Consider the following 72089-nt stretch of genomic DNA (forward strand, 5'->3'; position numbering starts at 1 on the left):
CACACAGGTTACCCAGAGGCAGGGGCCATAAATCGGGACATTACCCCTATTGTGGTGTACGGGCAGGTTTGTAGCCACCCATTTATGTGTTTGCAGCCAGGGATAGTGTGTGCACATGGCTGTGTGTCAGATCTTGCACATTCCATGCTGCCCATGCTCCCACCCCCCATTATTATATCATCTTCCATACATTATGCATACATTCTCTGATACTTTCCCTAAGGTTATCACCCCATTGCAGCTGTGTTTTGGTGTTGGTCCACAGTTCATGTAGTGGGGCATGGTGGACATGTTACTGTGATTTGTCCACATGGCCTTGCATCTGGCTTATGTAAAGTGTGTTATGTTGTTATTTGGGTGTCCATAACATAACATGCATTGGCAGTACATGTGAGACACAGGCATTTGGCAGAGGCCTGTAGGACATTTGGTGGTGATGTAGGCCAGCTGTGGCAGGCCATTGCATTCTGTCAGTCCTACAGTTCCAGACCGCCATACAGTATATTCCCATGGGGTGACAGGGTAGGTGTGCTAGGTGTTCATGCCAATACTTTCTATCAGTATTGATCAGGTGGTGTGGATGCTGGCAGGGTGCTACCTACAGCTAGGGATACACCTGCATGGGACACCTGCACTGCATGCTGCATTCTTTCACTATTGTCATATACAGGTTGGGGTCATATTGTACCCATTCCCAACAACAGGGATACGACCAAAGAGGTACCTGTAGGTGGTGTTTGGGTGAGCTGGGTACATGTGTGCCATGGACACTACTCGCATCTGATGCACAGATATGCATGGGGCATTCCAGTTATGCTGGCATGTGCAAGTACATCAGCTGTTTCCCAATACATCAGTCCTATCACCTTTGTGATCTGCCAGTGTTCAAGCAGACAACACTGGTATTCCCTATTAGAGGCCCAGATAATGTGATGCATTCCTGTATGTACAATTCCAAGGCTGTGTCCATTCTACAGTTACACATTATATACTGTATGTCTGGGGTACTTCCCCCTGTGTACTGCTTGTATGTCTAGCCCAACAACCATGCCATGTCAATCTTTCAGATGGTGACACATATTAACACCATACATTTACAATGGCTTACTGCTAGCATGTGTTATACTGGTAGGAATTGTCTTTGGCACTGCAGTTGTGAGGGCTTGGTCCTGTCATTAGCAGTAGTGGGCAATGGCCACCAGGTCATACCTCAACATGGATACATGCTGACCACTCTCTCACAATATGAAACACACACCAACCTAACACACACATACCTGCATATTGTACAAATGCTACTATCTATCCTGCTACCTTGGCCACCTCTCGGCATCTGTGCTCCACTGGTATTATACCTACACATACATGTTACTACATTTCTACATAGGATTTTGGGGGGGCACACCTGACTGTTACAATGTGTGTACATCGGATTGGGGGGACACACCAGACCATTACTACATTTCTAAATAGGATTGGTGTGGCACACCTGACTGTTGCTACATTTCTAAGTAGTGCTGGGGGGGGGCACACCTGAGTGTTTCTACATTTTTACATTGGATTGGGGGAGAGGGGCACACCTGACTGTTACTACATTTCTACGCAGGATTGGGGGAGGGGCACACCTGATTGTTTCTACATTTCTACTCAGAATTGGAGGGTGCACACCTGACTGTTTCTACATTTCTACACAGGATTGGGGGGCACACCTGACTGTTACTGCATTTCTACACTGGTTTGGGAGAGGGGGCACACCTGACTATTTCTACATTTATACATAGGATTGGGGGGCACACCTGACTGTTAATACATGTCTACATAGGATTGGGGGGCACACCTGACTGTTTCTATATTTTTACACAGTATTGGGATGCACACCTGACTATTTCTACATTTCTACACAGGATTGGGGGGGGCACACCTGACTGTTTCTACATTTCTACATAAGATTGGGGGGACACACCTGACTGTTACTACATGTCTACATAGGATTGGGGGGCACACCTGGCTGTTTCTGTATTTTTACACAGTATTGGGGGATGCACACCTGACTATTTCTACATTTCTACACAGGATTGGGGGGCACACCTGACTGTTTCTACATTTCTACATAAGATTGGGGGGCACACCTGACTGTTACTACATGTCTACATTGGATTGGGGGGCACACCTGACTGTTACTGCATTTCTACACTGGTTTGGGAGAGGGGGCACACCTGACTGTTTCTACACTTCTACACAGGATTAGGGGGGCACACTTGACTATTTCTACATTTCTACACAGGATTGGGGGGCACACCTGGCTATTTCTACATTTCTACATAAGATTGGGGACCCACCTGACACTTGTACACATTTTCTATGACTGTACTGGTATGTCAGGTACTCCATTTCATTCTGTATTCTAACCTATCATGCTGACTATAGGCATATCAGTGTATTACAGGTCATAGGTTTGATTTACCTACATATTAGTTTCTGACTTCCTACCCTTGAGAACTAACATCCCACTGCCTGACCTATGTAGTCTGTCTGTGTAGGCCAGGGGGGAGGGAGTTTACCCATAGGTATCAATCAGAGGCCTTGGCACAGCTTTTGTTTGTGTTTGTCTGCACCTGTCCTGCTGGCTGAGACTGTTGTTGGGTATGCGAACCTCCCTGACTGGCATGTGTGTGTCATATGGACACACATGTGGCCCAGCACATTTCCTGCAGTGGGTTTTGTCACCATGTGTAGTAATGGCTACTATGGTAACATCAGTATTTGTTACAGATCTCATGCTGCCACTATAGGTGTCTACTATCTGCTGGCATCCCATTCAGCCACCCAATTCCCTTGCATGCTCACATCCATACCATAGATACAAGTAACAAGACATACTACTCCAATCGGCAATTGGTAAGGAGAGTGACATACCTTATGGGTGTGCCATTTTTGAGGAAGGTGCTGGGAGCTGCCTATGTCAGATGCACATATTACATGCCCTATACATGGTTGAGCACAGGTAGTATCATGTTTGGCATCCCTTTTACTGTATATGCAAGTCAGAGAGATATGTCATTCCCTGGGTCCTTACTGTGTCAATGTATGTGCTATGCATTGCCTCTTTGTCAAGGCCAGGGCATACTGGTCATGCCTCCACCTGCCTACTGGGGCAGGTTCAGGTTGTTCCTCCTCCGAGTCACTCTGTGCCTGTGCAGGCCTTGGCATTGGTGGGGGGCTGTGTGTCCCTGCTGCAGCTGTTTCCACAGGATCATATTGTGCAGCATGGCACATACGATAGCAATTTGGGTACATGTTGCTGGTGAGTACTGCAAGGCTCCACCGGATGTGTCCAGACACCGGAACCATGACTTGAGCATCCCAAACACATGCTCTATTATGATTCTGGTCTGTGTGTGTGCCTCATTATGGAGTTCTTGTTTGGGAGTTTGCGCATTTCTGATGGGTGTCATCAGCCACGGCTCCAGTGCGTAACCAGCATCCCCCGCTAGGTGACCGTAAGGGATGTCCCCAGTGGAAAATCTCTGGTACAGCTGCATCAGATGCCAGATGTGGGAATTGTGATAGCTTCCAGGGCAGCCAGCACACACATTCATTATAATGCTCTGGGCTTTGCACGCAACCTGGCAGTTGATGGAGAGAAAGCCCTTGAGGTTGAGGTAGACCCTACCCCACTCACCAGGTGGTTCTTTGATGCATATGTGCATGCAGTCTATAGCACCCATCACTTCAGGGTATTCTGCTATTTGGTGGAAGAGATGCATATTGCTGGCCAACACCTCACGGGTGTTAAGGAAATATATGTGTTCAGCGGCATGTGCTGACATGGCATCCAGAAACTGGTGGAATACCCTGAATGCTGATGCCTGTGAGATCCCCATGATATCCCCAGTTGGGCTTTGAGAGGTACCTGTGGCTAGTTTTCCTAGGCCTACACATACCTTGGTATCCACTGGGATGGGTTCCCCTCTGTTAGTTCTCTGTGTCAGGTGTGGCCAGCACAGCTCAATGATTTGCTGTAGTAGGTCCCTGTCCACCCTATAATGCTCCACTGTCTCCAGGTCATGTAGCCCCTGGTAGATTACCCTGGGTCTGTACACCCTTCTCCATCTTCTCACTGTGGATTGGTTGACAGCATTCTAATCCTCACTACCCTCAGCCTCTTCCACATGTTGATGTCTGATAGCTTCTGCAGCCCCTATCATTTTGTTGTTTTTGTTTATTAAAAGTCCCTCACATGTATACACTGGTGGTGGTGTAGAGTATGTGGGAAAAACTAAAGGGAAAGGTGTTTGCATAGCTTATAGTAGTGTTCTGGTCTGGGCTGGTCTGCTGCCTCAGTAATTGGCTGATTCTGATACATTTCACCTGCCAGCTATGCTAGTTCTCCTAGATTACCTTCCTACTGCTGTGTTCCCTTCCCATTGCCTTCCTGTTTAAGCCCGGGGGAGCGCCGCACAAACACAGTGCTCAACTGTACACAGAGCTGCTATTTCCTGGTTTACTTTTTTTTCCCTTTAAAACCCAGTGCGCAGTGTGCACAACCGCTTAGGTAATGTAAAGAGTGCTAGGTAGCCTCAGGCACACACCCTTGCTTAACTCTGCTAAGCTTAGGGCAAACCTGAGCCACAGGGCTCCAATCCACTTACAGTATGCCTGGTGCACCTCCCTATGATGTCAACTAACTCCTAGTCTTGCACCAGGCTATTCCTGCTCTTACACTGTTGGGTGCTGACTAGCATGCAGGGGAAATCTGGAATTCACTATCATTCCCCTCATTTTCATAGGATTGCCGGCTGATACATAGTTACATGTCCCACACTGAGCCACCCCCCTTAGCAACCACTATTCAATGGCCATGTTGTCTTCTGCCTGCCATTGAGTATAATGGCAAAATAGTGATTTTGGTTAGAATGCTTATTCTAGGTATTTTTTTCCTATTTTTTGCCCAACCCATTTGCATGCCGCTGCCCTACGCTTAAACAGCCGAGATCAGCTAAAAAATAAATAAATAAATAAAAGTTGATTTTTTTTTTATTTTTGCAACTCTTTTCCATGCCAATGGCCTTATATTTGGTCATTGGTATGCTTTCTACATAATATCCACCCTTTATTCGGAGCTCTCATGACTCTGTTTTGTAGTTTCCACGAAGTACATTTCTGCAGATTACACTAGTCCTGCACGGCTGGTTTCCAGCTTCCTGGATCACAAATTCACCTCATTTGCATGGACTTCTCCTGCAAATGGGGTAATTTGCATACAGCGACTGAGTCCGTGCAGGACTAGTGCAGGAGCGCTCATGCAGGTCCCTGCAGCTTATTCCTGGATCACATGGCAGACATATTGCCTGCTGGAGCTCCTGCACTATTCCTGCACACCGTGCAGGGCTTGCTGAATCCAGGGGTATGTGCTACCATTGCGGAAAGAGGGTCTTAGTTATTAGGCATGGTAGTGTTTTTTTGTTTGTTTGTTTTTTTTTTTTAACAAAAATGCATCCACCAACTTCTAATGTTCTCTGTGCTTTGATTTGGGTCATGAAAAAAAAAGAAACAAATATCACAGTAAAAGTAAAATCCTGTAATGAATAATGGTTTCTCATTCAGAGCTGATTGATATAAACAACAATGCTTAATTGTTGAAAAAATACTGGGTCACTTTGCTTATGAAAACAACTGCAGCTTTTTGCTTTAAACAAATGCTTATGGCATCCTCTTTGCAGATTAATAGCACATTACCAGAAAGAAAAGCAATCCAACTGGATTATCTGTACGTCATTCAAAGCTCACAGAATAGAAAGCCTTTAACATGGCATTCAGCAGAACCACTCTTATCTCTTTTAAGACAGATGATTACTGCATGGCTCTGACACTCCCTATTTTGTTTTCATTCTAAACCAGAAGAGAACATCAGATCACAAGGTGTTAAGCCTTGTTTCTTTTCCCCATTCCCTGAAGAGCAATTTGTTCTTCTTTTAGATAGATTAATAAATCTATGAGTAGTGAATCTGTTTCTGGCTAATGCAGAAAATAACTCATCCCTCCAGTATTTTCTAGAAAATGAGAAAGTTCTGAAAGACTACAATGGAACAATAATCCCATTTCAGATTGTCTTTTCATCTACTAACCTTGGATAAAGTACTATCAGATCATACTTTTTCTTTCCATTGATTATTCAGGACCCCCATACCTTTATTGTTAATTATACACTAATTCCTTCAAAAAGACATTACTTTTAAAACAGATGGCTGTGTTGAATGAGAAACTCTTCTTTTCAGGCTCAAGTTAGTTTTAGCTGCAGCTTCATATTTCTCAACTTCATTATATATCTATATTTTTTGGGCAATGATTAACTTAACTCAGCATCTCTCCCCTATATTGTAAGAATATTTTTATCATGCATCTTACGTGTTCATCTTCTCTTGATTTCTATGGCTTTTGCAAACTTTTTCAACTTTGATATATTTGGAGGAGAAGAGAGGATTGTATTTTAGTAGGGAAACTGATGAGTGAGATCCATAGGGTAGACCCTCAACCTGTTTTTATCAAATCATCTTTTCCTGTCCCTAAGTTTAAATAAACACACACACACAAATGCACACACATATTTTCACATCAATGTATCCTTGCACCCACACACGTGCACAGTCACGCACATGTGTGCGCCATGATTACACACACAGATGTGTGTGAGCACATAAATATATTACGTGCTTATACATTGGTACTGCTTACCTTTCCAGTAGTCCTTAGCAGTTACAGCTTTGTGAGAAGGATGAATGCATTTCCTTTTCTCAGGGTGAGCTGTCTCATCTTTGGTTGCACTCAAAATCTGTCATAAGCAGCACTGGATGGAAATGTGGGGCACTCTGTACTTTCATTTCACTTCACATTATCAACACTGGCTACTTCGGTCTTAATCACACACAGGAAGGAGCTGTTCAATTTATAGTCTGCAATTATTTTGAATTTTAAACAAAAATATTTTTGACATAAAAGTGCAATGATGTTCAATGACCAACAATCAGCCCACAGGCCAAATTCTTGTCACTGAGTGTTTTATAATTTTCTTTTCTGTCACCCAGAAATCAGATGTTCACAAATAATGCTGTGTCTGCTCCACCAACAGTTATAGCAATGCATTATATAGGCAGTGACACTGGAAACAGTCAATATACAGAATGGCTTTCCATTTTTAGGCTTTTAAAGAGCTCATTTAGACTGGAATGGGTGATTCTAAATTAGTTATCTTTCTGCACCTGTATATTTTGTATAACAGTATGTGCATGTACAAGTGTACTTTTTTGGCCATTTTAAATCATCAGTTTGGAATCAGGCATTTTCTGTTTAAGAATGAACAAATATGTATGTGTTTTATGCTTATTTTTATGATTTTACCTTCTATATCAGAATTTGTAAATATTATAGACAATTACATCAAGTATACTTCAATAATTGTAAGGAACAACATCATAACATGTTTAATCAAACTTTTAATCTCTGCATCAATTACTTCTCTGCAATCCCTCTTCCCTGTAATCAAACACACATCATAATATGCTTAAATAATCATTAAAAAAAAGCATTTACTCTTCTTGCAGATGTATTATTTAAATATTTCATTATCATACCCCCTGATATCTTTACATAATGAAACAATTAACAAAACTAAATTCATGTGTTCCTGACTTGTAATGTTTCATTAGAATATGTTTCTTATTAATTTCATTAATTTAGCTCCGGAATAATTTAAGATAATTTATAGTATACCACAAATAAATGCTGGTACTTATGTTTACCTGATTCTTTTTAATTGTGCTTTTTCAATGAATAGAATTGATAAATATGTCCTATTAATTCTTTTGTCAGTTCCAGTTTTTAATATTTTTAATATTTATTGCTTAAGGACTTTGTTGATAGGCTTTGTAGGAGAGTGAGTATATTTTCACATATAGTTGCTATCCCTCCTAATTCTATCATACATTTTCATTCAGCATTCATAATGCTTGGGTGTTAAATAAATGGGCAAAATATGTAGCAGGTGCCCGATAGTAAGAACAAAAAAGTGAAAAAAAGCTTAAATTAATTACTTATGCGTATGCTTTTTGATTATAGTACATTATAAATATCTATGAATTTAAATGTTGATAGGACAGTGTGAACTAGAGTAGTAGACAGAGTTTTTTTAACAGCAGAAATTAATGAGTTGCCTAAATCATTCAACACTTCATATGTAAAGCCTAAGTTCACTGGATGTTCTCTTTGTTAAATCTTGTGCTGTTTAACTTTGATCAAAGCAGCCCTAATGGTGCTTCTGACAAGAAAAGAGATTCATACAGTCTGTGATTCAATACACTACAATACCCATGTTACTTAGAGCACAGTTGGAGCAGAGGTTGAGCTTGTGAATGTTACTTAGAGCACAGTTGGCACAAAGGTTGAGCTATAACATGTTGTGGCACGAGGTTTGATTCCCTCAGCCCTACTTTGCCCACTTAACCAAACATTTTTTCTGGGTCACCTCAAAAAATGGACTGTGTGTCCAGTGGACCTACCTGGTTAACAAATAGGATTATTATTATTATTAATATAAGGTATGGTTTTCCTCTAGGCATTGTATCATTTCTCCTAATTACAACAGCATACTATGCAATCACTTATCTATAATGTAGCTAGTTATGGAGACCTCATACTAACATCTTTGCTAACAGGAATATAGAAGTGGGCATGTATGATGGCAGGTGTCCTTGCTTGCTTTAAACAAACAAAAATATTGCTTGAAATGAGATAGCGATTTATTTCAAATGTGCATGTGCATTGTGACTGAGCTGTCTGAGAGCAGAATAACCAAAGTAGCTGCAGAGTTAGTCTGTCCAGAAAAGAGTTGAAAAGCATGGTGAGGTGAGTTTCCATTACCTAAACTGGCCATAACCACTAGGAGCACTGAAGGGACTGACACTTCTCAAAATACTAGAACGTGAATGAACAGCATGAAAAAATGGTGAATAAAGGCTACATATTCACTTTTGAATGAAAATAATACCATGTGGGAAGCAGAAAGCTTGGATGAGGTGGTATGGACATGTGGTACTGCTAAGGAGATGGACACGTGGTACTGCCAAGGAGTATCACCCCTTCAATTGAGTGGAATATAACTATAATCAGCCTGTCTGTGGAGGAAAGGTATACAAATATGTCAGTCCCATTTGGATAGTTGTTTTTAACTGTCCTGAACACATGATAAAGTTCTCATGGATTCAAAGTAAATAATTGCTTGCTCATACATAAAGAAATTCCAGCAAACCTACTGCTAAGTAACAATAATTGCCAGACAAGGTATAAGTTCAACTCCAGACTCATTCACTGCATTGCAATGTTATATCGCCATCAACTCATACTTAAAAATAGGTTTCAGCCTTAATGCTATATGTTCCTCTGGTTACAAACAAAACCTTTATCAGCAACAAAGCAAGACAAGAGAGAGAGAGAGAGAGCGAGAAAGAACAACAAGCAATAACACTGTAGAATCCTCTGAGCTGTGGTCTTTTTATTTTAATATAATTTAATTGACACTTAAATAACAAGGTAAGCTGATCAAAAAACAAACTATTTTAGTTATAACTTATGCCATTCTAAAGCAGACAAAAGTGCTAAAGTAGGTATAATATAAAATAACATTAAACTGACATTTTTTTCAACATGTATAGCACTTGAACTGAGTAAATGAAAATTGTAAAATCTAATTTATTTTAGAATAATCCACCGATGTTTGCACAAGCTGCAGCTTAAAATAACATTATAGGTCTGTATTTTAAAGTCAATTTTTCTGAGAAGGGAGGCTTGAGTTCCCATAAAAGTAAGAAATAGATGGTACTTGTGACTGTGATGGGCATTGCAATAGGAAGGTGGTGGTTGAAATGAAAGGCGTGAGAGAAATACATTTAAGACCTACATACTGTAAAGAGAAGGTTATCACATTGGTGGCTTGGCGGTGTAAGGGATGATAGTACAGGATGCACCAGCAGCAAAGTTGCATGGTCAACACTATGGATTTGTCTGTGTGAGGTATAACAAGGGAAGAAAGCTGAATACATCATAGGGAGAAACCTCTTGTTGGAACAAGTAGCTCTGGATAAAAGGAAAATTATTAAAAAACAGACAAAGTGCCTGATCATTTACTACTGAAGTAGATAACATCACATCACCAATGGAAAGAGAGTGGTCATTTTTACTGACATGTATCCTAGGTGTCTGTTTGTAACCTTTCTCATCATCTGATCATCTTATTATATAATTATCCTTTCTGACACTAGCTTGCTACAAAATGGTAGACTGCAGTCCATCAGCTGAAGTTTTTAGTTTGTTAGATAAAAAAAAAGAGATTTGTTTTTTGTACAACTGGAAGCCACACCTCCCTTAATATGTGTCAACAGTGTTTCCGTAGGGGGGGGCCAGTAGGCTCGATCAGACTTTATTACAGAGTTTCCTTTAGCATCTGCAAAGCATTTTGGTTGTGCACTTAAAAGTGATGCAGCATTCAGATGCTGCATTCTACATGAGGTATTAAGATCCTTTTGCCATCAGATTTGCTGGTTTATTGGCAACAGTATTTGAAGTTTTTTCAGTAAACCTTCAGCTGTACTGAAATTTTTAATTTCACTTACTTCACATGAATGCTCACTGATAGAGTCATGTCCTGCTACACACATGGGCATCTAACATTCATTGTTTCAGCAAGTGACCTCCAAGGCAGTTATTACCTATGGAAGTGGCACTTTCTGTGTAAGGTATTATACCAAAACGCACTATTTTGTTCTTTTTGGAATTAATAAAAGTTATCTGCCTGAACCTAATCTGTGAAGAGAACTGGACTTTCCATCAATACAGTACAGATGTGATAAATTAATGGTGGTAACCTGTACACCACAGTATTTCTAGTATAGAGCCTTGCATGAAGAATTGTATGGCCTGAGTCAACTGACTGACATTGGCTATACCAATAAGGGTCCTAAAACAATGCAGAGTAACCCCCCCAGGTTAGGTTGACAAATGATGAGAGCTGGGAATGTGTGCAAATTGTTTTACTACTCCCGGGAGTCCACTTAAAAACAATTAATCAATTGAACTACAAAGATCCCCAAAACACCTTATTCAATTATTATGAATAATGGATACTGAAGCAGTCAGCAAACAATGTAGACACATATCTATTTTATTCTGAAATGAATCTGTCAGGCATCAAAAGATAATCACTGTGTGTTGCCCTGTCTGAAGCTATGTTGTCGTTCTGCCAACAGCCCACATTTTTCAAGATATTCATAGATCTGGCAAGTAGCAAACTTCTCTAGGACCCAAACAGGATATGAGAGAATAGAAATTAACAAAAAAGCTATTAATGTGTTTAAGTGAAGTAGTCTGCTTTATTGATGAACCAGGAACTTTGATGTAGGCAACCATATTATTCATCACATAACATGCAGCTTGAGGTGACAGTAATCATGTTCAGATCAAATGCATAAAGATCATTGTATGCAATCTCTAAAATCATATTGGAAATAAAAACAGACTTTTTACTATAGTTCCTCACTTTCCTTAAAGGAAGATATTAGACAGAGGCTCCAGGGCCTGGGTGCATTAAAGTGTTCATAGATAAATAAACTTCATCATTTAAAAATCTTAAAATCATAAGTCTGATAGCTACCATGGGCTTGGGGTCTTGAGTCACAACATTGGTACTAACAAATTAAGCAAGGCACACAAATCCGACTCACTAAACAGCTTCCTAAGTACAGTCTGACTGCACCACAATGCAGGAAATATGGGGTTCCTATCAGCATTTCGAATGTTGAAAATGCCAAATTTGATTTCATCAAACTGAAATGTTCGAAATCTGAGAAGAGCGAACTGAAGGAACATCGATTTCTTTCCCAGGGAAAGAAATCTTTGGGCCGTCATCGAGTTTGCTATTTCCTCCACTGTGGAGCTGTCTCGGAGTTGGTATATTTAAGTAGGGGGGTGCGGGGGGGCACATCCCCCCACGTTGGGGGGTGTGGGGGACAAAGCCCTCCACTTCTGTTAGTGTTTAAAGTATTACATTTTTTTTTTGCACAGAACACCGATTTCTTTCCCTGGGAAAGAAATCGATGTTCCGTCAGTTCACTCTTTTCAGATTTCGAACATTTCAGTTTGATGAAATTGCATTCGGCGTTTTCAGCATTTGATATGCTGATATAGACCCGGAGATATGTACTGTGTCATGGGTATAGGCCTCCATCATCACAGTCCAGGAATAGGCTTTACACTGAACACTGCAACAAGCAGAGTAATTGGCCTAACTCTTCAGACCCATTTCTCACCACTCTCTCCAAGTTTCAGTGCCTTCCCGTGCTCACTGATCCATAGTAACTGTACTGTAATAAACTCCTGCATTAAAAACCACACACAAACACATACACACACACAATCACTAATTTATGGAGAAGGCTAATAATATTCTCCATTACTACAGCCTGCTTTCCCGGCCTTAGGTAGGAAATAGTCACCTCCCCCCAACCAGAGTACCAAGATGGGACCATCCAGGTTACTGTTTCATTGTTGCTAATAAGCAAAATATTTCTAAACTCAAGTAAGACTGCGTAGAAAAGTGCCCTGGCACATTACAGGTGGACATCGCCATCTTGTCATCATCTATAAGTAAGTAACTGCTTATCAATTAATTAAAAAGTAAACAAATAACCAGCTTCAAGCTTTTCAAAAATGAGTAAAGAAAAATAATACTTCAAAAGAATGACTTAAGCAAGACAGTTACACACAGAAATACACACTCATACACAGTTATCATTTAAAGATGCAGAGAAATATAATGTACAGATAAACATAACATGTTCCTTTTGATCAGAGTACAAGGGAAAAAAAATCTATAACTAGCCCTTTTTCAAACTAGTCCTAAGAGAATTCTTCAGCCCTAACTACAGTAGTTAAGTTTACAATGCATTTAATTCAAATATATAATGAAATATACACTCACAAGTCACAGGATGCAGGTAAGAAAAATATTAAATCATAAAGTCAGTGGAGCACAGAAGTGAAGTGATACGAACACATGTTTTACAATTACTTGAGCTTTTTGTCTAACAGGAGTCCTTCATCAAGAGTTGTTAAGTTACTGATGTTATATACAGTAACTTAACACCTTCTTGCATCTGGAAGAGATGTACAACATGTATTTCATATTGGCAAAGACACTTGAAAAATATCAGTATACAGAAAGAAGTGTGCAGCCTGAGGTCTTAGTATGTCAGATATTTAGTTTATATTTTCTCATACAAACCCCGGGTGCAGCTGAGTGGAGTGTACATTCACTTATTGAGTTTGATGTTCCTGGTCATGGTTAAGTATCTTTAACAGAATTGTTTAATTGCTCTTTTATGGTCCTTTAGTTTACTGGTCTAAGAATAATTACACATCTGCAAACTCAGGGCAGAATAATTATACTTTTACATCCTGTAAATAATTGCTGCAATTCCCAACATTAGGAAGTTACAACTTCGATTGGAAACTTTCTTTATATTTCATACAACAAAACGTCCTGAGTTCGCACATCTTTTCAAGTCATCAGAAGAGACAAGTTGCAAGTATACATTGAATATAAGTAAGTCACAAGTTCTCAAGTATTTTAATTTACCTACATTAGGTTTTACAAGTCAGATATTCATCTTTTACATTCTCAAAAAAACAGTGGCATATTTATTCTTGAATTCTACATCTTCTTTATCCATGTAGATCCCAAGAAAGCTTTTTTCAGGCTGTCTCAAAAATGATGGTTGAGATGGTATATTCTTTTGAATCAATATGTTGTTCCTTGTCTTAGAAGGCTGTACAAGTTTATATTTTCTCATACAAACCCCAGGTGCAGCTGAGTGGAGTGCATATTCACTTATTGAGTTTGCTGTTCCTGGTCTTGGTTAAGTATCTTTAACAGAATAAGTAAGTCACAATGCTAAAACTGAAATAATACCACACAATCTAGAACCTGGATAAGTAACTTTGGCCATTCCTACCTCACATTTGTCGAACTTAATATTTAAAGCTAATCTTTTTAGTGCACCTATACCTTTCCAAAGTTGAAAATGTCTTGCCAGGACTGGCTGAAGTTTGCATTATCATGTAGTTAAGCAAGATTAGAGTCTCTAGCTGCTCCTAGAAGGCAATCTGCTATCTCCATGTAAGGTATTTGAGCATTCTTTATCCTAAATGACATTTTGGTGAGGTCATACAAGCCACACAGCATCAAGAATGTTGATCTTTTCCTTACTCCAGGTGTTGAAACTACCTGCCACTAGTCATCTGTCAGGTCAATAATAGTTATTTATCCCTCATAAATACTGTAATGGCTCATCTGTCCTGAGCAAGAGGTGAGCATTTGACTCAGAGTGACTATTCAGTTTCCTGTAGTCTCATAGTCTTCATAGAACACTGTGCTACCAATTTTTCTTTAGCACCAGCACCACTGATGAGACCATGGGACTATTGGACTCATGGATAACCCCCAAACTCAACTTCTGCTGAAGTTCTATCCTCAAGGTTTGCTTAACAACTCAAGCAGCTTATAAAGGGCCTGACTGATGGCCTGCTCAGACCCTGTGTACACACGACGCTCCACCATGTGCACACATCCTGCTTAGCAGTAAACATGTCTCCAAACTCCTGTAGCCTTTCCAGATTCTTGGTCAGTGAGAGCTATTGTGACAAGTCTGTATCATTCAATGAGGTATCTGATGTAGCCTCTCTAAGAAGATCTAACACAATAGCCTGTCTGATTCTTCCGGAAGCACACTGAAGACACTAAGCACCAATATCTCTCTGCAAGGGTAGGACTTCAGATATCTATTTATCTGTTTATCCTTTGATCATGTTAACATGGTAGAGTGTGAGTCTTCTGTAATGATGAGAAAAATGTGCACACTGTACCTTCTCAGGATTTTCAACTAACTGTCTCACAGTGAGGAACAAACAGATTTTGTATTCCATAGCTTTCAGTTATGGATAAGCTGCTTTGCAGCAAGGGAATTCCTGTTAGTTACAGTTAATGCACTTTTCTATATAAATTATATTTCTGTGTTTCTAGACACATAAGGTATTGAAAACAAATATATTTCTTCACTTCTGCAAATGTAATTTTCCATTTTATTTTATTTTATTTTATTTACATATATTTACACTTTGGTGACCATTTTAGTCCCACTAAGCAAATGGCCACTTTTCATGGGAGGCTCAGGTGGTATTCACTAAGTAGGGGAAAAATAGCCAGGGCACCAGGAAACTTCCCTTGCTCTTTTTGCTACTGGAAGTCATGCAAAGGGCCCAAGGCATTGAAAGGGGATGGCTGCAGCATCTGCTAATTCACTTGATGCAGGGGAAGGTGTTGAAAATGTTATTGATGCTGCTGCATTGAAAAGATTCATTGAGATTAGTGACTCTGCAGTGGAATGGACTGTATCATGGAGGCAAATAATGGACATGTGTAACCAACAAAAAGAGAAAAATATTACACCGTGTACGTTATCAGAGGTTAAAACTTACATAGCTATCAACTTCTTAGCACAAAAAAATCCGGACAAAGGCAAAATAATGGGGGAGGAACAAAGCCCCCAAAATAGGGACACGTTTTAAATATGTCTCTTATAAACTTAGAAAGTTGCTAGAATAAAAGGTCTTGTGTTACCATGCATTTTTCTGAAGGATATTAATTCTGAAACCCAAATGACTGCCATTATTTAGCGAATCCAACCCTCTCTAATTTGACAAAAATCCAGAAAATCACAAATTTTATGAGGAACAGACCAAAAATATGAGGCAAAAATCTGGACATTCTGTGAAAATCTGTACATTTGAGAGGTATGTACATAGCACTGGAAAATTTGGTAAGGTAGCTGGACAAAATGTTGAGCAAAATGCTGAATGTGGTCAAAAGAATGATGTTTCTGCAAAAAAAATTTATGTTCAGGAACTAAGATCATCTCAGACTACTGTAGCAGTGATAAAATGTACTTCTACATTACCATTTATAAGACATTCATCTGAAAATGAATAATTTATAGATACTTTGTCTTGGACAATTTATTGTTACCACTGGCATTTACTTTGAATGATGACTTCATTTCTTACTGGAAAAGAAACTTATTTTGATATTACATTCAAGACAATGCATATTGCTGAACATTTTTGCAATTGAGGGACAGTAATTTTTTTTTTCCTTCCTTGTGACACATGGACTAAATATTTCAGTTAAAATGATTGATACATTTTATTTCTGATGACATTACTGCTGAATTTGTTAAATACTATTTTTTAAATGGTTTTGATGACAGAAACATTTGGCTATGGGCTTAGGAAGTCTGGGTTGTTTTAAAATGAAAGAATGTTCTATTCAACGTGTTCCAAGGGCTGTTGTGATTAATGGGTTTCAAGCTTATGTTATGTGTAAGAGGAAACTTGAAACAAAAGTGAAGGGTTGATGTATTGGTTTGTTCAAATATTAATGGTATTATTAATAAGAATCATTGTCTTACTGTTTTACAATGTTGTTATCCCATAGCTACTTTTAATAGCCCTATTACATATTACATATTTAACTAAACAGCAAAGACAAAGCCGTTTGGAATAGTCTAGTTGTATGGAGTTTTAGACCTGAGCTTTGTAATGTAATAACTGTGTTTTATAAACATTTGTTGCATCTTTTAGATGTTATAGTTAAAGTTATAAGCAGGCTGCACAAACTGGATATAAGAAGTGTAATGGCAGTATGTAGAGTGATTTCTATTTATGTGCCTACAAGTCTGAAAGGCAAAGAAGAATTGCTTGAAGGATTGAAAGTATGTTATAATGTTAATATGTCTATTATTTTAATGGATGACTTAAACTGTCATTAAAGAAAGCCTGCATAAAAAATTAATAGAGGTCTGAAAATATTTCAGGGGGTATTTCATTGTGGGGATCTTTTACTGGGCCATAGTATGGGGCCCTACAAGAGAATTTGGCAACAGAAAGATTATGTCTATTCCAAATGCTTACAAATAAGTCATTGTAAAACCATTGAATTAAGCATTATAGATCATAATGTGTTGTGGTTCTACCTGACATAATCGAAACCACACAACACCGACAACCACATCACCGACACACCCACATCAAACATAAAAAACCAATAAACAAACTACAAACAAATAAATAAACACAACACACAACAACAAAACCAATGCACCACTGCACAACACAACATAACAATAAAAACAAAAAACATCCACCCCCCACACACCACACACACACACAACACACACAAAACAAAATACAAGCCCACACTACAACCTTTTACCCTAACCCTAAGGTCCCACTACTATCGTGACACTTACCTACCCCTCCCTAACCCTAACTGTCTTCTGCATTGTGGTAGAACCTGTGTTGTTTGTATCCTCTGCAAATAATTTACAGCATATTATTGAAAGAAAAGGAATTAAGAAGATAGCTAGATGGGTTTTGGAACTGCAATTCAAATCTTAATATTCCTGGATATTGCATATTTGTGCAATACCTTTTTGCAAACTGGATGCAGTTGTGTGTTTTTTTTATAGAGATACAGAATTATTTATGAGACTTGGAAATAAGGCAAACAAGAAAGGATAATTATAAAATGATATGTAAAGACTTTGAATCATTGTTAAGCAGTAAATCTAGTATACAGTTTTAGAAGATTGTAGATTAAACACTAAGGGATTGGCTATGATTTGTCTGGCATTCATAGTCCAGTTTTTCACACATGCCCAGTGGTTATCTGCGATTAGCACAGCTAGAAGTATATGTAAATAAGCTCAGTGTAGGTCATTAGGGATGAATAAGCATAAGCAAAGCTCTTTTTATAATCAAACCCATTTAGGGCAAAAATGTTAAGTAAGTAAAATTCAGCATTAGGAACATTCAAATTAATGCATAAAAGCCTTGTTTGTTTTTGAGTATTGTGCGCAAGCATGGCTAAGCAAAGTCACATCTGAAAGATATAAGGCAAGGGGCAGACTGCACAGTGGACATTTTAAGAAATAAAGTGATTTATAGTGTTTTATATGGAGTATCATTTTATGGACATCCTGATGGTTTCATTAAAGAATAGAAAAGGGAGATATGAAAGACTGAAAAAGGGGCGACAAACATAAAGGGAACACACAAGGAAAACAGCAAGAAGGTTTGTGCTGGAGGAGATAGAATAGGATGGGTACTACATTTTGTTGGGGGATAGTCCCTACATTTAATTTTTTTATATGAGAAGGTAGTGTGGGTGGGAAATAGGTAAGAGGATAATGGACAGTGGATAAGGAAGAAGGGATGAGAAAAACATGGTGCAGGAGCCTTAAACACTTCCACAGTCAGATGGTAGTGAAGAGGGAGACCCCGATGTTGAGTACTAAGGGCCTGTGTTGGTATGGTAGTTAGTACCAACTGAGAGAGTGTATCTTCAACACACTAAAGAGAGGCTTGACAAGCTGAATCCTTATGTCCATGACCTGTTCCAGTACATCCTCTACCAAGTTCCAAAGCTCTCTTAAGGTGAGGCTTGCAGGCTGCTACGTGTCCGGGTGCCTGCAGGACCAGTACCACCACCCTGACCTTGGGAGAATTTCTCTGCTTGGGCAGAGGGTGGCTCATCCCTAACCTGAGGGGTACATGTCTCAGATGCTCCTAAGGGATTTTAATCTAAAAAAATAAATAAATGGGAGAGAAGGAAAAAAATAAAGGAGAAAGAAACACATCATTAAAATAATAAAAACAGAGAAAAAAAGGGGTAAGAAGAGACAAAAGAGAATATGCATAATACATCTACACATTACTTTACATGCCGTTTCATTTCTTATAACAATTTTACATTATTTAATTATAATCAAGTCTTTATTGAATAAAACTAGTGTACAGGAAGTGGTTATGCATGATTGGCTGTGGCGACCCCTAACCGGGAAAAGCCGAGCAAAAGTAGACAAATCAGATAACAAAATGCTACATTCGCCAAGATTTGTGGCTTTAAAAACATAAAATTAAAATAACAACAGGATAAGCACCTTTGGGCTTCACCAAGCCCTTTGTCAGAGCTACCATTTAAATCTCTTACCAATCAGGTGTCCTCAAATGGGCAAACCCTAAAAACAGACAATCATATTTTACTTCATAGTTCACATCCTTTAAAGAACAAACTTCATCCAAGAAGTATATGTGTATAAAATGCTACTATCATTTCACATTGTCCCTTTCTCAATATATCATCATATTAACATATTCTACTGATATTAAATATATGTGCGGCATCATCAAAAATAACTGGAAAATTTTAACTCATGGTGAGAATCTGAAAGATATAGCTGGAGATAAACCGTACTTTGGTTTTAAGAGAAATAAGAATCTTAAAGAACATCTATGTCAAAGCAAGAAGCGTGAACTTCATTTAAGATGAAAACACAGGGTACTTTTCCTTGTAAAGTGTTTTCCTGTGTCAATATATAGGTTCATAGGTTCATAGGTAGGTACTAGGCCATTGGCCCTAGGGCCTATTTAAGCCTAGCTAAACGGTACCCTGGCTTTTGCCACCCAAGAAAATTAATTTTCCTGTACCCCTGTCAAGCAGAGACAAAGAAGTGGTCCCTGGGGTGAATTTCCTATCTCCCATCCAATCATCAAGATTTTTCTTGAAGAGTGCTAACGAGGAGGTTTGATTGATATAGATAGGTAGTTTGTTCCAGAGTATGGGAAGTCTCTGAGACAGGAATTTATCCCTCCAGCATGTTCTGTTTATTGTGGTGACAAGGATTAGGTCCCTAGAGCATGTAGCTTGGAGAGATTGGGATTTCTTTACGTGGAGCATGTCCAACAGCTCTGGGTTTGACATAGCTTTGTATGTTAGGCAAAGTTCGCCTCTGAGTAAGCAATATGCGGCAGAGTAAAGCTGGAGTTTTTTGAGACGGTCTGCGTAGGGAATCTGTTTGAGGCCGGTAATCCTCTTTGTAAGGTATTTCTGTGGCCTTTCCAGTTGTTGTAGATGTCTTGTGAGGTACATACCAAAAGGGACGTTGTACTCTATAATTGGTCTAATGAGTGATGAGTAGAGGGGAACATTGACCTATTTTTTCCTGGATGAGAAACCTTTTGTGATGAGGTGTGCCATGTAGAAGGATTTCTTGACTACTGTGGTGATGTGATTATCAAAGGAGAGACTACTGTCCACCTGTGTCCCAAGGTATCTTATCACACTTTCGGTGTTAAGTAGACTACCGCCTATGTGGTAGTTCATGGGTACAGAGTTTTTACCAAAAGGGATGGCAATGCACTTTTTGGCATTGAGCTTGAGGCCATGGCTTTGACACCAGGCACCCATAATGAATTTATTCATCCATTCTGGGCTTCGTTATCATTGCCATGAATATGCAGACTGTGGCATTAAATGTCATTTATATCTCTATTTGCACCCAATGTACTTGTTTTTATTTGGGGAAAATGGATAGCTAGTTCAGAGAGCATATTCTGAATCATGTTAGAAATATTAAATTAAAAGATCTTAAGAATTCACTTTATAAGCACATCGTGGATTTTCCTCAACATCATTGTCATTTTATGGTGTTACAAGTTTTATATGTTAATATACGAGGAGGTGACATTATGATGAAAACTGAATGGTGTGAAATGAATTTGATAGCAGCTCTTCAAGCTTATATATCTCCTGGATTAAATGGAAATTTATGGCTCAAACCAGGCCTTTAATGACATAGACTATGAAGAAAAATATGACTGGCTGTTATTAGGGCTATTTGATTGGCCTCTCTTTTGAAGAGTTAGAAGAAACCTGAAATCCGCACATAAGGAGCATAGATTACCAAGATGAATATGATTGGTTGCTATTAGGGTGTGTTTATTTAAGCACACCTGATTGAACATTTTCTAAAGAAATAAGTTGGAAGTAATTAGAGTAGTAGAAATGCAAAACACTTCGCCACTTGTGCTTGATTATTTACATTAATTTTGATAAACGGACATGTACATAAAAGAATATCTGATTGGCCTGCCCCCTATATAAACAAGTTGGAAGACATTTGATTAGTAGAACTCCAAAAGCTCTTGACTATTCATATTATTCATATTATTTACATCGCTATTTATGTCGGTTGTATCCATCTTGATTTTGGAAAATGAACAGGCAGCCAAGAGAATGTTATGTCAGCAATGATGGATTAAAAGATATTAAGCTTCCACTTTGTGGACAATTCACAACATTATATTTAGTTCATGATTTCATGCATTGATTTACATGGAAGTGATGATATATTATGATTATATATGATATATGATGATTATTCTTTAAAGAACATAAGCTATAAAGGAAAATATGATGGTGAGTGTGCCCATTTGAGGACACCTGATTGGTGTGTTAAATAATTTGGAAGAGATTTAAATGGTAGATCTGAAGAAGGGCTTGGTGAAGCCGGAAAGTGCTTATCCTGTTGTTATTTTAAGTCTTGGTGAATGCTGCATTTTGTTATCTAATTAATATATATATACATATATAAACACACACACACACACACACACACACACACACACACATATATATATATATATATATATATATATATATATAAACAAATATATATAGATATATAAACATATATATATATATATATATATATACACACACACACACACACACACACACACACACACACACACACACACACACGCACACACACACACACACACACACACACACACACACACACACACACACACGTACATGGGACTTCACTCATACTTACCAGAGGATTCAACTAGCCTACCTACTCTTCTTTCCTGCTGAGTGTTATTGTACCTTATTTCTTCCTCAGCTGTAAATAGAAGACATAACAGAATTATTGTTTGCCTGTATTTTAAATTTTATATATATATATATATATATATAGCATGTGTGTGTGTGGGGGGGTATGCATGTATACATTGCAATCAATGCATTCACTCCATTACTTGAGTATTTTATGTATTTATGTATTTATTTAGTTATTTTTATTTGCATATGTAAACCTTTATCATTTCTTATAGAGTGCTAATATTCTCTGTAATGTAAAAGGAAAATAAATGTATGCAAAGTGGGTAGAATGTTGCTTTCAAATTATTATGGTATACATGTAACACTGCATTCAGACATAACTTGTTTGCAAACAGAGAAATGTAGCAATTCATGGAAGTTTGCATTTTCTTTGCTGTAGAAATGTGTCTGATTTGCTAGGTACGTCAGAAGTAAATCAAGTACTCATTTCTCAGTAAAGTTTGTCCTTGTCATTCACTTAGCACAGCAACTCCACCCCTCCCACAACCAGCACTCTGATTTGGGTGTGTGTCTGAATGAGACCTCAGCCATGTTGTTTGTGCAATTAAAATACTTTTGAACAAACAACTGTGTTAAGCAGCTGTTACAGTAATATTCTGTAGCCTAATCAAAACTGTCTTCATTTATTCTAAATAGTTAAGTAATTTTATACAATTGTTATAAAATAAATTAGAATGTGTAATTGCAAACTTTTTTTATACTTGAAAAAACTACTTCTTGTAATGCAGCTCATGTCTTATGCATTGGATTTGCAGAGCTACACATTCATATTATTATTTTAGCAAACATATGTCACATTTCCATTTATAAATAAAAATTATGTATCATATAGGGTCTATATTAGTAAGTCGAACGCTTAGCTTATCGAATCCCTAAACGTCAACCCATTCTTATCGAACCGCGAAAACATTGAACGTCCAAAAGAGCGAAACCGGAAACGTCGAATCATCATGGTTGGCCTTCTGCAGTATAGCTCCTTAGGGTTAGGGTGCGGGTTAAGGTAAGTGCATAGATAGTAATGCATGTTAGATTTAGTGTAGGGTTTTGTTAAGTGTATGTGTGTGGATTATTTAGTTTGTTTGGGTTTAGCTTTTTAAGGTAAGTGTGCGATAGTTACGGACCTTAGGGTTAGAGTGCTGTTTAAGTGCATACTTGGTGGTATATGTAAGATTTAGTGTAGGGTTAGATGTAGGGTGTAGTTTAGGGTTAGAAGTAGGGGTTTGGTTAGTGTATGTATGTATGTGGTTTATTTAGTTTGTGTAGGTAGTATGTAGCAGGCGGTGGGGTGGGACAAGTATGATAGTTCGATGTTTTGAATTTCGTGGTTTAGGGCTTTCGATGTTTATGTGGTTCGATGAGGACGGGTCGACATTTAAGGATTCAATAAGGCAAACGTTCGTGTTTTTAATATAGACCCATCATATAACCCATATCTTTTTTCAAAAGATGCATTTATGTGTATGCACATTTATAATTTCCTCTACGTTTTCATAACAGCATTACAGATAATATTTGCAGTTGCGCATACCTTTTTTAAGAAATACCTCCACTTATGCAAAGTTGTTGCAACTTTTTTTATATTTAATATGACCCAATGAAATAATGAATATTAAGAAACAATGTTTTGTACTTACTGCAAAACTCTGGCCTTTTCTGCTACTAGGTCTTTCCACTTGGCCAGCTAGTCAGCCGTACACTTTTGTAAATTATCATAATGGTGACTGTGCTGCTGCCCAGAGCATGTGATACCTGTCAAGGAGTATAGCAAGTCACCCAGCTCCTGCCAAATATGTATTCCATTCCATGTGGTGCCACATGAGTACACCTTGATCTTTTCTTGATATGAATCACTGTGAATTTAGAGCATGGTAAGGGACTCTGTCAGATCAGCTTGAAGCGTGGCATCGTACTTTCACAGGTGATACCACTATGATAAGTGCCAGAACCAGCATGAAGAAAATATGTCCAGGGCTGTATCTCTTGAGTTCAGAACCACTTCTATTGAGTGTGACTTCACCTTAACCAAATATGGTTAACTATCAGGGGCATTACACCAGGTACTGATATTACTAGCAAGTTTGGCTATCCAAAACTGCTTTTTCACATAACCAGCCACCTTTCACTTACATGATAGATTAAAATATACTGAATAATTCTTAGGTATATGATTTACAATTATTACTTCTTTTGGTCATTGAATGAGGTACATTTTTTGGAGTATTACACATGAATTTCAATTATACATGCCTCATATAGTCGAGGGGGATAAATATTGCAATCTGTGTTATTTACAAGTATTTGGAACATATGAGTTGTTCAGGGTGCTAAGGTGTGATGTATGATGTTATACAGGCAGGGATTACACTTGGTAGTGGTGCAAACTGTCATTCGGATTACTTCATTGTGTTGTTTTTTTTTAGCTGTATTCTAATTTAGGTTTGTCTAAATCAAGTCACACATTACTGTGGAAAGCTTGGGACTTGTGCAGAGTGCTGCTGAGTACAAAGCTGTCCACAAGATGTTCATGTCAGTCTGGGTGTGCATTCATGATTGTTCAAGACTGATGTATGCCCATACATTGCTGCACACATTTGCATATTACTATGATTCATAGAGATAAGTGAAAACAGGCCTAATTTACATAAAATATAAATAAATGACCCTACATTTAGGAGAAAAAGTTGAATGTTGCTATATTAATTCAAAATACTCAACTAGGCGACAAATGTGTTATGATACTGCAGACATTTTAAAGTAAGAAAATATTTAAAAAAATATTGTAATTTAAAAAGAAACACATAAAATAAGTGGAACTAGTGACTTAAAGCTAACATATATTGCTTTTACATATATGATGTGCACATTATGAAGGGAAGGAATGATTGATCTCTCCTCCTTATGAATAGACTTGTCTAAAGCTGATGCTGTTTGTCACGGCAAACGTCTACTTCAAAATGTCAATAATTAAATAAATATACTTTTGAAGTGGGATTTGAGGAGAAAAGCAGTGACAATAATAACTGATCACTGACAATAATCATTACTTTGGTAACATTCAGTAACAATGCATACATAGAGTACATGGCAGTCATTTAATTCTAAAGTTACGTGATGGTGAGAATATCAACATGCATGTGTGTTTACTGGGAGTTTCTGAGTGACAGTGATGAATAAAAAAGTGGTAGCATTATGAACACATGACAATGGCAGAGGGTAAGGGAAGGATACATTTTATCATAAAACTGATTGGTTTAATGACCTGAATGCATTGCAAGCAATATATTTAAATTTTACTTGGCTAGATTTAGATGGACCAGTGTTTTGTAGTTTAAGAGCTGATTATATCAAAATGTTTTTACTACGTGACTATGACTCCCTTTTCTAACATGCAGTAATAATGGAAAATAAGGAATCAAAGCAGAAAAAGGATAACTTCAGCCATGAGGAAAATCACATTTTCATGGGAGCCCTTAGGACATATGGGGGACTTCTACTTGGTAAAGAGGTGGCCCAGACAAGCCGAGAGGACCAAGGCCTGGAATCATGTACTCCTCAGCATTAATGCAGTGGGTGGCAGAAATTGATTATTAGCACAGTGCAAGAAAAGGGCAGATAATATGGTAGGGTGTGCTATCAGTAATCCCAGCCAGGAGACAATTTCCAGTACCCCTACTGGGAGGGGGGATCCAACAACTATTTAATTAATACCAAATAAAGAACACCTTCTGTTCATGAGTGGGGATGACTATGACACAGAAAATGGTGGCACAGGAATAAATTGAGGTGGTTTGGACACTGGTGGTATTAACAATGTCTGCAGCAGCACTCATCAGCTCATGAAGGTTGTATAAAACCAGTAACATAGCAATATAAAGAATTGAATGCTGACAAGGAATGATCACATTAAGCAAGTGACAACTAATTATTAATAGGTAAACATTGTAGGTTGCTTAGAATCACAATAAAGACAGCGTACATGGTAAATGTCCCACTCATCTTTTTATAAGCATACAGTAGTGCAGGCTATTTCATTATTAGTAACATTTTCTATAAATTTGTACATGGCCAGCATCAGAAACAAACAGTTCCACTATACAAATAAATCTGGATGATATCAGCAGAATGGGTGTTGCTGATTCTGATGCTGATGATATCATAGTTACATTTATGTACCAAGTGGAAAACAGTCTCCAAATTTAGTGGCAGGATCACAGATCCCACAACATTTTGGTAACTCCACAGGAAGTGACAGTGCATTACAAAGCCATCTACATGCTGACATTACACTCACCCTTGTACAGGAGGAATAACCATACACCTCAATATCAATATGTCCAAACCTCAAAGATCACCTTCAGGATGATGGCTGACATTCAGAGGTAACATTTTCCACAGAGACACCTGTACAAAGGGAAACTAGGTAAAGTAATTTGTTACAGCTATCCCAGAAAACATGTAAAACACTGGCTTCTGAAAGGAAATGTCCCATGACATTGTAAAGTCTTAGACCACTGCCACAGGAACCAGCTGGGAATGTTCAGAGTCCTCTAGGGTATGTGTGAGGATTTCCGGCATTACTTGGAAATAACACACAAAGTAGGGAGAATACCATGATCACACTGATGCATGGTATGATGGCACACCAAGCATATGTGACCGCCTCCACTAGTATAATATTTAGGACATAGTAGAGTCAAACTGGAGTCAGTCTTGCAAGGGGAAAAGGACTGGGTCCTGTATGGACATGTGGGGGGAAGTCACATGATAATATCATCACTTTTCAAGAAAGTCATATTAGTAGTCAAGGTGAATAAGCACAACAGGTTTCAAGCAGGTGATATCGGCATTCATATACACCTAGCAGAACCTTCCATTCAATGTCATGATCAGGGTCATGCTGCTGTCATAGATCAATGACTGCAGGATCACCTGCATCAAATAAGTCACAACACTGGACCAATTCACCTTGCGGTTATCATGGTAGCTCCTCCTCAAAATGACTTATGCAATCACCTTACCTATTTTAAGAGATGTGCATGACTCATTTGATCTTGAACTACTGTGAATCATATCTGACAATTTTGTAACTTAAAAAAAAACGAAAAAGGAACGGACTCCTTGCACCAGCAATCAACCAGATAATAAAATCTGAACGCAAATTTATTTTTTTAACAAGCGTTTTCGCCACCAAAACAATGTGGCTTCTTCAGAGAAAAGTATAAAATAGACAATAATGTCAAAGCACGCTCAGTATAAATGGCAGATTAAGAGGAAATGAAATCACATTAATTAAAGAACAGTTTTTACAGTGAATTACAAGATTTATTCCAACAACAGGGTGTCCTGCTGATGGAATTAATTGTTAAACATTATAGCCAATATGTTTGTGTATTATTAAATGAAATTGATGTTTTGGATAAGGAAATGAGGGCAGACTTGAACTTTACAAGGTACAAATTTGATTATGATCGTACCTTGACAAGTATTGACTCATTATTGGTGAAGTTAAAACTAAATAAGAGTAAGAAACTTGTGAGGGATAGACAGGCCTATCATGATAACACTGCATATCCCAGACTCCAATATTCTGACTCCACGAAATCTAACACTAGTACTAATCAAGTTCAATCGGGTCCAATAGTGAATACAATTAGATGACACTTTTGTAGATGAGGCCAATTTTGTGGAGGAGGAAGTGGGACCAAGACGTAGTGATAGAATTAAAGGGTTTAAAAAGAACAACCCAGGTAACAAAAACAACTTAGGTAATAGAAACACTTCAACCAACAAAAACAGTTACAATAATAATTTTTTAGGCAAACAGAAGTACCGCCGACAATCAAACAAGAGGGTGATTTAGAATTGTTAACTGACAGTCTTACTAATGCTAGGGATGCTTCTTTTGAATATAATGACTCAGATGTTACCAATGATTCAGATGTTACTAGCGTTGACATTCCAGTAAACGCTACTAGATCTTATCAAGAACATGTTGTCCCTAGAATCATTTTTAATCAAAAGCATGACTTCAAAATCTATAATTTCACAGAGTTACATTTGCGAGATGAACTAGTAGAACTGCTCGCCCTTGGTTACACATTTGTCCCTAGTAGAATTGGTGACATACCAAAAGAGATTCTTGAGTTAAAGTGTTTTGTTCGTAAGCTTAATTTGAAGTTACTTTTCAACAATAGTATGGATACAATCCAGGACTCCTTGAAGTTGCCTAGTGTTTTTAATCCACCTCTCCACCCGTCTCTTCAGTTATTTGAGAGGGTTTGTGAGGTGGACTTCAGACATGCTTCTGAGGAGTGCCGTAATAATGTCGGAGCTTTACGATATAATATCACAAAAGAACAGGCACTACTCCTTGATGACCTTTGCTGTCATCCTGTCAGGTTAATTAAACCTGATAAGGGTGGTGGTTTGGTCATCCTTGACAACTCCATGTATACAGAGAAAATGTCTTCTGTTTTAGAGACTTCGGCTTACACTGAAGCCTCTATTAATGAAATAAATCAATCTCACAACATGATGAGAGGTCTCTTTCATGACTTATTCCTGGGTGGAAAAATAGACCTTGACACTTACAACTATATAGATATAACTTTGCCTAAACTTCCTGTTATGTTTGGCATCCCTAAGGTCCACAAGGATGTTAACAATCCACCTATGAGGGCCTTAGTTGACGGAAGATGTTCGATGACGTATCCAAGTGCCAAATTAGTTGATAAGATTCTTTCAAAGTACTTAAAACATCTTCCTAGAGTTTGTAAGGATTCTTGGTCTTTCTTGGAAAGTATTAATTGTTTGCCGTTCGATGGTGAGAATAATTTTCTCACCATCGACGTGGTTGACTTATATACTTCCATTCCACACCAGGAAGCCTTGGAATGGTTAGCTCTTTTACTTGGAGATTTTGGAGCTTCCAAAACGGAAGTTGACCTTGTTACCGAGATCTTGGATGTTGTTTTGTCATGTAACTACTTCTTGTTTGATAAGAAATTCTTTTTGCAGAAAAAAGGTGTAGCCATGGGCTCACCTTGCGGAGCATCGGTGGCTAACTTCTTTATGGGGTACTGGGAAAGGAAATTTCTCTTTTCCTTTCCGGACATGATGGCCCCTGTTATATTTTACACGAGATACCTCGATGATATTTTTATCTTGTTTCGGGGTAGTTACACTGAAGCTAGTAACTTCGTTGACTCATTAAATAGTACAACGGAATTTCTAAGATTCACATTCAAGTTTTCGGTAACAGATATCGACTACCTGGACGTGAGACTTCGGAAGGAGATTGGCATGAACGCCTATGCCTCAAATGTGTTCAGAAAGCCCACATATTGCAATTCTTTCCTGCACTTCTCAAGCCAGCATCCCCTTAAACAAAAGAGAGCTATTGTGAAGGGTCAGCTGGTCAGAGCAGGGAGAATGTGCAGTACGTTGGCCGATTTTCAGAGTGAATGCAAACAGCTCGGCAATATGTTTCTTAATAGAGGCTACCCGAGACATTTGATAGAAGAGCTTACTTCCGAGGTCCTCAAAAAGAGGTTGAGTGGGTTCTTTAAACCTATTCTACACCAAATTCAATCTAGATTGGACCCCTTGGTGTCTGTTACGCCAGCATCACCTAGTAGTATAAGTGACTTACAACTTGTTAACACCAGTTCTAGTAATGGACGTGACTTTTCTCTGAGTTACGTCATTACTTACAGTTTTAGTTCTAGAGCTATTATGGCTATAATACGGAAGAACTGGCAATTCATTTTGAGTAGCCCTGCCTTAATAGAAAAATTAGGTCTATCACCTAATTTTACCTTCAAAAGGAACAACAATCTTAAAGAACTTTTGCAAAGGGACTTTCATAGTAAAGAGTTCAATAAACGGATTGGTATGTCCACATGTGGATTTTGCAATTGGTGCCATAAAGTTAGGACGGGTCAGACTTATAGAATAAGGGATAGGAAGTTCACTATAAAATTTCCACTTAATTGTGAGAGTAAATCTATAGTGTACGTGGCCTTCTGTGAGTGCTGCCCCTCCTTTTACATAGGTAAGACCGATCGTAGACTGCGTGACCGCGTCTACGAACATATGTATGCTATAAAGAAAAAAGTTGACACCAATGCTTTAGCTAAGCATGTGGACAACTTTCCACGCCATTGTTTTTCATTTATGGCCATTGACCAAGTAACAACTAACATTCGTGGGGGCCCTATTCCATTGCTTTTGGAAACCCGCGAGTTGGAGTGGCAGTTGAGAACTGATGCCTTTTGTTATCCAGGCCTCAACGAAAATTGTAACATCTCTGCAGTTTTGAGACTTAGAAGTTATTTAAGGTAGTGTTATTAATTGTACAGACTGCGTTTTATTTGCTTGTTAGTACATAGTTGGGGTTAACAACAATTACTTGAAATTAACTTCTTGAAACTTATTTATTGAAATTTATTTTGGATATATTAATAATTGGTTTTTCAATACCACTTATTTAACAATGTTATTTTATGGTTTTGTTAGTGCTGACTGCATATATGATAAATTTCTGTATTTTTCTATACAATATGATTTATATATGGCATTTCTGCCTTGTTTTTAGTTGATTTTCACTTCACTACACCTTTGGTTAAAGAATGGACTACTTGTTAACAAATGACATGGAATTAGTTTTTTTCCTTGTCAAAACAGTATAACAGTTTTTTATTTTTTATTTTTATGGTTACATAAACCATTTAACTGTTATAACTTCGGTTTATACAGTTTTTAAGTTTTAGATTTATGTATTTTAACTCACTGTAAAATGCATAGAAAAATGTTCTTTAATTAATGTGATGTCATTTCCTCTTAATCTGCCATTTATACTGAGCGTGCTTTGATATTATTGTCTATTTTATACTTTTCTCTGAAGAAGCCACATTGTTTTGGTGGCGAAAACGCTTGTTAAAACAATAAATTTGCGTTCAGATTTTATTATCTGGTTGATTGCTGGTGCAAGGAGTCCGTTCCTTTTTCGTTTTTTTTACAGTGGTTTTTGCTTTTTCTGGTTTTTACAATTTTGTAACTTTACACTTTCACCTTCAAATACACTGCAGAATGGGAATAAGATAACAAAAAAAGAAATAGTTTTTGTGTGTGGGAGAGGTGGAACCAGCTTTGTAAATGTATGCATTTCACCTCTGTAAATCTACTACATAAACCATCAAGGAAAGGTGGAAAAAATTACCAGTGTTACAGGTGGCAGTTACCTACAACATAAAGATATTAATACACAAACTTTTTTTTTCAAGAGACATATAATAAGAGAATTACAGATTAAAATGAGTATCCTGCCATGTAAATTTATACTATTGCCACTCCATTCTCACCACTGCATAAATTATGATATTTTTATGTCTGTGAAGTCACGCGTTATTGTATATGACAACATAAGAGTAATCTGATATGCAGTACTGAAGCAAACATGATTTGAGGAGAAATAGCATACATATAATAAGAAAAACAGTATAATATGTTTTCATTCAACTGCCATGCACTAACGTGAAATACTGAAATGCTGAGGACATACAGTACTTCTATACTTAAGTAAAGGACTACAGCAGAATTTATTTATCAAACCCAAGAAAAATGTGTTTATAATTTTTATGGTGTCTTATGACATTACTGAAGAAGAATCAGTGAACATTCAGGCAAGACTTTAACTAACAATAGTATGAGTAACATTTCTAAAAGAAAAAATATTTTAAGATGAGAAAGAATGCCAGATGAACAGTGGAAGCAGATCATGCACCACACAGCACAGCCAACAGATATCACTGCATGCATCAATTATACTGTATGATTTTTTTAGAAGAAAGGAAACACTAACCTGAATATCTTGGTCCATAGTTCTGGACTTGATGCCACATCTTCACCTGTGCAGCCAAATGCTGTGCATGGGCCTTCTGAACAGGGTCACTTACTACTGCTGTCGGCTGGTCATCACAAGTCACAGTTTGACTGGAAGTGGGAGCTGCAATGACCAACATGGATCACTTCACCATCAGACCAGTGCATGGCCATGTTATGTAGAATGCAAGAGGCAGTAAACATCCTGCATGCAGTAGCTGAAGGGCACCTTTAGACTCATCCAGGCATCTGAAATGGCTCTTCAGGAGGCCAAGGACCCTCTCAATGACAGAATGCATTATACAACTCATCTGCAGCTCTATTTGGATTTCTCACTGGTGTTATGGGCCATGACTCCAGTGGATATTCAGCATCACCTGACAAAACAAGAGAGAGAGAGAGACAAATGGGTAGGGGAGGCAAAGCAAAAAAAAAATGTTTCATATTCAGCAATATATTTTACCATGAATAACTACTTAAATACAATATAAAAATATTTTCTGATTACCAGCAAGATTACCTCTGGACATCTTGTCATGGAGGAAGAGGCAGTAAACTGAGCTAGTGTGCAAAATATATGAATTATATGCACTGCCAGGGTCTTGGGCAGACACATTGGTGATGGACCTCCATGCAACCCATACTACCAGGCAATTGGTTTAATGGTAACTCTTCCTGTTGTAGTAATGCTCACCTTGTGGACCAGAAGGGGCCCTAATTGAAGCACAGGTGAAATATATCACACTGAGTACGTCAAGGAAACACGCCACCCTATAAATGGCATGCATACTACTGCCATGGTCTTGAGGTGACATCAGGAAAAAGATGTATTGATCCACTTGTAAAAAGAATACATTCAGGAATCCTAGATGCAGAAGCCAGTGAAATCTCCAAAGTGCCCCCAGTCTGTGTCTGGAAGGTCCCCGTGGCAAGTATAGGTAAGGCTATACATAGCATTTATTTAGCTTTTATACACTTATATAATATTTTACAAAAGCTTAAAAATAAAAACTCAGATATTATCAGTAGGATACTATGGACAAAATATAAAAATATTTGAGAAAAGCTTAAAGAAAATGTCAATTGACTATGGTTATGAAATAACAAGTAAGATGTTATTTTTTTGGAATTACAGTTTGGGCCTTGCAATTATTTGCAGAAAATTGTGGTATTTGAAAATAATAGTTTCATGTTATTATGACAGATCATGTGGATATTTGCATGCAGGTATTAAACTTGTGAATAAAGAAAGAAAGGAAAGGTCTGGAGATGTATTAGAAATTCATGATTCTTGTGGAGACTGATGTTGGGAAAGCTTCAAGTTAAGTGTCAAATGAAATCTAAAATGAAACAAAAAAGACCACATAATATTTGTAGAGAGGAAGAAGCAATAGGACGTACATTATTGTGTTGCAAAAAAGTTCAACAATATTGGGGGTTGAGTCTTGCTTATTTTCATTTGGAGTTTTTAACATTTTTAACCATGAACATGATTTTGTATGGCTATTATACATCGACATCTTACAATGATATTGATGTTTATGATAATGTTATACTTAATGCAGCACGGATGGTTTGGTTGTGGCAGTGTGATTAATTGTTGTATAATAAATTGTGGGATTGTTCTTTAATAATAGGAAAGTAAAAAAAATTTTATGGCAGAAAGGATTGGGGAATTTTTTGATACAGATATATATATATAAATATATATATATATATATATATAAATATATATATAAATATATATATATATATATATATATATATATATATATATATATATACATATACATATATATATGGATCCCATTTACTTTGCCAAAATTACATACGTCCAAAACTGACTTTGCTGAGACCACTTCTCCCCATATGCCTTAGTCCAAAACGGCATTTTGCTGAATGTCATTAACAGGAAATGTTTGCTGCCTTGCTTTCTAGTGCACCATAGCAGTTCTGTAGGTAGGTGTACAATTATTTAAGTTGTGGAAAACAAAAAGTGTATATTAGTCGTGTATTTTAAATGGCGATCGCACTGCAGTAGGTATGAACAAATATACCCTTGTAGTCACTGTGCGATCTCGGAGTTAGTATATATAATTTGCAGGGGATATGGGGGGTGCAGGGGGGCAAAAATTGGAGAAAAATTAGTGAATGTGTTTTACTTTGTGTTTTAATATTTAGTTCACTGTTTTCTGTTTCGGCAAAGTGCCGTTTTGGATTAATGTATTTTTGGAGAAATAGTCTTGGCAAAATCAGTTTCGGACATATGTAATTTCAGCAAAGTAATGGGATATATATATATATATATATATATATATATATATATATATATATATATATATATATATATATATATATATATATATATATATATATATATATATATATATATATATATATTTCTGGTAGTGCAAGTTTAAATTTGATGTTTACAATATAGGTGTTAATACTTTTTCAGTTATGTTTTTATGCAGTATCATGATAATAAAGTACACCTACTATTTTTGATGATTGCAGTGGGATCTTTTACATCCATCTAATTTATCACCAATTCAGGCAGATGAGGCCTTTGTCTAATGTCTCATCCAGTTCATGACCCTAACATCATACCTGATATGATACTTAGCAATCAATGCAGATGCTTTGGATAACCTTTCTCCTCCATGACAATTTAATCAGATCTAGTCCCCTAGAAGGAATGAGTGAAATAGTTACAAAAAAGATTCAAATGGTTATAGACCATATACAAAACTATTTGTGCAGATATCATTAACAAATTATACAATAACAACATTCAAAGTTTAGTTTGCTTTGTCTAATATACAACATGCATGTGGGAGGGGGTGAGGTGTAGTCTCATTAATAACTCATTAGTGTTAAAGTAGCTAAGGTTTCTTGTGTAAACACTTCCTGGCTGGTCATTTTGGTACACTTCAATTTTGCCTGTTTCTGCCTGTTTTGAATAGTACTATTTTTTTTCCTCTGAACCAGTTCCTTCTTGAAATATTTTTAGGTTTGCATTGGTTGATTTAATTATTTTATTTAGCACTTTACTTTGTGTCCTAGGCCACACTATAAATTTGTGAATTTGAATGTCTCAGCTTCCAGTTCTTAGCCACTGAAGATAAAAATAATCAAAAAAAACATTCAAAGATGGCTGCCGTTCTGTGAACACTGCTGAACTGCAGCTCTCCATTTAACCTGAGGAAATCAAAACCCTGAGTGGATACTACAAAGTTTTTAACATCAAAACTTTGATTAACTTACTCTAACTACACTAATTTATCCTGGATTGAGAAGAAAAACCGGAAAAAAGGAATATATTTTATTGGATTACAACAGATTAGCTAGCTCTGCAGAGAGGAATACACAAAGGAACCGTGTGCTTTTTATATTGCAACTTTTTATGTTCCAATAAGATGTCAAAAGAAGACAAAAGCATGGATATAACTACGACTAAAACAAAATTATCGGAATTGCAATCACCAGAAAAAGATGTGACTACTAAACGACAAAAAATTACTAAAGCACAGGAACAACAGAAACTAGGGACTAAAACTAAAGCTGATCAAGCTTTAAATATGGAGGATATCAAAACTGCACTTCTGCCTATACAAGAAGCTTTAAAAGAACTGACTGGTCAAATACAATCATTTGGAATTTCATGTACTCAGTTGCTGGAAAGAATGGATAAGACGGAGGCTCAAATTTCTGATACTGAGGACAAATTAGTTTTACTGGAAAAAAAAAATAATTTGCATGATGTGGATATACAGGCTATACAAAGTAAGCTTACAGACCTAGAAGCAAGATCCAGGAGAAACAATATCATTGTCAGAGGGATTCAGGAATCCATTCAGTATAATGAACTCATTCCATCCATACTACAAATATTTGCAGTGCTTTTAAATGATTCTGATACTGTGAAACAAATCATCGTGGAAAGAGCACACAGAGCTTTGAGAGAGGTACAAGCATCTAATTTTCCTAGACCTGTGTATGTTAAACTGCTTAATTATCAAGATGTAAATAGAATACTTATTATTGCAAAACAAGGTGGAGGCTATATTATGTGGAAAAACAATAAAATATCTCTGACACAGGATCTACCTATACAGATCAGACAGGCTAGACAGTCTCTGTCTCCTTACTGCAAATTTCTTATTGACAAACAAATGAAGTTTCAAATGAAATATCCTAATATGCTTATATTCACAGTGGATGGGGCTAAACATTCTGTTTCCACCAAAAATGAGGCAAGAAATCTGTTTCTTAAAATTTTCAAGGCTTTACCTGCATCAGAGACTTGAATTGAACTTTTGCTGGGACTGGCATGCTGCTATGTTTACTGTGCTTCGAGGACTGGGTAATCTTTTGTTTGCATTTGTGAAGCTTAGGCCTATTCCTGAGCAATAAAACTGTTTGCTTTTCCTTATCTTGATCTCCTGCACTTGTTTCCTGACATTTTATGGCTTCTACAAACTGTTTTCAATGAGGAGGAAGACAGGAAGTGCTTAAAATGCTGTTGAGTGTGTAGATTTTGTTGTGGCACTTCCGGGAGTCCGTCTGCAAAAGTGGTCCCCCGTCGCAAGCACTTTACAGGACTTCCTGGTTTGGAAAAGTGAAGAGAACTGTTTTAAACACTCTCTTGCTTATTTAACATTAAATAACACTGTTCTATAGTAATTTAAGCACTTAGGAACTTGTTAGGAACTTCATTTATTAACTTTCAGTCAACATTTTGTAGTTATATTATTTAGAGAGGGTGCAGGGATTTAGCAATGTTTATTTAACCTGTCAGCATAGTTTTTAATGTTTTGTGTTATTTTCATTATTTTATTTAGTTAGAAGCTTGCTTTATTATGAAACTAGTATAAGGTGAATGTATAACAAAGGATATTAATAAATTTGCTGTCTATTTGCTTTAATATAGGGTTATATATTAGTATGTAGTTTTTTTTTTCCTTTCTCTTCTCTCTTTTAATGCATGTGGTTTATGTATAGATAGCTAATCCAACTGAAAGTGCATTATTATAGTGAAAGTGCATTATTATAACCTACTGAAAATGCATTATTTTTTTTTTTTACTTTATTCTTTTTACATGTACTACTGTTACATTTTTAATTTGATTTGTTTAAATAGTAATTAACCAAAGAGATGTAGTTTATGGCAGTGTTTGTTAGGGAATGTTTAGTTTAGGCTTTGTCGTAGTGAAGTTCGGTTTTATAGGTCTTAATTGTGATACATGTGTGAAATTTTACATTGTGGTGTTTTTATATCTTTTGTTTCTTTTAAACCCTTTGTCATTTTATATTATACAGGACCTATTCATCTCCTGGTCCGGGGTTAGAGTGGGTATGCACTTGTTGAGGACGGGATATAAGGATTGCTTCCAGATTATGTATGGTTTTGAATTTACTGCTTTTTGTTTTGTCCATGCTCTCTCTCCAAAACTTTCATCTTTCAGTGAATCTTTGAAATGTGGGAAGTAGATTCATGGAACGTTAAAGGGCTCCAGAACTTGAAGAAGAGGAAACTGGTGTTACATGTATTGTTGCAGGCTAAGGCATGGTTTATCCTACTCCAAGAAACGCATTTAATGAATGATCAATGGGATGATGTTAAAAAAAAGAAATGGATTAGAGAAGTAATAGTATCTGAAGGTAAGTCAAATAGTGCTGGGGTAGCCATAATTATTAAATATCAATACAAGGAAAATATATTAGATTCTAATACAGATAAAAATGGACGGTGGTGCTATGTTATTCTTTCGTCTGCATTATTTGATAAACCTATTTTACTTTTAAATATATATACTCCCTGTAATGACCAACAACTATTTATAGCATCACTATATTCAATTTTAACACAATTTGATAGATATTATGTAATTGTTGGAGGTGATTGGAATACCTACCAGAATCTGAAGTTGGATAGATCTTGTCCACAAAGAGTATTTAACAAGCATGCTCTATTAGCACTGAATGATCTTAAAGAAGACTTTCAATTATATGATCCATTTCATTATCTGAATAACGATAATAGTACAAGCAATGTTACCTTTTATTCCCCATGTCATAAAATGTGGTCCAGAATTGATTTCTTCCTGATTTCAAGAGTATTGATCAATCTAGAACCTACAGTTATGGTACATGCCCGTTATATATCAGATCATTCTAAAATTTCATTGAGTTTTACTAAGAGGGTAAAAGATACTTTGAGACAAAGAGGTTATAATTGGTCTCTTAATCCAAATCTATTGAATAAGGAGGATATAATACTGGAAATTGCAAAGTACCTGAAAGACTTATTGAATGGTTTAGGGAAACAACAATTTGCCCCAGATATTGAATGGGCAACAGTTAAAGCTCAAATAAGAGGGACACTTTTGCAAAAAGCATCTTATTATAAAAAGATATTAAACAAAGATATTCAAACTTTAAAAATAAAAATTAAATTACTTGATCAAGAACTGATTAGAGATTTTAATGAGCAAACAGAGAAGGAACTAATTAAATGTCAAAAGGATCTCTTTTTACTTCAGAATAGAAGATTAACATTTCAAGAGTACAAGACATTAGCGAGGTATGCCAGTCATGTTCAAACACCATCAAGAGCGTTAGCTAGGATCATTAATCAAACAAAATCAATCATGCAGATTTCGGAAATACAATTTAATAATAAAATATATTCTAAAACTGAGGAGGTTCTTAATATCTTTGATAAAATATACACTAATATTTATGCTAGACAAAAGGATATGACCCCTAACAGAAATTATGAACAATTTCTACAGTCAATTAAGTTTCCAACAATAGGAGAGGATATTCAAAATGACTTAGTTAAACCGATATCTGAAGAAGAAATGGTATATGTAATTCAGCATATGAAATCACATAAATCACCAGGTCCTGATGGCTTGACAGTGGAATTTTATAAAAAATTTGCAGATATTTTTGGTAAGATACTTTCAGTTGTGTTTAACTACATAATTAGGAATAAAATTAATGATCCACACCTTAACGCCTCAAAAACTATTTTTATACATAAAGCCAATTCAGATTCTCAAAATCCGGATAATTATAGACCAATATCATTAATAAATGTAGACATGAAAATTCTAACCTCTATTATAGCATCTAGACTGAAGAGAATCATGACTCATATCATTTCTAAAGAACAGACTGGTTTTATGGCAGGTAGACAAACCAGTGATAATACACTCACAGTACATACTATGTTAGAGCATGCTAAGTAAAATAATTTAAATATTTATGCCCTTATAATTGATGCCCAGAAAGCCTTTGATAGGGTTGATACAAATTTCATGTTTGATCTTTTACCGTATTTTCATATATCACATGAGTTTGTCCAAATGTTACAAATATTATATAGTAATCCCTATACTACATTGTATATTAATAAAAACTTCTCTAAAAGAATACAGATTAAGACTGGAACACACCAGGGTTGCCCTTTGTCCCCTTTATTTTTAATATCTATCTTGAACCATTGTTTTTATATATTAAACAAAATGTTTATCATAATGTCCCAATAATTTATGGAACTAAAATATTAATGGCAGCTTTTGCTGACAATCTTAGCATTTATTGTGCATCTGCATTATCAGATACTGAAAAATTATTGAAGGCTGTTAATGAGTTCTCAAAAGTGTCTAATTATAAAATTAACTTGAAAAAAACAATATCTTCCCTTTAAAGACACCTAAACCCTTTTCGTTATTACCCTTAGTGGGACAGGTATCATTTAAAGAAAATATTAAATATCTAGGTATTGAGTTCTCTACTGATAATAAAGACTTTTATAATAATAATATTAAAGCAATCTGGGAACAAATAATTTCTGATTTTGGGAGATGGAAAAATTTACGACTGCCAATATTAGCAAAAGTTTCAATTATCAAAATGAACATTTTACCACGATTACTGTATATTTTTAAGTCAGCCAATTTATTACTTTCGAAGTCGTTTTTTAAACGGATTCATAAAGAATTGGAACCAAAGAAAACCAGGATATCTTATGATAAATTAATGACCCCAAAAAATAGAGGAGGACTGGAATTACCTAATTTTGAAATGTATTATTTAATTGTAAATTCAAATAGAATTTTAAGAATTGCCAATTATGATATAAATAATACTAAGTGGAAACCACCTTGAGTAGTTCTGAATTATAAATATATTCTAAAGTTAAATATCAATCCTAAAGCAATGCTTTTTTTAGGTAAGGATACATTGAAATTCTATGGGATTATTGAACACATCAAAACGAACATACTCCCTTTACATAATATATTTCATTTATTAGATTTGGTTCAACATATGATGGTTTTTCAACCCTTTCATAAGAATCCTAATTTAAAACTGAATAATCAACTAATTGATCTCAACAAGTTTCCATTGATAGTTAATCTAACTTTGATTGATATATATAAACATCTTGACAGTTCGGCCAACCAAATAAGACAAGAACTTAACTTACCTAAAAATTATCTGGTTATTCTGAGGCAAATTAGAGAACTCACTATAAGCTATTTTAAAAGTTTTAAACGAGAAGAAGAGGCTATTAATAGATGCTCTTCGTTGTGGCAAGCTCTCCAACAGGATCTTAAATATATCACAACAGCAAATCAATTAATTAAAGAATTTCAATTTCATGATAAAATTTTGTTATCAAATAATTGGGAAGAGAAAATCTTACTGACAGATAGAAGTAATATGTTAAAAGCAATTGACTTGACCATCAAATCTACTTCTCTTCAAAAATTAATATATACCCAGTTGATGATTTGGAACAATGCATATTATACACGTCTTACCCTGCATAACTTTAATCCCAAAAATTCACCAACTTGTCCATACTGTAAGAATCAACCAGCTGATCTTCTTCATATGTTCTGGAGTTGTAAATGTATTTTCAAACTTTGGAATTCCCTTAAGATCCAACTTCAAAAGGTGGGTTACCAGAGTACAACGTTATCATGGAAATTTATGATTCTGCATATTCACCCGAGAGAGATCCCTAAATCACAAATTATTATATATATTAATATTTTTCTATTAATGAAGCTTTATATAGCTTCAAATTGGTTAGACCCATCTAAAACTTCATGGCAGAACTTTAGAGTTCTAGCGACAAAACATATATTGGCTCATAAATTACTATTAAACCCACAAAATAAAAATGTTAATAATCCCAAAATTTGGGAACAGATTTTTAATATTATACTAGCATAGTATTTTCAACTTGGAAATATTAATAATTATTTATGTGTGTGGAGAGAATTTAGTAATCGACTGTCTATTACTTGCATTTATTCTTATGCTTTTTTATATTTAACTGTATTACATGGAAGCATTTTTGTAAATATTGTACATAGAGTGTGGTTATTAGTGATATTAGTTAATGCTTGATTTGTGAATATATGTTATTTTTGTTCTTATTTGTGTTTGAAAATAATATAACAATAAAGATTTATTATGGAAAAAAAAAATAATCAAAAAAGAACAAATAAACAAGGAGCATATGTCAATGAGATACCTGTGGTGAAGAGTACAATTCATGAGTTTCAGTGAAAACTTAAGAAAATGCACAAAATGCCATGGTACAGGAGTGCACGTTCCAGTTTGAATACACTGTAATAAGACAGTGTCCACTACTAGTTTTTTTTCATACTCCCTATGTTAGCATTAATTAAAATATCTGATTTATCTACCATTTACCTTTAAAAGAGAACTGCTACATCTCCCTTCTTAAAGCCTCCTGCTTCTCATCTCTCTTGCTCATACTTATGTTGACTTTTATGGCTAATGCCCTTGAATGTGCACAGTAGAAAATTTAATTTTTCTTTCCTTTGTCACAACTCACTAAAAATCCCAAACTTCAAACTTTCTTCTGCCAGCATCACTTTTTTATCTATCTGTCTCAGGGACTGGAATTTACTTGCCCCTGATATCCACTTTGCTATCAGTCTGTCCACAATCTCTACCAAATTTTAAATATCACCTACAAAATGTTTTTATAACTAGGGTAGTTTGTTGACTCCACCTTCTTAGAGTATAATGATACTTTTCTCACTATAAAGGCCAATATGATTAACAACAGCCTATTTAATATATTGCTTTAATTATTCTTCTCACAGTGGACTTGCTTCTAGCACCTTCCCATAAATAAGCCATTATTCATTTCATGAGCTGTCATGACTCTTAGTCCTGTGTTTAGTCTGTAGTCAATGAGTGCTGACCCTCAAGTACCACCAGACAAGCAGACTGGAAGGTCATTAACTGCAGTAATGACCCACCATCCTCTCTCCACTGGGATCACACACAACATCCAGGCCACAGCCACCACACTGTAGGTGGACTGTATTAGACATACAGCCCATCCACTGGAGATCAAACCAGTGGTTCTACAATGGTGGTTCACATGTAATTGTGACAGCTGTTGAGAGTTACAAATGCTATCATCTTAATTCTGAATCAAGCAAAGCATTAGGAGTAAGGCAGGAAGTGAATGGGAAATAGCTCATTTAGGGTTATTTTAGATCAATCCCCCTACCTGGAGTTAGATTCATGGGTTTCTGAGGAAATAAAGGAACCCATGAGGAGTCCCAGAGTTTTTGAAAGAAGTTTGAATGATTATCTCTAGCCATGAAGGGATATAGGCTGTTATCTTGCATTATGAAGAAAATCACGTGAATTTGTTTGAAATATCTACTTGCCCAAATAAAGAATTTGAAGTTCTACAAGTAGTACTTTGTTTTAGACCTGTGGATAGATCATATTGCATTCAATAAGAAAGGTGAAAAAAATGAACTGAAATTCTGAAATACTATTGTTTCTGTTAATTCTCCACATTTTGGCAAGTTTTTTTGTTAGATAAACTTTTTTAAATGTGAAAAAATTTTAAAGGTTTTGCTATTTTGGATTGCAAAATATACATGCACACACATATATCTATATCTATACATACATATATATATATATATATATATATATATATATATATATATATATATATAGATATACATAGATAAATATATAGAATCACCATAGATTAGCTGATTTTACTAGTCCTACAGCAGAACCTGGTCCATCTTGCTCACACTCCCTACTTATTACAGAATACACCTGACATAATGGATGGACAGTTTCCCACTGTTTCTCCAGCCAGCCTGATTGACATGGGCATCCTGAGGCAATGTGGCAATTGCTTCATGTTTACAGTCAACCTATTGCTCCTAAAATATCCGAATACAGTAAGTGAGAGATATATCTATATTATGAATCTGGAATCAATGTTCTCTGTCTCACATAACAACAAACCAGATATCAAACAGGTTGTCAGCAAACACACTTCACCTCTTCCACAAACCAAGTCCACAATGCATAAACCCACATACGCATAGGTACTCACAAGAAGATTATCAAAAGATCAGAGACCTTGCAAGTGCAATCCTTCTGCACACAATACAGCCCCACTACACATAAAAGCAAACGTATCAATGGCTCACCCAATAAGCCCCTAAGACAAAATACCTCAAAACCAAATTACTTGGTCATAGGTGACTCCATAGAGAGACACACAGATGTCCCCCTCACCAGGCTGGATAAGGTCATGGTCAATTTGCCTGTCTGGTGCCAGGATCCACCAGATCATGCATGCACTCTAGTCTCTCAACAACAAACACCATTATGACTCTGTCATATTCCATGTTCTAGTGAATGACTTGAGATGTACCTCACAGAACTATATGAAAAGAGACAAGACTGAGCTTTCAGATTATGTGTCCCAGGCAGGTATGTCTCTAGCCCAAAGCAGCATTCTACCTTCACTCAGGATGATGCCTCAGAACAAACAAAAAATGATCGAGAATTGGCTTAGATTCTGGTGTCAGTCCAGGAGGATCCAGTATTTGTTAGCATGGGATGATAAGGTTGACAGACCATGCTGCTTTGCCAGAGATGGTTTTTACCTGTCACCTCTTGGCTTTCGGTTACTGGCAAAGGTACTTGCCTCCCGATAGTGCCTCTTTTTACGCAATGTCATAAGAACAAAATTCCTGATATAAAAATATCTTCTAGAGACAAACTCAAGGTTATGCTGCTTAATGCTAGGAGTCTAAATCCGAAACTGCCCTCACTGGAAGCGCTCCTTACTTTGGAAGATGCCGATGTTTGTGAAGTCACAGAGACATGGTTCAAGGGCACAGAGAGCACCCTGGCCATACAAGGCTACAATACCTTCCACACATTCAGACCACAAAATGAATGTGAAAAAACCAAAGGACGAGATGTATCCATCTTCACTAAAGACAAATACACCTTAAGACTGGTTAAACAGTATGACTCCTTAGAGTTACTCAAGTCCAACTAACTTTAGAAGAGACCCCTTCCACGTCATTGTTAGCTATAGGACCCCCACCATGAAACACGAAACCCAATCTATGAACACGAAACCCAAGCTGCCTACTTGGACCTACTTGAGTAACTCACAGTACAGCCAAACACCCTGGTCTTGGATGGCTTTAACTATCCTCCCATCGATTGAGAAGCACATATGAGCACAAACATGCTTGCCCTAATGTTCCTGGACTTTGTTAACACAAATGCTCTGGATCAGATAGTCTTCCCCCCTTAAGGGGCTCTAATGTCCTTGATGTAGTACTCACCAATATGGGGGATTGCTGCACCATCCCATGTGTGGCAACCTCCCAGGTAAAGTCTGATCATAAATCAGTCTCATTCGAAGTAGCGATTTTACCTGACACCCCCCCTCCAGGAGAAAACAGGTTGAAAAGTTTCTCCAAAGTAAATCATAGTCTACTAAGTGATGATCTAAATAGTTTCAATCCCCCTGACACCACTGACAGCAATGACTCCTATACTGAGGAGTTCACCAATGCCCTGTATAAATACCTATACAAATGCATAGACTCAGTCATTCCTGAATGAATCAAAACAAGGTCTACACAAAAAAAACAAGCCACCTTGGTAGACATGTAGCATAAATAGGTTATACAGCAAAATAAAGAAACTGCTGTCAAAGAATAAGAGGGAATGGTCTCAGCAGAAGAAGAACACCCTCCACAGCTTGAACAAATAAATTAGACATCTTCTAAAGTCCTCTAAATCTAATTACAAAACTAAATTAACATCCCTAGTTAAGGATAATCACAAGGCATTCTTTAGGTACTTCCAAAATCTAAAAGGAAAGGCCCAGTTTTGTGCCAAATTAGTAGTGGATGGTACAACTCATACTAAACATAAGGACATTGCCAACCTTCTAGCAGACAGCTATGGTGAAAACTTCACCCCCTGTCCTCACCAGTAATACCCGAAAGCATAACTGTCACCAGTCCTTTATCCAATATCTCCAAAGAGCAGGTGATAACATCACTCTCCAAGGCCACAAATACAGCCTCTATGGGACCAGATAACATCCCAGGCTGCTTACGAATTGGTCTAAAACAGGAGTTAGCAGAACCAATGGGCACACCCTTCAACCACAGTCTGAGAGGTGGCTTTGTCCCAGCAGAGTAGAAAACAGAAACCGTAATCCCCTTGAACAAAGGGGGGCCCTCAACTGACAATGGGAACTGTAGACCCATAAGACTAAACAGCCTTATCTGTAAGGCCATGGAGAGAATCATCATGGACCTCATCAACAAGGATTGAGGAGACATTCAAACTCTTGACCCAACTCATTCTGGTTTTTATTAAGGTCAGATCATACCTGCTAAACCTGGTGGACTTCATCAAGAGTATCAGAAAAACCCTAGATGAAGTCAAAACAGTAAATATTGCTTATCTCGACTTGGGCAAGGCATTTGGCACAATCACTCATTCAGGCATCATTGAAAAACTCACCCAACTGGTTATTAACCCATACATCATTAGATGGATAGCCAACTGGCTCACCTACTGAACGCATACAATCAAAGTTAGAGATTCCACCTCTGTCAACAGACCTGTTACCAGTGGGGTTCCACAAGGTTCTGTGCTGGGCCCCCTACTGTTTGGAATCTATTTCTCAGAAATCCAGGTGAAAATAGATGGCCTGTATCTTACCAAGTTTGCTGATGACTGCAAACTGGGTGCAATCATAGAATCCCCCAACAATGTTAACATTCTACAAAATGGGCTCACACACATAAATGATTGGTACCAGAGCTGTGGACTTAAACGCAATGCAAAAACATGCATTATCATCCCCTTTGGCAAAGGAGAAGTCCTTGTAAATTACAATATTAATAATAACCCCCTAGGTTCAAACCCAGTGGTGAGAGATTTGGGAATGCACATTGATAGCAACCTTAACCTTGATCACCATGTGTCCACAATGATAAGGAAGGCCTTCTATATTGCACATCTCATAAGTAAGGGCACAGCACCCAAAGCTAAGGAGGTAAAACTCCCCTATGCACATCCCTCATCAGACCAATAATAGAGTGCGATGCTCCCACCTGTATGGACCTTACCAGACATCTGCAGCAGCTGGAGAGACCTCAGAGGTTTCTCTCAAAGAAAATTCAGGGCCCTAAACACATGACCTACATGGACAGACTGAAGGCCCTGTCACTGTACGCTGTATGATATAGACTGCTTATAGGAGACTTGTGCCTGGCCTGCAGAGCAGTCTCAAACCTTGCCTTAATGGAAATGCTGCACATCTACAAATCAAATGGGACAAGAATCACTCACTCTAGGGACTTTAACCTAGCCTGTGTCATTAACAGGACATGCTGGAGAGACAGATATGTCTCCCAGAGGTTGCCACTCCACTGGAACAAACTTTCAAGTCATGTAAAACATAGCTTCTCAATGATGCTATTTAAGCGTAACTTGGACAATCGGATGGGAAACCATAGATTTACCCTCAGGATTTCACCTATGTCCTTGTTGGACAGGGGCAGTTGGTGCTGATCCTGGATTCATAACCGGTGCTGATCTTAGATTCACATTGCAAATATAGCCTGTATACCTTGGTCTATAAGGGAACAAGGGTATAACATGGCTAGGCTTTTAAAGGTTCTAGGGTCAATAGCCTTGTAACCTCCTATAATCCTCTGACCCTATGATATAGATATATTGAGATATATATATATATATATATATATATATATATATATATATATATATATATATATATAGATATATATATATATATATATATATATATATATATATGTATATATATATATACATATATATATATATATATATATATATATATATATATATATATATAGATATGTATTTCTTGTTTCTTGTTGATAGATCAACATATCCTTAGTTCTTTAAGCAGCTACCAGAATAGCATGTAGATAGCAATGAGCAACAATGCAACTAATGTTGAGATCAAATTCCATTTCATTATATATGAAAATACACTTTAATAGTGCAAACCAACATTTAACTACATATCTTGGCACACAGATTTCACACATAGTTAAAGAGTATTACAATTACATTCACAGGTTATAGGCAGTGGCCTTAAAAACTCCAAAATAGTAAATGCTTCTTTTTACTTCAATATTCTACATATCCATTTTACTATACTCTGGAACAAACTACCTATCTATATCAAACAAAGCTCCTCATTAGCACTCTTCAAGAAAAATCTTGATGATTGGATGGGAGGAAAGGAAATTCACCCCAGGGATCACTTCTGTGGCTCTGCTTGACAAGGGCACGGGAAAATAATTTTCTTGGTTGCAAAAGCCAGGGTACCATTTGGCTAGGCTTATATAGGCCATAGGGCCAATAGCTTAGTACCTACCTATGAACCTATGACCCTATGAACCATTTAATTGCTATATACCAAAATGGGGATAATTGACATCTACTTAAAAGAATACCTTTAACAGACTCAACCTTATTCTGCTCACTCTTCGATATGGAAATCACATAGTAAAGATAAGTCGTTCATCTTCTTAATGAGGATCGTATTTTTCATCTTCTGGGCTTCATTGTAATTCTAGGTTCTTGTTGAGCCTCTACTCATTAGCACTGAAGCACTCCAAAACACAGGTGGTAGTTCAGATGCCAGATGGATTATACTGTAAAATGTATTGCCATACTTCTATCATCTATGCAGGAAATGTACCACCTCAATGTAGGACACAAATTCATCATCAGTAACAGGGAAAACATCCTTTCAAATAATGAAGACAGATCATTGAGAAGCAGAAAAGCAAGACCAGTGAGTGACTTAACCTGACCCTGGATTTCTTGTTCTTAAAAGTGCAAAGGAGCCAACACACGCTTTTGCTCACTGCACTACATAGTATGTTAAAAGTGAAACTGCTATACTTTTGGAATAATGTTCGGGCATTTTCTTCAGGCAAAGTTAAAGTCAGCTAGGCCAATGTCTTTCAAAATAAAGGCTGTAGATGCAGGTATATCATAGAAAGAAACAGTTCCAACTGGCATCCAACTATTAATCTACATGCAATCATGGTTTATTCCTGTATGCTCACTGAGATGAATAAGATGTAGGCTGTCTTTCTTCAAGATTCAGGTTGTAGTGAAAAAGGCTGACTATCAATCAGAGTAAGACAAGGTGCAGGTAGGAGAGACCTGCTGAATGGATAGACCATGCTGCTGCCCAAAACCAACAAGCTTATGTCTTAGTACATGCTGTCTGACAATCATAAACAGCTAGGCTGTAAGGTACAGGATTTATCATAAAGTATACCTTGCAATGAAATATCACACTCTAGCTGCAGTCAGAACTTTTAAAATATCACTAAAATTATGTTGCTTGATTCATAGGTTCAGAGGTTCAAAGGCGTTTACTAGGCTAATGACCATAAGGGTCTTTTAAGCCTAGCCATACATCCCAAATCTCTGACAAATTCTGATACCCTTGATAAGTGAAGTAGGGGCTTGGGAGATGAAACATTTGCAAGCTATTGCCTGGGAGATGAACCATTTACAGGTTGCCTGTGTCCATTACAGACATAGGTGCCAAACTGGGGATGGATTTCCTGTTCCCCATCCAATTGTCCAGGTTGTACTTCAATTGGGTTAGGGAGGAACTCTACTTCACATGGATGCGGAGCCTGTTAGCAGATATTATTACAGTAGGTCATATTCTAGTGACTTCAGTCTTTGAATACTGCAATGTTCTATATGTAAAACACATGGAGAAGAGCTCTGACATTTGCATATTTTATAATCTCTGTAAAAACAGCTTTCACTTTTGTGATTTTAGTACACCTGGACAGAACTTTGCCACTGTTTTACTACAGCGTTGTGGCAGAGAAATATATTTACTAATTATTTGTTTTTATTGCTTTTTGTACTGGGAAAGCCCAGCTGGGCATAGAAAACATTTTCAGTGGAGGATTGAGGAAAAAGGATCCAATGCACAAACAACAGTAACAGACTAGCAGACAGAGTGATATTAATATTTGATAGACAGTAATATGCAAAAGTCTTTACATTTTTCAAAAGAGGGAAAACTGCATTTCAGGTTTGATAAGGTAATCCTTGAAGGGAAGCTGTCAGCTGTTGCTTCATACTGGGATGTACTAAAAAAAGAGATATGAGGCATTATTGGTCATCTGCTGTTGTTCAGTTTGTGGTAGGTTATTCAAAACTCTTATGTAGTCCAAAACATATAAAATATTCTCATATATTATGGATTCTGTCAACTATCAGTGTGTAGTGTGTGTGGTAGTAGCAATCATTAATATTTTAATTTTTCAGCTAAAAACCCGGAGAATAGCTGAAAAATAACACACAAAATCATGTTTAATGCAAACTTCATTAGGCAGAAATAAAGACACTAAAATTAGCACAATCAAATGCAAAATGGTACTAAGATAATGCTGATTGTTCCAACTATTGCTTAGTGCAATAAACAATTAATTCACTTCATCATTCATCTGTCTTTTTAAAATGAATAAAAAAAATGCATTGAGCATATGGTTACCAGAAAGGCCAGAGATTACAGAGAAATAATGTGCAGAACAACAAAAAAAAAAAAAAAACACTTGTCCCAATGTGGCAAAAATATACTTGCTCCTTAAAAAAGTATGTGCAGATTTGTCAAGCATTTAAATTTTAGGTACTTGTATATTATCAGAACCAGATTTTAGCGATAAAACCACTTGCTTCCTGATATTGATGACCGTTAATGGTTTATAACTGTTATATAGTGTGTTTCCTTTAACAATACAGTTTTTTTCTGGAGTATTTTCGATAAAATGTAAAAAAACATGCTGTTGTTTCTTTATGCATTTTACTGCCAGCATATCACTTATTGAAAGTCTGCCCACTGAATGTTTCTATTTTTTGTGGCAGCAAATGCCGACGATTAACGGTTATAATTGTATTTGGGTTTCAGGTATCACAGTTGTGTCATTGGATTCCTGAGACTCGTACAACACAGTATTTTGCTTAGTTTAAGATGTGTTTCTGGGATTAAAACACACAGAGGGATGCCTCCTCACCATTTGGAGTCATATTGAATGGAAAACATGTAGCGTGACACACAGTTTGACAAGGAAGAAAAAAAGGAGTGTTTTGAGTGAAGGTGGTTTTAAGAAGGGTTATCAAGAATACCAGAAAATGTTACTGTCGCTGTGGCTGAAAGCACCGTTAATGCACAAATGAGATAGCTCCACACATGCTGGCAGTAAAGTGGACACAGCCACAGTTTCACTAACTTTCTCCATTGTTCTTGACAACCCTTTATAAAACAACCTTCACTGTGAAAGAAAAGACATTTCCTTACATTTGTACAACACTAATGGTCAGATTTCAATATCAGGAAGCAAGTGGTATTATCGCTAAAATATGGTTGCGATAATATGTAAGTGCCAATTTTTATTGCTGTCTGTTTCTTAACTAAAGTAAATATAGTTAGAAAAAATTTGCTGGGGTCTATATTAAATCGTCAAAATGTCAGATCATCAAATGGCATTTCATCGGGAATGCCATTCTTCTAACCCTCCCTTGTCACTCTTCTTATGTACATTAAGAAGACGGTGAGGCTTGGGTGTTCATTTAAGTAATTTATTGTACACAAATACATCAGGATGGATGGCAGGAACATTAAACTTAAATGAACTATCTAACTAACAGACTGACTACATACTTGCATGCTTACACTCTGACTGCTCACTCAAAATGGCCCTTTTGCTTACATGTGCTCAGTACTTATATGCATGTGCTGACTCATTGGAAAGCTTCTTAAAGGTATATTACACACTCTGATCTACATCCTCTCTCTTTACTGAGCTGTCTCATATAAACAATGACTTTTGAATAGGCATGCAATTATACAGTCACTAATAAAGAAAAACAACAGTCATGTCCAAGCTGCCGCGTATCTGGAAGTAGGTTTGGAGATGCAACCTGATCTCATGACATAATAGTTAGGACTGGATTTAGCAACAGGGATAGTCACTGGGGAATGTTCTGCTTGAGGAGTTTTAGGGATTTTCTTAGGAATGGAGATTTCTGATGGAATGTTCTTTGGAACAGGAACATTGGTTAAGTCACTCTGAGAATCAGGGTCTTTGTCACAGGCAACATGCTATAACACTGGTTCGGACACTGGTAATGAATGCTTCTGATTTTGTCTGAATTCCATTCCTTGTGATTCCACAATGTACGATCTTGGCTCTTGACACAATCTTTTCATAAATCCGATATGATCAAAACATTTTGAAGTCTGCATCCTCACTAACTCCCATTTTCTCAATTAACTGAGTGGTTTTCTGGTTTTGTTATAGTAAGACTTCTGGGACAAATGCTTTTTAAACAGTTGGGCTTTTACTACTTTGTTGTTTTTGGCACATGGAACCAATAAATTACTGCTGATTGGTATTGTGGTTCTGGTTTGTCTCAACATAAGTCTCTGGGCAGGTGAACCAAGATGATTATTATGAGGAATGTTTCTCAGATTTAACAAGTTGAGAAAAACATCAGTATTGTTACATCTGGATTTCTCTAATAGCTGTTTTGCACTTTGAACTGCATGTTCAGCCAAGTTGTTTGACTGAGGGTATTCAGGACTACTCGTAATATGAAAAAAGTCCCACTCTTCTGCAAATCTCTTGAACTGCTGACTTGTAAACTGTGCACCATTGTCAGAAATAACTTTGTGCAGACTACCACAGACAGAAAAATGTTGCTTTAACTCAGTAATGACAGTATTGGAAGTTAGGTTAGAAAGCAGGTCAATCTCAAACCAATTTGAATAAGATCTACTAACACCAAGTAACGTTGACCATTCCACTCAAAGATATCTGTAGCTACTCTCGACCAAAGTAGTTCAGGAATCTGGCTTAACTGAAGTGGTTGTTTCTGTCGATAAGGCTTTGCACTATTACATACTAAGCAAGATAAAAGGACTTTCTCGATATCTCTTGACACAGAAGGCCAAAATACTAGACCTCTTGCCCTTCTTCTGGGAGAATCATTTCCTGAGTGGCCATGATGCAAGATTTTAATATACTCTTGCTGCAAGGACTTTGGAACAATCACTTTAGGCCCTTTTAGGATGATACCATTGCCTGACAAAATCTCACCTCTATATGGAAAATAAGGTTGCACTTCCACTGGTAAAAAAGATTGCTTGGAAACCCATCCTCGACTGATAGAAAGGTTTAACTTCTGGAGAATTGGATCTGAAGCTGTGTGAGTTCTGAGCTCATCATGATGTGCATAAGAAAATGTTTTCACTTCTATGACCTCAAAATCAATTTGCTCATTTTTTATGCCGTTCTGTGTTTTTTTTTTTCTGGGTGATCTGGATAAAGTATCAGCAAAATAAAGAAGTGTGCCTTTTCTATAAACAAGACTGAAATTATACTTTTGCAATTTGAGCATCATACATTGCAGTCTAGATGGAGCTATATGCATAGGCTTTCTCAAAATAGTAACAAGAGGTTGGTGGTCAGTTTCAATCTGGATAGATCAACCATAAATATAATCATGTAACTTCAAACATGCAAACACAATAGCCAAAAGCTTTTTCTCAATATGGGCATGCTGCAACTCAGTTTAGGTAAGAGTTCTCAATGCATATGCTATGGGTCTACCCTCTTGAAGAATAACTGCACCTAGACCAAACTGCGTACAGCAACAGTGGTCCCTCTCCACAAAGGTGGTGCCACAACGGATCCTGGAAACTATCGCCCCATAAGCCTGACTAGCTTTGTCTGCAAAGCTATGGAAAGGATCATCATGGACCTCATAAATAAAGATATTGGGGACCTACAGACACTGGATCCTACCCAGTTTGGCTTTGTTAAGGGCAGATCCTGCCTCTTAAACCTGGCCGATTTCTTTGAAACAGTCACCAAGGCCATTGATGAGGGGAAGGTGGTCCACACAGCCTACCTGGACCTTGCAAAAGCCTTCAATACAATACCCCACTCGGGCATTATAGATAAGCTCACCAGCTTAAATATAAACCCCTATGTCACTAGATGGGTTGCAAACTGGCTCAAGGACAGAACCCACATGATTAGAATTGCTGGAGCCATGTCAGACTCCAAACCAGTTACAAGTGGTGTCCCACAAGGCTCAGACCTGGGACCTCTCTTGTTCGGTATATATTTCTCGGAGGTACAGGCAAACACGGAAAGACTGTGGATGACCAAGTTCACAGATGACTGCAAACTGGGTGCCATAATCGACTCTCCAGCTGACACAAGCATCCTCCAAAAGGGCCTCATAGAAACAGACAACTGGTGCCAGAGCCATGGCCTCAAGCTAAACGCCAAAAAGTGTATAGTCATCCCCTTTGGCAAAAACAAACTGCCCACAAATTGCCACATAGGTGGTAATCCATTAAGTACAGAAGAAGTAATTAGGGACCTGGGGACCAAAGTTGATAGCAATCTCTCATTTGACAACCACATGGCCAAAGTGGTTAGAAAAACATTTTATATAGCCCACCTAATCATGAAGGGATTCACATCTAGATCAGGGGAGGTCATTGTGCCTCTTTACTCATCCCTCATCAGGCCCATAATTGAGTACAATGCCCCTTTTGGGATGTACCTTACCAGACACCTGCAGCAACTGGAAAGACCCCAAAAGTACCTCACCAAGAGGATCAAAGGGCTCAAACAGATGCCATATGCTGTCCGGTTAAAGAAACTCCAGCTCTACTTAGTGGCATACCGCCTGCTCAGAGGTGATCTGTGCCTGATGTATAAAGCCATGTCCAACCCGGAATTAATGGACATGCTGCACCTCAGAAAATCCAAATCCCATCGAGCTACGTGCTCGAGAGACTTGAACCTCAGCACTGAAATAAATAGGACATGCTGGAAGGACAGATTCATAACCCAGAGGCTCCCTTCACTCTGGAATAAAATCCCAGTCCAGGTTAGGCAGAGTTCCTCATTGACTCTCTTCAAGAGGAATCTTGATGAGTGGATGGGAGATCGTAGGTTTACCCCGGGTATCACTTCTGTGTCACTGTTAGACAGAGGCACAGTATACTAACCTCGAAAAAGGGCATAGCAAAATTAATTTAAAATGGGTGGCGAAAGCCAAGCACACTCTGGCTAGGCTTATAAATGCCCTAGGGCAGATAGCCTAGTATGAACCTATGAACCTAAGAAGCATCACAGGAAAGAGTAACTGGCTTTTGAACATCATGGCAGCTGAGAGTTGGTAGGGTAGCAATTTTCTGTTTCAGGACATTATATGCTCTTTGGTTCTGTTCTGACCATGACCAAAGTACATCTTTGCATGTCAGCTCTCTGAGCGATTATGAAAGTTGGCTTAAATCTGAATGAACTTGCCTAGATAGTTGACCATGCCAAGAAAACATTGCAGGGTTTGGACACTGTCTGGAGCTGCAGCTGAGAATTGCTGTTTGCTTGGAAGGATCTGGTCAAAAGCCTGAACTGATAAACAAGTTGATTAACATAAGTAACTTCTCGGAGCCTGAATTTGCACTTCTGAGGATAAAGCTTAAGATTCAATTAATGTGCTCTTTCCAGAACTTTCTTGAGGTTTCTGTCACATTCAACTTCAGCATTGCCTCCTACTAGAATATTATTTACTATAATAGCACATGGATTGCCAGAAAAGATTTGATCCACTGCATGCTGAAAGACTTCACTGGAAGAATTTCTTCCAAATGTCATTCTCAGAAATCTGTATCTTCCAAATGGCATACTTAATGTGGTTAACAATAAAGATTTTCAGTCAAGAAAAATTTGCCAAAATGAACTTTTTGCATCCAAGACAGAAAAAAACAGTAGTGTTTGGCATGAGGGCAGCAACTTCTTTGACTGTGTGCATTGGATGATGAGGTCCTTTTAATGATTTGCTCAGATCTCTCGGATCAATACATATTTTAATATCATCTGAGCTTTTCTTACGAGCTACCACCATGGAGGATACCCACTTAGTAGATTATTCTACTGAATAAATTACCCCTAGCTGCACCATTCTGTCTAGCATTGACTCTGATCTGCATAGTTACTGGAACTTTCCCTGCTGGTCTGATAACTGGGCTGACCTCTTGGTCTAACTTCATAGAGTACACAACTGGTAGTTTGCCTAGTTTGTCTGCAAAAATATCAGCACATTCAGAAAAAAATAGTTTGGGAGAAATTTGAGCTGTTGTCACGCAGACTTACATGCTGAATTTCTTTACTAAATGAAAGCAGTCCCACTCTCAAACAATTTCTGAGGCTTAATAATGACTGCCCTTGTCTCTTGACTATAAAAAATTGCAAGTGATAGCTGTTCCCAGCAGAGTAACATGAAAATACTGCTGAGCTTTTGGTTTGAATCTCCTCACCACCATAAGCAACAAGCTTTGCAAACTTTGTCAAATCAAGTTGTTCTTCAGCTTGTACTATAGCAAATATTTCTGCTGACATAACATTGCACTTTGAGCCAGTATCTCCTTTGAGCTCTACAGGACTCCCATTAATCCAAACAGTACAAAAGATCTCATTCTTTGCCCACAAATCTACTGCATTAACAGTTTCACCAAGCACAGACACACCATGAACATACAAAGTAGGGTTGCAGCTTTCTAATTGATCAACTTGCTTCTTGGAATGCCCTCTTTTAATAAAAGAAAGTGCCTTATCTGATTTACAAAACCTTTTGAAATGATTCCAATTATTGCAAGAATGAAACTACTGACCAAAGGATAAGCACTTCTTTTGGGTTCATGAATATCACCACAATTATGACAGTTGACTATAAAGCTGGGCAGGGACAAATGTTTTGACTTTGCTAACTCACCCTTATGATTCACTGAGCATTCTCTGGAAGTTGCTGGAAAGACTCAGGGTTTCCAGGGACTGTTGCAGGACCTGCATAAGCTGCCATGTTCTTGGGCCTGTTTCTTTTAACCACGTGCTGCATACTATCAACATGAGCTTTGTCACCTTGCCTTCTACAGCTATTCTCATTTGTAAACACGCTTGCGTGTTTTGATGTAAGCTTGTATATCTGACAAATCTCATTTGCCTTATACAACATTAAATCACGGTCTCAAAGCAAAATCTTACTCACTGTGTCATTACTGATACCACACACAAGCCTGTCCTTTATCAACTCATCTCTCAAATCAGCAAATCTGCACATTTTAGCCTTGTGTGTCAAGTCAGTTATATATGCTGCAATAGTTTCACCAGGCTTTTGATCCCTTGTGTAAAATAAGTGCTTTTCCATTGCAATATTTGTTTAGGGGTTACACATTTCTCTAAATTTACATTTTAAGCATTCAGGGTCTTCCCTTGTTTCAGCCAGTACCATTACATGGCGGTCTTCCCCCTCCCCTGCAAATACAGCAGGTGCATATACAAATGAACGCTGTCTTTCAATGACATCTGAACCAGCTAAATTAAGCATAATAAATGCTTTTGAACATGTGTCTTTGTCAGAAAAATCAGCCTGTATGAAAATATCATATTCCTGCTCAAACACTCTCCAATTTTCTGAAATATTGCTATCAAACACAAGCAGTGCAGGTTTGCAAAAACCTTCTGCTATGCCCACAGATTATAGTAAAACACAATGTAAAATGGACCTTGTGTTTATGTACAAACAGTCACACACACACCAGGTACTTGTAATAATATTCAAATGCAGAATAAGCTGTTCAAAATATTGTACTCTGTGAAATATGCCTTGAAACAACTGAAAATATTCTTTGAAATGACTGTACTTTGCAAAATAACTGCACTGCAATACTGCACACACTTGCAAACACTTTGCACACTTTTGATACTTTGAATAGCTTTAGCAAATACAAAAAGCAGCACATACTGCAGTGGTGCAGCAGTAGCGTTGTCATCTCACAGCAAGAGGTTCTCCAGTTCGATGCTGGGGTGGCTTCTGTATGGAGTCTACATGTCCTCTCAGTTTTCGTGTAGGTTTCCTCCAGGTGCTCTGGTTTCCTCCCTCGTTACAAAGACATGCGTCTGGAGCATTTCTCCCCGGGCCTCTGCTGAAAATTGGCTTTGTTCCAAGTTGGACTTTTCCAGTTAACACATGTTAAATAAATAAATAGTGAAAAAATACGGTTGTGTTCCCTTTTTGTACATTTTATGTGATATGGATATTGTTTCAAACATTTTCGTAATTTTTTCAAATATTTTTATTAATATGTCGCAGTTTCAGACGTTTCATTTAATAAGAAATTCATGTTGAGCATTCTGAGTGCTTTGTTTTATATTTACAGTGAAAGAAATCATTTAAGCAAGTTTTAGTACCTAGAATTTGTTCTGACCTGTTTTGCAAGTTATATGAGCAATAGGGATGATCCACTCCTATATATTCCTCCAACTTTAACCAGTTACCTCATGGCTGTAACTCTGGATCCCATTTTAACACCATGTCACTCTTCTTATGTGCATTAAGAAGATGTTGAGGCTTGGGTGTTTGCTTAAGTAGTTTATTGTATACAAATACATCAGGATGGATGGCAGTAGCATTAAATTTAAATGAACTATAACTAACTGACTGACTACATAACTTACATGCTCACATTCTGGCTGCTCACTCAAAATGGCACGCTTGCTTGCACAAGCTCAGTACTTATATGCATGTGTTGACTCATTGGAAAGCTTCTTAAAGATATATCACACACTCTGATCTACACCCCTTATGTGGGGGTCTGCCCCCGGCTAATTATATATACTAACTTTAAGATCACACTACAGTGGAGAAAAGGCAACTTTCCTGATCCCTACCATAATACAATCTCAGTCAGAATCATTGAACAAATGGCATATTTGATAAAATGCTGTTTGAAATGCTGTTCAATGATCTGTTCTTTCGATGAAATAATAGGGACCCATAGTTAGAAGAAATTTGCTGCACTGGAATTATTGCAAACGTTGACCATGTTTTAAGACAGCAACACACTGGAAGTCCAAGACGAGAGGACCCAGTTCCAACAGACTTGCTCGCACTTCAAGTGACCATTAAAACTGAGAACAGACCAACAGCATGTCTTTTGGAATCTGGTCCATGTAGCAAGCATGTATTTAGGTAGACCTTACAGTGAAGTAAGTCATTTATATTGAAAGCAGGTCTTTTGGAATCAGGACAGACATGTACTGAGGGAACTCTTTTGGAATCTAGTCCATGATCTTACAAGTCTTGAAAATATTCAAAACTGAGTGTGATTCCAAAGAAACAGCAGATAACTATGAAAGTTGCTGTCACACATTAAAAGCATTTTTGCAAATGGCAAAACACTTCAACCCCAATGTTGTAGACTGTGTCCTTCGCACATCTTTGCTTATATATATTAACTCCGAAGTCATTGTATCTAGTAAAAATGAAAACTGTCTAAAAGACAATTTTAGCTTTAATATATATTTTCCCCTAATTGTACTTAGATTTTCAAAGTTGGAGGTATCACACTTCCAGTCCTTGAATGTGAAATGAACATCCTTTTAAGATTCCTCACTTGCAATTCGGGTGAAAAGCATATGAGCTAATCTGCACTATAACAAAGAATCTCTGAATGCAGTAGCCAAGGTGAAGATGTTGCTTTGTCACTCAATTTCATTATTATTGTTATTATTATTATTATTATTATTATTATTATTAGTGTGCCATAACTGGATTTTGACCCATTCAATAATCAATGCATTTGTACAGTGGCTTTCTGACTCACGTCATGGAAACTGGCCCCACAAAGACAAGATAAACTTAACATGGGATCCAAAAGTGAAATAGTAAACTGATGCCATCTTCCTACAGATATTTTTTCTCATTTCTGCACTTCTATTACATGATAAACATGGTAAATATTCTGGGCGTCAATAAACTGGGAACAAACCAACAAAGCATGTAACTCTCTGCCTACATTGCTCTGCTAACAACAGACATCAATGAGTGTACTGATTACGCTTGTCAACAAATTCAACAGCACTTTTAAAGACAGATTGGGAGGAAGAAATACTTTAACTTGTTTTAAGGTACAAAATGCTGTGGAACAGTATAATTATTTATGTGAAGCTGTGATTTGTAAAGTGTAATATAAAACATCTCTCTCCATAAGATATCTTGAAACTGTACGTAAATTGTAATTATATTTTATTTTGTCACTTGAAATGTAGCAAACATTTTGTCAGTACACTTGAGTGTTGATGTGAGCAGTTGAATATGTTAGAAAAATGTGTATATTTAAAATACTTTTCAAAAGTAAATAAAAGCTCTCTCTGTTTTATTTCCCTTCATGCCTCTGTAGCATGTTTTCATTTGTAAAAGCACTGAAATTTCAACAGTGACTGTCAGAATGTTAACTGTTAAACTTGGTCTGGATCCCTGATATATTTTCAAATGCATTTTCTATTAAATAAATTGTTTTGCCTATTTGATTTTGGACTTGGATATTATTCATTTATAGTCTCTGCATGGTGAATGGTTTTGACTGGTGAATGGATACCAAGCCAGTTGCCTTGGCTATAATATTGTAAAGAGCTTCTTTCAGAAATAATTGGTATTCAGCAAACTACTTTCAGCACAGACAGAACTACATAGAAGAATGCCCACTACAGGTAAATACTGCCTTGGTTAGGATACACTTAACTACTAAATAAAAATCCATGCCTGATTTATTACACATGGAGATTCTATCCTTTATTGTGTGCCAGTCAAAATTTAAAATACCATTCAGGCAATCAACAGTGCATTTGAATTACCAAGACCTGAGTTGTAAAGCATATTCTAAATAGTGTAATAATTATTTGATGACTAGCTAAAGAAAGATACAATTTCCTTTCAGAAAAACCTATGCTCATTTAGTAAATAAGTATTGTACTATGGTATTAAAATTATAGGTGCTTCCTTGAAAAATATCTCTAAAAGAAAATATAACCTGCTCTGCATCTCTGTGCATATAAACACACAGGAACACATTCAGAATCATTCAAATGTTCTGAATGTCAAAAGGGAAAAGATAGAAAGAAAAAAGAAAAACAAAATGTTAAATACAAAAGTAAACACAGCATATTCTATGAAGGGGTTAAGCCCACCTGCACTCCCACACCCCATGTTTCTTATATATACTAACTCCGAGATTGCACTAGAATGGGGAATGACAGTCTACCACAATATCACATAACATTCTATTGGCTTTATAGAGATTGGAAAAAGCCAGTTGACTATTTTGTCTAGGTTCCATAAAGCTCACGGAAGCTATTTGTGGGCAGCACAGCACGTCAAAGGAAGACTTCAATGTACCTGGTGTGAATGCAATTCCAGAAGCCACACTGAGGGTAGACAGACTACTTAAGTATTCAGCATAGGGTAATTAGGGATTCCATGCACATCGGTCTGATTCCAAGACACATCATGCACACACAATGCAACTCATATGCCATGCCAACTCTGTTTCTAAAATCTTCAGCTCATACTTTCCAGACACCAAGAAATTTAAGCAAATACTAAGGATTATGGTGAAATCCATAGCAAAACATCAAAAAATATATAAAGTTCAACCTGCTGTTAATATACTGCAGCAGGCTGCAGTGATACAAACCATAAATGAGGCTATGACTGTGCATCCTAGAAGGCACACCAAGAACTTTATTAGATAAAGCATTCGGGTCTACACCCTTCATCAGTATGAATCATTACAATAAATCAGCATTTAAATAGGAGAATATAAAGTCACATGCTTCAGCCCATCCCACCTCCTAATTAACAATCAAGCCTAAAAGTAATATATAGCTCATAGAGGTCCATATAAAAAAATCTACTAAAAGGAAGAAAAAATCTTACTTTACATAAAACTCTTCCATTTAGAATAAAATATAAAAATTAAAATAAAAATAATAATAAAATTAATAACTTATACAAACAGTATATAAATATTTAACATATCTACACACAAAAGAGGAGTCACTGGTAACATCTAGCAGCCTATGATGTACTACATCAAGTGGTAATAACATGTGATAGTCTATAAAAGCCTCTCTCTCTGCCTTTTAACTAATACTGGCTTCAAGCTGACTGCATTATTCAGACCAGGGGGTACATCCGCCTGGAGCCTAATAATCCACTCTAGTTCTCTCAGCTCCAAAAAATTGTTAATGTCACCTTTACTTAAACTCACTTCCATTTTACTTAATACCCTAAACTTAAATACATGTCTTTCACCTTTTTCCATGGCATGCTTACTTAGAGCACTTGTCAATATTTTTCTTCTTACTTCTGATTTATGCTCCACTATTCTCTCTCTTAACTTTCTGATTGTTTTGCCCACATAAAACGATGTACACAAGGTACATGTAGCTAGATATACTATCATTTCCTCATTACATGCAGTTAGTGTTTTTATAGCCAAAACTTCTCCAGTTATTGGATGCTGAAATGCAATGTCTCCTTCATACAAATCATTGCAACAGGAACAATTATAACATTTAATCATCCCTTCCGTTTTATTTTTTCTTTTAGTTTTAACCTGAAAATCTTTATAACATATTTTCTGCTTCAGAGCTTCACAGCTCCTGTAAGCAAACCTTGGTTTATCACCTACAATAGATTTTATCTCAGGCATAGCCAATAAAATTGGCCAGTTCCTCTCTATTATATTACATACATTCCGTGTGTTTAAGTTGTACGTTGTCATATACCTCAAGGTTTCAACAACTGCAGGTGAACCATCATTTGTTTTCTCATTACCAACCGCCAATATCGGTCTATACTTAGTCTGTCTATCCTCTAGTACTTCCTCCCTTATCCTAGGCTTCAGATAGCAATATGAATTTTCTGGATGTAACGTTGTTTAAGGTTAATAGCAGATTAGAATCTAAGGTATTTAGAAAAGAGGTAGATGCTTTGAGGTATGTGAATAGGGACAGTATGCATGCTCCCTATATTTTTAAAGGAATAATTAAAGCACAATTCATAAGATTGACTAAGCTGAATACAGTTGAGGATGTTTTTTCTGAACAGGTAGAAATTATGTCACAAGAGTTTGAGAGAAGTGGTTATTCTAAACATTTAATAAATAGGATAAGGGAGGAAGTATTAAATGATTTACTGATGCAATGGCAACAACTAAACCTTAAGCTAAGTGCTGATTATATGAAATTGATGAACACATTTTTTGAGCCCATAGAAAGTAAGCTTATAGAAGAAATTGAACAGCTTGAAAGTATTATTACTAGTTTACCTTGTTTTAATGATTCGGTGGGGCTATATCAGAGCTTCTTAACCTGAATGCATGCTTTGGACTCAAAATTACAAAAAAGGAAAATAAATAAGCTACATAGAGATATGGGCGATTTTAAGCAGAATCGTATTTTTTCTTGGCCAAGAGAAGAGAGTAATGCAGTAACTTTTAATAAAAAAACATCGGCCACTATGGTTAACAAAAAAACGGGTCCATTGGATCAGCTTGATGTATTTGAGGAACAGAAGAAAGAAGTAACCTCTCTTATACATCATTATACTGAGCATGCAAAGATTGCTTCCAGATCGGTTTCCTTAGCTGAAAATGGTAATGTGTCTTTAAGTGAAGGAGAGGGCGTGGCGCAAAGTTTATCTTCTAGTAATGGCGGGACCGAGGTTATGAAGGAAGATACTGTCCGTCCCAGAATAAGGGAAGGTATGGTGTCTAGTACGACAAGCTTGAATAAAAAAGTTTTGCAAAGGGAGATAACTTCTTTTTCTCCTTTTTTGCTGAAGCAACCGGAGAAAGTTGCTTCGCAAGTACAGTCAAAAGAGTCTCGCTTGCAGTAGCAACATCAGCAGCAACAGACAGTCCCAGGGAAGAGGAAGAACAGCAGTCCGTTGGTGCACAACAAGTTAGTCAAACGATAGTTAAACCAAATAAAGGTACTGCAAACCTCTCTAAGGTTTTATTGATAGAAGCACAACTATTATTGTTGAGTAAAGGCTTAAAGTTCATCCCCAATGCAAGGGACAACATTGTACAAGCAATTATAGACTTGAAAATATTTGTGCATTTGGTTGGTCTTAAAATTATTTTTAAGAATGATGATATGCATAAGTCAGTTTGTAGAAAGTTAAGTGTGTTCATGCCAGTATTATGGCCTATTCTAAATGCATTTTCTAACATTGTTGAACATGAATTACGACTGTATTATAATAGTAGTGCTGCTCGTAAAAGTTTTTATAATATAACTTTTCTTGAACACTTAGCCTTGAAGGAATTACAAGCATGTGATACTATGGTGATAAAGCAAGCTGACAAAGGGGGAGCAATTGTGGTAATGGAGAAGGATGAATATTTTGAAAAGTTTAAAGTGTTATTGAATGATATAAATACTTTTAGGAGAATTTCCTTTGTGGAAGTTCAGCAAATTGTAACTGAAGTGAATATGGCTGTTTATGAGCTTCAGATTAATGATGATTTGAGTGTGGAATTATTTAATTATTTGACTGTTCCTTGCCCTAGAACACCTCAAATATATGGTATCCCAAAAATACATAAAGACATCACCAACCCACCCTTGAGACCTATTGTCTCGGGTGGGGGATGGGTGACAGAACCTATTTCTAAATACTTACAAAATGCTTTGGGGAAATATTTGGAAATCTGTCCCACTGTGTTAATGGATACGAATGATTTTTTAGGTAGTCTTTATAACTGGCAGTTGAGTAATAATGTGGCTGAATATATTATGGTTACTATGGATATCACCTCACTTTTTACTGTCATTCCCAATGATTATGGGGTTAACGCCATACGTGATTTTTTGAATGAGAAAGTGAGGATGGTTGGAAGAGATATTGAGACCATCTGTTCTCTTTTGGAAGTAGTTCTGCTACACAATGTCTTTATTTTTGATGCACAACCTTTTCTGCAGCTTACAGGTGTGGCAATGGGTACTCCCATTACCAACACGTATGCTAATCTTGTGCTTGATGAATGGGAGAAGAAAGTTGTATTGGATGTAAGTAGTCAATCAAATGAGAAGGTGTTGTTTTACAAAAGATTTGTGGACGATTGTTTTATGATATGGAAAGGCTCCCTACTGGAACTGGAAGCCTATATACAATACCTCAATAACTCAACTGACTTTTTAAAGTTTAAAATGGAGGCTTCAGATAGCAATATGAATTTTCTGGATGTAACATTGTTTAAGGTTAATAGCAGATTAGAATCTAAGGTATTTAGAAAAGAGGTAGATGCTTTGAGGTATGTGAATAGGGACAGTATGCATGCTCCCCATATTTTTAAAGGAATAATTAAAGCACAATTCATAAGATTGAGTAAGCTGAATATAGTTGAGGATGTTTTTTCTGAACAGGTAGAAATTATGTCACAAGAGTTTGAGAGAAGTGGTTATTCTAAACATTTAATAAATAGGATAAGGGAGGAAGTAATAGAGGATAGACAGACTAAGTATAGACCGATATTGGCGGTTGGTAATGAGAAAACAAATGATGGTTCACCTGCAGTTGTTGAAACCTTGAGGTATATGACAATGTACAACTTAAACACACGGAATGTATGTAATATAATAGAGAGGAACTGGCCAATTTTATTGGCTATGCCTGAGATAAAATCTATTGTAGGTGATAAACCAAGGTTTGCTTACAGGAGCTGTGAAGCTCTAAAGCAGAAAATATGTTATAAAGATTTTCAGGTTAAAACTAAAAGAAAAAATAAAACGGAAGGGATGATTAAATGTTATAATTGTTCCTGTTGCAATGATTTGTATGAAGGAGACATTGCATTTCAGCATCCAATAACTGGAGAAGTTTTGGCTATAAAAACACTAACTGCATGTAATGAGGAAAGGATAGTGTATCTAGCTACGTGTACCTTGTGTACATCGTTTTATGTGGGCAAAACAATCAGAAAATTAAGAGAGAGAATAGCGGAGCATAAATCAGAAGTAAGAAGAAAAATATTGACAAATGCTCTGAGTAAGCATGCCATGGAAAAAGGTGAAAGACATGTATTTAAGTTTAGGGTATTAAGTAAAATGGAAGTGAGTTTAAGGAAAGGTGACATTAACAATTTTTTGGAGCTGAGAGAACTAGAGTGGATTATTAGGCTCCAGGTGGATGTACCCCCTGGTCTGAATAATGCAGTCAGCTTGAAGCCAGTATTAGTTAAAAGGCAGAGAGAGAGGCTTTAATAGGCTATCACATGTTATTACTACTTGATGCAGTACATCATAGGCTGCTAGATGTTACCAGTGACTCCTCTTTTGTGTGTAGATATGTCAAATATTTATATACTGTTTGTATAAGTTATTAATTTTATTATTACTTTTATTTTAATTTTTATATTTTATTCTAAATGGAAGAGTTTTATGTAAAGTAAGATTTGTTCTTCCTTTTAGTAGATTTGTTTATATAGACCTCTATCAGCTATATATTACTTTTAGGCTTGATTGTTAATTAGGAGGTGGGATGGGCTGAAGCATGTGACTTTATATTCTCCTATTTAAATGCTGATTTATTGTAATGATTCATACTGATAGTTTCATAGTTTCATAGTATAGTACTAGGCTATCTGCCCTGGGGCATTTGTAAGCCTAGCCATAGTGATGTGGCTTTTACCACCCCATGAAATGGTACAAAAATGTACAGAATAAATCTAGAATACTGTGCCTCTGTCTAGTAGTGACACAGTGAAGGACCCCTTATATAATAGAATTAGTTTACTGTGCCCCTGTCTAGCAGTGACACAGATGTGACCCCTGGGGTAAACTTACGATCTCCCATCCACTCATCAAGATTTCTCTTGAAGAGAGTCAGTGAGGGGCTTTGCCTAATACGAACTGGGATCCTGTTCCAAAGCATGGGAAGCCTCTGGGTTATGAATCTATCCCTCCAGCATGTCCTATTCATACTTGTGCCGAGGTTTAAGTCTTTAGCTCTCGTGGTCCTGATGGATTTGGATTTTTTGAGGTGGAGCATGTCTATCAGATCCTGATTGGACATGGCCTTGTATGTCAGGCAGAGATCACCTCTGAGCAGGCGGTATGCTACTGAATAGAGCTGAAGTTTCTTTAGTCTGGCAGAATAAGACATATGTTGGAGACCCTTTATCCTTTTGGTGAGGTACTTTTGTGGTCTCTCCAGCTGTTGCAAGTGCCGGGTGAGGTACATACCAAATGGGGCATTGTACTCAATCATGGGTCTGATGAGGGAGGAATATAGGGGTACAATGACATCCTTGGATCTGGATGTGAAACCCTTCATGATGAGGTGTGCAAGGTAGAATGTTTTTCTAACCACTTTGGCAACGTGGTTGTCAAATGAGAGGTCGCTGTCTACTTGGGTCCCTAGGTCTCTGATTACTTTTTCCATACTCAGTGGGTTGCTGTCTATGTGATAATTTGTGGGTACTTTGTTTTTTCCAAAAGGGATGACTATACATTTTTTGGCATTTAGTTTAAGGCCGTGACTACGGCACCAGTTGTCCGCATCAGTGAGGCCTTTTTGTAGGATGTGTGTATCTGCTGGTGTATCGACTATGGTGCCTAGTTTGCAGTCATCTGCGAACTTTGTCAGCCACAGCCCTCCCATGTTTGCTTTAACATCTGAGAAATAAATGCCGAACAAGAGGGGTCCCAGGACAGATCCCTGTGGGACACCACTTGTGACTGGCTTTGAGTCTGACATTGCTCCAGCGATTTTAACTTTATGGATTCTGTCCTTTAGCCAGTTTGCAACCCATCTAGTGACATAAGGGTTTACTTTTAAGCTGTTTAGCTTATCTATGATGCCTGAGTGGGGTATTGTGTCGAAGGCCTTAGCCAAGTCCAGGTATCCTGTATGGACTGCTTTGCCCTCATCAATGGCTCTAGTGACTGTTTTGAAAAAGTCAACCAGGTTTAAAAGGCAGGATCTGCCCTTTACAAAGCCGAACTGGGTGGGGTCAAGCGTCTGTAGGTCCCCTATGTCTCCGTTTATGAGTTCCATAATAATTCTTTGCATAGCTTTGCAGACCAGGCTAGTCAAGCTTATGGGGCGGTAGTTTCCAGGGTCTGTAGAGGCACCCCCCTTGTGGAGTGGGACCACTGTTGCTGCACGCCAGTGTTCAGGTACATATCCCGAAGTAAGGCTAAGGTTAAATAGCATTTTTATGTGTGGGTTTAGCTCCTCTTGGAGTTCACGTAACATGCACCCCGGGATACCGTCAGGTCCCATTGATGCTGTGTTTTTTGCTTTGTTTAGGGCGGTTCTCACTTGGACATCTGAGATGACAGGGAGATTACATTCAGCTGGGATAAGTATTTCTTCTTTTGGGGGTGAAGGAGGTGAGAAATATGCACTGAACCTGTCAGCCAGAATGTTAGCAATATCTGTGGGTTCAGTGTATTTTTTGTTGTTGTGAACCAACTCTGAGCATACCTGAGAGTTTCCGCCCAGGTTTCTAACATAGCTGAAGAAGGCTTTGTGGTTATCTTTAATGTCCTTAGCGATTTTTCTCTCAAAGTTTGCCTTGGATGTTTTTATGAGAGAACGTAGTTTTCTGCTAATGTTGATCAGAGATGTCTTCCCTTCATGGGATTTCGCTCTGACGTGCAATAGCTTCCTTCTTTTGTTATACAATTTGTTTATGGCTGAGGTCCACCACACAGGACGCTTACATTTGGTGGAGAGGGACTTGGATTTGTTTGGGATTGCATGATCCATGCATTCTTGGAGATGTCCATAGAAAGCATTTGTGAAGGATTTGGCATTGTGGGATGTGGTATCCACTGGCACAGTGGGCTTAAAGGATACCATCTCAGTCTTAAGAAGAGTGAAGTCTGCTTTTGAGAAGTTTTTCACTGTGGTCTTTTGTGCTGGGGGTAGAGGTGGGATATGTATATCCAGGGTGATTAGTTTGTGGGTGTAGACCTGAAAGCTTTATCTAATAAAGTTCTTGGTGTGGTATCGTGGTTTAGTTGAATTATAGCAGTAACACCAACTGTTGTTTCCATCCTAGAAGGCAGCCAGTTAGAATCAGAGCAAGGCTGCAACTAAGTCGCTTCAAAGACCAGCAAATAATCAACAGATACTCTCTCACGGGACAACTGGTGCAGGCGGTCTGTAACATGTGTGCCCACATATGACTGTGCCAACCCTGTGAGGAAACCCCATCTCCTTGAAACCAAAGTGTGTCTCAGCCTGGGTGTACTTGCATATGGGACATTCCAGAGACTCACGGGGATACTGTTGGAATATCACAGACAGCTGCTACTCATATCCTGATAAAATTCATTGAAACAATGTGCAGCAAGGTGAATAACTACATACACTTTCTGTCCACCCCCATGGAGTGGAGAACTGTAATCCACTGCACAGCAAACATCCCACATGTAGTTGGTGCAATAAATTGCACTCACATACCTATTAAGACACCAGTACATCCATAAGTAGACTGATGCATAAACAGAAAGGGATGGCCATTCATCAACTGCCAAGTTGTGAGAGCATCAGATGGCAGCATAACAAACATCATGGCAACACACCCTGGAAGTGTCTAAGATGCTGCCATTTGGAAGGAAGGTGGATTGAGAGCTGCATTCCAGCAAGATGAAATACCTGAGGAACTGTTACTGGGTAAGTACAGGAAGACAGCTAGGATGCAAGTTAAGGATACCCCCTCACAACAATATCCATTCTGAACAAAATTGTTTTTATTCCCCACAACAGGTGACATAGTTTATCCACTTGAGTTGTAGCCAATGACTGCATACCATGAACCATCAAACCCTGTACAGGATGCATATAATGCAGCACATGTAACAACCAGAAACACCACAGAGCATTTGTTTTGTGTATTTAAAGCTAGGTTCATATGTCTGGACACATTCGGTGGTGCACTTCAGTATAGCAGTACAGCAAAGATGATAACAGTGTGTGCCATGCTGCACAACATGCTAAGCAGAACACATGGTGGTCTTCCAGCTACAGTTATGAGTGAACTAGCCCAAGAACCCCAAATGTCTGAAGAGGACATCCCACAGGTATTGGAGGAGGAGCATGAGGATACAGGATACAGAAGTCTAGGACATGTGCAATATAGTGTGCAACCACAGGTGCAGGCCCAGGCAACATGGCAGAATCTGACCTAAATATCTGGATCATGCCAAGCCACATGTACATGAGTACACAGACTTAACATTGATGTTCAGGTGTTGCGCCACCCCAGCAACACAGTTTGTATCTAATGGCAAGTACCCACTAGATGTACACACTGAGCATCACACATAACATAATTATAACATATTCCAACATGAACATATGCAAATGTACCAAAACAGGGATCATCAGCTCAGTGCACAACTGACACAGGTATGCATACACACTCATATTTTTGTATCAGTGTATGGTAAACAATCAGGGACACACATAAGTGCTGCACATACATATCTCTGCAATATAATAGCAAGAAAAAAGAGAACTCACACAGGATATAATGCAGAAATTTTAATTTCAGAAAACACATATCACAGTGCAGTGGTATTTTGATAATATGAACCAGCTATGTGCACTACACTGTTGGACACACTCTAATGCAGTCTAGCTTGACCTCGCTGATGTCTCACACTATGGTCCGCTCTGCCCCAACCATGTGCAGACACATTCTGTCCTGGTTGACCCACAAAGGAAAAGGATGGAGCTACAACACCATGTTGAGATGAAGGAACATGACAGAGTTGAAGACTTTATGATTGGTGGGACCACAACAGATGGGCCAGTAGCCAGTAGTTGAAATCTGTGCAGGTTGGACCACAGACAGTGATTCTCCATGGCTAGTGGTAGTTTTGCAGATAGGTGGCATATCTTTCACAGGTTGCAATCTGCTAAGCACAGTCAGAGAACACAGAATCTTGCTGGTAGTAAAACATTGCTGCAGTTATCTAGAGGTCAGGGTTTCACCTGACTGTGCCACAGCTAGCAGACTCTCATTCTGAGTGTTGAGTGCAGCAATAATCTCACCATGTCTGTGCTCTTGTCCTTCATGAAGGATAAGTAGCTGGTCTACCACATGATCTGTGGCACAGGCAAGTTCACAGATGTCCGAACAACGCTGTAGCTGTGACTGTTCATTTTCCTGCAGCAGGAAGCAGACATCCTCTGACACCTGGCCATGCACAACATCTGCTCACCTATGTCTACTGTAATGCCCTGTTCCTGGTTGTTATGTGGAACATCCAGCAACAGTGCTCTCAACTGTGGTGTGTTGGTCAACAGCCTCACCCTGTTGAACACCCACTGTGACAGCATTCCCTGAATGGCTAGACAAGTGAACCTCCACATCTGAGGCAACATCTGCTGCAACATCACTGTCAAACTTATGGATGGACTCTCCAAACAACTCAAGGTCCTTTGTGCTAGGGGCCATAATACCATGCTGAGACACATCATAAACATCATCATGATCACTGGATGGGCTGTTGGATGATACGGATACTTGATATACTTGATATGCTATAAGATACAAGTACATGGATCAATGTGCCTACATCACATGAAAGTCATATGGCATATATATCTCACTGCAGTGTTACAAATAAAAATGACTTCACTTGCAGTCTACTGTATGTATCTTGTATGTTTGTTTCAGAGAACCTACATAAAATAAGTATATAATCTGTTTACATGGCAAACATACATGTCATATGTGATTCATAAATAAACACACCTGATAGATCTCATGGGAAGATGGTTGTGTTGAACAGGGATGAAATCCAACTTGTGTATGAAAAGAAAACAGCATTATTGCATTAGTGAACACATATTTTATACCATTAACCAGGTGAACACAGTTAAAACATACAGAATGTGTGACATACACATTCCACTTGTATGTGCAGTTGAGGACATTGATGCAGACTGACCTAGGAATGCTTCATAGGGTCATAGGTAAGTACTAGGCTAACGACCCTGGAGCCATTGCAAGCCTAGCCCAGTAGTGTTCCCGGTCAGGGTTAACAGATGTTAGTTCTCTGTGCTCCTATCTAGCAGTGTGATTGAAGTGATCCCTGGGGTGAATTTCCTATTTCCCATCCACTCATGAAGATTTCTCTTGAAGAGGGCCAGTGAGGTGCTCTGCTTGACGTGAATGGGGAGTTTATTCCAGAGACTTGGGAGTCTTTGGGTTAGAAATCTGTCCCTCCAGCAGGTTTTGTTTAATCCAATGATAAGGTTGAGGATTTTGGAGTGAGTAGCATGGAGGGATTGGGATTTTTTTCAGATGAAGCATGTCAAGCAAAACTGGGTCAGACATGGCTCTGTATGTCAAGCAGAGATTGCCTCTAAGTAGGTGATATGAGACAGAGTATAGTTTAATTTTTTTAAGTCTATCTGCATAAGGCATGTGTTTGAGTCCTAAGATACTCTTAGTGAGGAATTTCTGTGGCCTCTCCAGCTGTTGGAGATGTCTAGTGAGGTACATGCCAAATGGGGCAATGCACTCTAGAATGGGTCTGATAAGGGATGAGTAGAGAGAGATAATGACCTTTTTTTTCCTGGATGAGAAACTTTTTGCAATGAGATGTGCCACATAGAAGGACTTCCTAACTACAGTGGCAATGTGGTTGTCGAAGGAGAGGTTGCTATCTATCTGTGTCCCCAGATCCCATATAACTCCTTCAGAGTTAAGTGGGTTCCCTTCGATATAGTACTTTGTGGGCACCCTGTTTTTCCTGAAGGAAGGGAATGACTATGTATTTTTTGGCATTTAGCCTAAGGCCATGGTTTTGGCACCAGTCGTTGGTCTCCATAAGGCCTTTTTGTAGGATGTCCACATCAGTCTGAGAATCCATAATAGCTCCCAGTTTGCAGTCATCTACAAATTTGGTTAACCAGAGTCCCTTGGTGTTGG

This window comes from Protopterus annectens, chromosome 7.part0 (assembly GCF_019279795.1).
Source record: "Protopterus annectens isolate FY-2018-M chromosome 7.part0, PAN1.0, whole genome shotgun sequence".
In the NCBI taxonomy this organism is placed as follows: domain Eukaryota; kingdom Metazoa; phylum Chordata; order Ceratodontiformes; family Protopteridae; genus Protopterus; species Protopterus annectens.